General features: G+C 43.0%; 1 protein-coding gene and 5 non-coding genes across 6 annotated transcripts; 3 read left to right on the top strand and 3 right to left on the bottom strand.

Annotated features, from left to right (window-relative positions):
- Window positions 1-11214: 11214 nt before the first annotated feature.
- On the bottom strand, window positions 11215-11286 carry Trnaa-ugc. The gene has a single exon. It is a non-coding gene; the product is annotated as a tRNA-Ala (tRNA).
- A 20120-nt stretch (window positions 11287-31406) lies between these two features.
- Trnav-aac lies at window positions 31407-31479 on the top strand. The gene has a single exon. It is a non-coding gene; the product is annotated as a tRNA-Val (tRNA).
- Window positions 31480-31946: 467 nt separating this feature from the next.
- On the top strand, window positions 31947-32019 carry Trnav-aac. Its single transcript has one exon. It is a non-coding gene; the product is annotated as a tRNA-Val (tRNA).
- Window positions 32020-33045: 1026 nt separating this feature from the next.
- Trnav-aac lies at window positions 33046-33118 on the bottom strand. Its single transcript has one exon. It is a non-coding gene; the product is annotated as a tRNA-Val (tRNA).
- Window positions 33119-44785: 11667 nt separating this feature from the next.
- On the top strand, window positions 44786-44858 carry Trnav-aac. Its single transcript has one exon. It is a non-coding gene; the product is annotated as a tRNA-Val (tRNA).
- A 4976-nt stretch (window positions 44859-49834) lies between these two features.
- LOC119654987 (retinal homeobox protein Rax) lies at window positions 49835-69660 on the bottom strand. The gene is made up of 3 exons (XM_038060651.1): window positions 68803-69660; window positions 50885-51093; window positions 49835-50791 (listed from the first exon to the last, which is right to left on the bottom strand). The coding sequence occupies exons 1-3, from the start codon at window positions 69203-69205 to the stop codon at window positions 50330-50332; spliced, it is 1074 nt and encodes a 357-aa protein (XP_037916579.1). The 5' UTR covers window positions 69206-69660; the 3' UTR covers window positions 49835-50329.
- Window positions 69661-72089: the final 2429 nt, after the last annotated feature.

Raw genomic sequence — 72089 nt, 5'->3', positions numbered from 1 at the left:
TCATCGATCCTCTTCCACGATTCCGCAGTCAGCCAGATCTTATGACTCCAAGCGGACGATGTTGATCTTGAGGGTTGTAGCTCTCAGCCCCTGCGAGAAGTGGCGCACGCAACTTACAAGCGAGGGCAATTGACGATTAGGTGATGATCTCTTTCGAGAACAATGTCAGCGCCTCTCTTGTTACGCACACCCAGGAAACAACTCTTAAATCTACTATTGATCGCAAAGCGGTTAATCTGATTGCTCGTATGGTGTCCTTCAGTTGCAACCCAACTAGGTCTGTGCTCGAAAAATGTTCTGTGACGATGCGGTGGAAGTTGCAGAAATCCACATAGCTCCTACCGTTACCATGTTAGCATGAACGTGTCTTTCCATCACATGTCTTAGCAAAGTGCTGTCGGAGCCCTCCATGGCATTCAGATCACCAATCAAGATCACAAAGTCACCCTTAGGAAGCCTCTCCTGAATTGCGTGTAATTGCCGCTGAAACCATCCTTCCCCATTATATTGGAAATCTCTCCTTAACCTGAGCCGAAATCCTACAGTCAGAAGACAATGAGAAACTTACAATCAGTTGGATTTCCAGAGTACAACAGCACATTGCCATAAGCGTGGTAAGAGGGAGAGGAATATTCATCAGAATTTCTACTCGAGTTAAAAAGAGCATTCTGGGGACCCTCGACCGATGTGGAGCGTCCTAGACCCCAAATGGTAGTGTAGGTCCCTGGGCGAGACTTGGTTTCGTACATAATATAGAGCATAAAACCTAGGAAACGCCTGCTCATCAACAATTCTACTACCAAACCCTATCTCCACGTAGTTATCACTGGGAATTATTTCTTAATGGGGGACCACGAACGGAAAAGGATGAAGGCTGGTCCTCGTCCCTAAAAACGGGTCAAATGGCACTAACTGGCCCTCTAAGTTGGGGGTCTTGTAGGACCGACAATCCTACACGGAGAAACATTTTCGAGTCAAATTTCAAAATGTAAATCTCATTAATGTTCACGCCCCTACAGAGGAAACAGCAGAGTCGGAGAAGGTAGTAGAACGAAACCTCAGAGCCTGTCAGCATTATAATATCCAAATCATACTTAAAGATTTTAATAGGCAGGTGGGAGCGCAGTCTATTTTCAGGCGGCTCACACTTACACAACTACCAACGTCGACGGTGTCGCACGAAAGGTTGTTGGAAGTACCTGGATTGCGCGAAAGGCGGTCCATAAACAAACGTGAGCCTCTCTAAATGGAGCCATTTTAAACTAAACTGCCCACGTGCTAATCGAACTGCCATCTCTCAGCTTTAATGAATGTCAGAAGACACACAGAACTACGCCTGCAGTTAGTACAGATTTGTTACTTCCGCTCGCCCAGAAATCTTCCGAATCCAAGGTTTTTCTTGGAAAGTGGAAGGAAGAGATGTTCGTTTGGATTCCAAAGAAGGGCACCCGTTTTGAATTTGACAATTGTGGGGCATCTGCATGCTTCCTCTCGTTACAAAGGTAATAGCTAAAGTAATCCTGGAACGCATTAGTGAACATTTCAAACGCTTGATCGTCAGAGAGCAGTCTGGTTTTCGCTCTGGATCAATATCCTACGGATTATCTTAGAGCAGTGCGCTGAACTTAGATTTTCGCTTCAAATACTCTTCATAGATTTCGAGAAAGCTTCCGATTGCGTGAGGGCATTTCGGAGAAATTAATAGCCATTAGCAGATCGACATATGATAGCGCATAATGTCACTTACCTCACCGAGATAAAAATGATTTTGAGCTCCAAAGCGAAAATCGCCAGGGATGCATCTTATCACGGATATTATTCATTCTTGTTATCAGTGACGTTTTTCATGCTGCTTTGTTTGGAGGACATGGGGAAATTCAATTGACAATGACATCTTTCCTCAAATATCTCGACTACGCATCGACTAATGGCATCTGTTTGTTCTCTCATCGGGTCATAGACGTTGCCCAAATGATTCTAGATTTGGAAAGAAAAGGAAGTAGAGTTGGACTGAAGATAATAATAATCGTTGGCGCAACAATTCAATAGGATCAGGGTCTTGAAGTGTGTTAGAGCACTTCATTCAAGCTCGTAACGGTACATTACAAGATTATAGTACCCTATGTGGTTAGCATTGCGCTCGCCGGAGTGAAGATAAACACCAACAAAATCATCGTTTTCAGTATAATGGGTCATCGCACTCTCCCTGTATGCATTAGTGGCATCAAAGGCATTGGCCAATTTGTGCATCCAGGAAACGTAGTTTCTGCTGACGGTAGCATCGAACTGAATGTTACCCGACGCATTAGCAGCATTAAATCTCCTTTCATTGTCTTTTCTCAAATTTCGAAATCCAGTTATACGAATGTCAAGTTCAAGTTGAGATTGTTTCGTGTTAGTGTTCTCTCAGTATTGCTATATGGGAGTAGCACATGGGAATTCGTCCCCACTGTCACTCGAAAGCTCCAGGCCTTCGTCAACACCTGTCTGCGACGTATCATCGGAGTACGCTGGCCTGATACCATCTCAAATGAAGAACTTTGTCGGCGCACAGGCCTGGACCCCGTACGCGATGTGATCGGAAGGCGGAAGAAGAACCGGAGAAAGAATATTCAACGGAGTGGATGGGATATAAGAGCGGTCGTATGGGAAGGTGGATATTGAAATCGTTGTGTGACGTATCCTCAAAAAAGCGAATAACTCCAGAGTCTGTAAAAGGAAATATATTTCAAAGGAAAAAGGTCTGAATGTCTGTCGAAAAGTAACTGGCAAAAAAGTAAAATAAGGTACCGTATCAGATGATCAATATATCATTGTCCTCAGATGGGGGTGGGGGCTGGTCCCCTGTTTCTGATTTTCTACTTTTTTTTTGAAAATCTTCTGTCCTTTTGTCACCATCGCTAGTTCTCGTCCACCCGCTTCCCAACTCCCTGTGGTCACTTCAGGGATACTCTTATAGGCAAATACTTTTTTAAGGGGAATTATTATCTTCTTGACATTTAAACCTGCTAACATTTCGGATGTTCCTTGATGAACCTCGATAAGGTTAACGAGTTGGTTTTTAAACCTTTGTATTGCTGTCTAGCACTCGGTGATTACGACTTTGCTTCAAATTGTTTTTTTCTTTTTTTCTAGCATATTCCTTCGTTTCTAAGTCTTTGAACCTTCATAGATATACATTGTATGATACCAGCTAGTCTGCTAATGATCTATATAGTCAAACTGTTGGCTTACTTTCCTATAGTTTTCTTGTTACTCGCGAGCACACCGTTTGCTTCTTTATGATATTCCACATTCAAAAATTATTCAGTATTAACTATTCCGTGGTTCCCCTTTTCAATATAAAGACCAGAGTGAGTCACGTTTGGTTAATGAAGTTTCCAGTGGAGCAAACACCAGCCAAATACATATTGTCAGAACATCAATAGCACCAGCTGGAGCTGTTCTTTTTAGGATACATACCCCAATCTTGGAGACGCGTACGAGCGGTTTTCATACCGAAAGCGGGCATGCGGGACTAGGAGTACGCGAAGGACTTTCGACCAATCAGCCTCACCTCTTTCGTGTTGAAGACCCTACAGCGCGTCCACGTCATCCACTACTCAGCTCACTGCAGACCTCGTGCAATGGTGGCATCGGGAAACCTTTTTTGCAATTATACTTTTGTATTTATTGTAGGCAGCCTCATCGATAGGAACTGAAAATACAGCTGCATATCTTACCTAGTTTAACCATTGCCACCGATAAGTGATTTTTGTTGAAGTTAATGCTGGATTTTTTTTTACTCTGAATACTGTTCTTACTTAAAATCGCGCAACTTTCCATTTCGGAATATTGATCAAAATTCGAGAACTCCCAGTTAAACAAACCCCCGAGACGCCGTAATCGAAATTGTTAAGTGCTTAGCTACTCTTGCTGGGCCCAATTTTCTACAAATGAGGACTAACCGTTTCATCCAGGGTAGAGGCCACCCATCAGACGCAGCTACAACTCTGCCTTGAGAGCAACATTGAAAGTGGTTCTCAGGTGCTGTTCGCTCCTTTATATGAATTGGTTGCTTTACCAAAAACGAAGGTTCTGTGGTCCAAAAATGCAAGTGATGGTTTCTCTCCAATTGGCTCGGTTTGCCACCAAGTGGAGGGCTCAGAACTCCCTCATTCCTAAAACGAAATTACTCCTGTTACGGTCGGCTTAGGTGACTTTCGTCCTGAATACATATTTACGGCAATAAAACTTTTCTCTCACCGACAGGTACCAATCAGTGCCGATTCGCATGCTGCTCAAAAGGAATGCGGTTGAAGGTTTGATCTTGTAGTCTTCTCCATTTTTCCAGTTCGATTATCTGTGGCCGTGTTTCATTATGGGGGAGAACTCGTAGAACTCAGCAAGGATGAGCCATTATTATGAATGGCAAGGTGCTCTTTTCGTAGGCCAGTATTTTGACCCCAAAAACCCCACATAGGGGACAGAATTAGGCACCTCGTTGTCATCTAAACCTCTTTCTCTTTACCTTAACAATCAACATTTATACTTCATTTGTTACACAGAACCCTCAGAACACGGAACTTCTTTCGGAATAATCTTAAACTCAGTAAATTATGTAAATGAGTGCCGCTTAAGTGCGATCCTTCTTTTCCGGTGTATCTTCCTCAAGCGATATCAATGATTCAAGCAAACTCTTATTGATTGCAAAGTATTTGTTCAAACATCTCATTCAACTTTGTTCAATCACACATGCCCAATTCAAATGAATGGCTCCGATTGTGATCGCATACATTCCTTTTCTTAGTCCTTCATTGAATTCCTAACTCAAATTTTCCACCCATTCCAGCCATTTAATCCTTATTATCCTATTACATTCCTTGAGCAAACACAGTCTTCAATATTCGACAACGAGACATGAACAATTCTATACATGAACGACAATTTACGAAACGCAAAGTTACAATTAGATTATTCCGACAAGAGTTCCGACATGTTATCCTTGAAATACCAACACATCCTCAATCAGCAAGCAAAGCGAAACGAATACAATCTCAAACTATTGGAAAATGTTCAATTATTACAACACTATGGGGAATATGGCTCGTGACTGTATCAATTCGGAATATTGTTAGCGCTTAATTGGCTTAAGGATTGAAGGAAGAATGAATGGAAAGGAAGGACGAACAGAAGCGAACACGAAAGTTTAAATTACGATTTATCGGTGGCTGGAGTAAGAGTTTAATGGTAGATTTAGTGTGATGCAATTTGTAAGTGACGCTTATAGTTTAATTGTGTCTTGATAGCTATTTAATTCGATTGTCAATTTCTGGAATGTTTTTAATTAAATCGTTTATCGTTAAACTTTAAGAAGGGCAAAATGTATGGTACCATCACTGTCGCAAAGTATCAAATCAGTTTTTTGCAAATGATTTTGAGTTTACCGATTGGCAGTAGATCACAATCGTCTGCATTGATCCTCTAATAACATCTAGCTTGGTACGCGACTGAGGCTAGCTTTAACTAATTAACTATGACTTTGATTTTTATTTCTTATCATCAGAAGAAGGATCCTTAGATCTTAAATTTGTATCCATTACGTGCAACTCAACAGATACTAATTCAGCTGCATGCTCTACTGTTAACAGCGTAGACCACAACGTAGATCACAATACACTACAGTAAAGTTTATAGGTCAAAGTGGTTCAATGTAGCAGGGGCCTTGTATTTACTGCACGTGCCATAGGAATGCCTAAGTTTTTCGGCCAAATTTTCCCTTCGAAGAGGTGGCGTTTTTCTGAGAAGTCAGAAGGAAGATTTCTCGAAGGGTGTGCCCTTACGAGACCATCACCGGGGGTGCAACTCTGGCAGGTTGACTTGTTTAACACCACAGCCATCTCGAGTCCAACTCCACCATTGACCGCATACGAAGCATGCCTGGACCATTGCTCAACCCCGAGGTAAAGATTCTTCCTAAGCCAGTGCAATCTTCCATTCAATTCCTTTAGAGATCTGCTGAATTCGGAATGCACTCCAAGCTTCAATAGCTTATGCCGTCCCCGGTAAACCTGTCAAACTTGTCAAAATTCACCTTTCTCCATCGATTCCTCATAACTAAATGAACTCAATATGTAAAGCGCAATAGTGCATTAATCTAGCACTTTGCAATTTTACCAACAATCTTGTGCCGGGCTGCTGCTAGTCACTGTGCGAGGCCTCAAGACATCGCCTCCTGCATTACGGCCAGCAAACCATAGCAAATACAGCGTCTTCCGGTGCCACCCCGTAGAGGTTTCCCTTTGACCATTTTGGTGTTGACTCAGCTGCATTAGAGCACCGGTTCAATGTAGTAGTTCCATCAACTCACGTGGGCAATTCTAGCAAGTATCCTCGCACCGTCATTCGAGCCTAATCTTTTGCTTTCCAGAAAGGAGTCTGCCGAATGGTATGACCCGCAGATGGCGTTGTCTTCTAGAAAATGTTGATCGTTACACTGACTAACGACGAAGTGCAACTTCTGGAAAGGGGAGTTCGATCCGCTAGTGCTTTGCTGACTTGCAAAATACTTTCATACCTCAGTAAATATAACGATTATCAAGTATCCGTTTTCGACAAATAAACCAAGGAATTGAGTGAATCTAGACGGCGTGTGGCTCGTCAATCGAGGTCGAATCTTCTCAAATTCACCACTTTTCTCAGTCATAGGCTTGGTCCGAATGACGTCGAGACCGTCTAGCGTAAACTATCGCTTTTAAGTCAACCTTTTGCTCGTAAAGAGTTCTCGTCAGCGCGAATTTCATAACCATACTATCGAAGATGCCTCTCTCGCAATTTTCTCGCGACGAGTGCAGCCCCATATCAATGCGTATGTTCTGATTTCAGATGTGATTATAGTATGTCACTTCGCTGGTCCCATGCAACATTTTCGTCTCCGTTGTCGCGAGGCTGCTTTCATTGCTTTTTAGTCAGACAACACTCTGGACCGTAAAGAGCAACTGAGCGAACAACATTGCGGTAAATTTTAGACTTGGAATATTCGTGATTGATGCTTCTATTACAGAAAATATGAGTTATGGAACATCACTTCATCCATCTATCTAGGTTGTGCTGATACGTGAAGCAATTTAAGATGAGATTGTGCGTCTCGCTCAAGAATAAGTGTGTTTCCTTGAGGAAGCACCCAGTGTGTATTGGTTCCGCATTAGTGGTACCTAGCAACGTGATACCTTTACAATTACTGCGCTGCTTGATATCCCCCTTTTTATTAAATCGCTGCTTCAAATTTTGAGCATAAGTTGATGAAGCACTTGGTGTCGTTGGTCGTCTCCATATTTAACCAGTTCGGCTTTAATTCATCGGCTCCCGGTGACTTGTGACTTTTAAGCCGATTAATCACAAAGACTGTTTCTTTTATGCCTGGGGGTGACAGCCACCAAAGAAATTGCTTTAAACAACTCCGTGGAAAGAAGCTGCGAATCCTAGAATTACATATCTCTACCTCCTTCTGAGGATTATTAAGAGATATTTTTCCAGGAAGAAGAAGGAGTGCCCACACTACTCAGTGAGGAACTCCTGCCATTTCGCGGCAAGGTGGCTAAGGAAAAAGCAAAGGGATTTCATGCTATGAAGCTCTTATGGTGGCTATTGATAGGTCTATTTTGTGTATTAGAAATGCGAAAGTTAGTACTAGTGCCTCAAGTTGATAGTCCTGGTGAAGGGTCTGAGATGTTGATCAGATCAACAATTTGAGAATGTTGGTGCCAGCAAGTATTGGGCATTAGGGGGAATACATTTGACTTTGCATTTGAAGTCTACATAATAGGAAGTTACTGGCATCAATTATCTGGGTGAACTTATCGGCAACTATCTGATAGAGAAAAAAAAATCAATTACAAACCCCAGAAGAGGAGGAGGAGTACGTTGTCTCTACAAGTGTTCTTATGAAATACTATGCGCGCATGATGGATGTCCTCTGCATGCCTTTTGATGAGTGGGTCACCATATTGCAGCAGCGATTGTGATTGTGGGTCACTTTGAAGATATTGTATTTACGCGCCCCATAAAGTAGATGATCGTCGCTGATCCATAAAGTGAATAGGGTTTATAGAAGGGCTGTTTTAAAACAGTGTTATATTAGAATTGTCTGGAAAGGCAGATCTCACGGCATCGCTGGGTGAAATCAATTCACATTAAAAGGTGTTGAGTATCTAAAACTTATTACTTTGCGGTAGTTTCATGAAATGGATGGTATTTTTAGCAAGTAAAAGTGTCATAAAGTAGTCTGGTATACATACATTGGCTACAATCAGTAGTCTTTGAAAGTTTCAGAGAAAAATTGCCATAAAAGGGTCAGCTTAGAAGGACGCTGCAACTATATAATTGTGAGACCACTTCCGACTTACTGATCATGTACAGTAGTGACTCTTCACAGGAGTTTGTAGTTTAATTCTAGTTCCAGTCAATGCCTTTCGATTTTCCACTTTGGACCACAGCATTGAATACGATGAGAATGAAATTAAAGCAAATAGGGAAAAATAATAGCTATTCGTTTCTCTGGAATGCCCTTCCTGCGTAGAGTATTCCAGACACCCCCTGTTCCCGCTATTGAAAGCTTTCTCGAAATCGATGAAGAGCAGGTGCAGCGAAGATCTAAACTCTGCACACTGTTCCAAAATGATCCATATGGTGTTGACATGGTCAATCCATCTGACTAACCATTTTATCCTCAAAAGGAGGAACTTCATCGGATATGAAAGGGATAAGAACTGTGGTCAAGTGTTCTTTCCTACTCTTCAGTTGTCCATCATCGTGGATGAGAAATCAATCATTGATGCTTTTCGCAGGACCATCGAAAGATTTGCATCCATATGCAAACTCTTTCATGATGCGATATACATTCCTAAAATCATTGCGATCTGCGGTATCTTCTGTGTCACTAACTAACGCAATAGCAAATTATCTCTTTTCAAGGCGTACACTACATTGAATTTCTCGGGATTTCGTTCGGAATTTGAGGGTGTCACGCTCGCCATCGCTCTCAGCGGTCAGTAGAGCTCTCAATCGCTTCCGTTCATCGATCCGCTTCCATGATTCTCCAGTCAGTCAGATCCTATGACGACCCTCTGGAACGTGGCCAATGCTCATAGATATTCTCAGGCGGCTACTCAGTGTATCTGCCGGTACTCCCACTGTCGAGCGACAGCTGTGTCATACAAGCGGTCGACATTGAATTTACGGAGTCGCAGCTCAGCGGAAAGTAGCGGACGCAACTATTAGATGGCGATCCTTTTCGAGGCGGATTTTAGTGTCTTTCTTGTTACGCACATCCAACAGGCAACTCCTAAATCTACTGGTGATCGCGACGTGGTCGATCTGATTGCTCGTATGGCGTCGGTCAGTTGAAACCCAGCTGACCCTAAGGCGGACTCTGTGCTCAAGCAATGTGCTATCAATGACGAGACGATGAAAGTTGCAAAAGTCTAGGAATCTCCCACCATTATCATTGCGGTCGCCAAAACCGTGTTTCCCCATCACCTGTCCGAGCGAGGTGTTATCAGATCCCACCTTGGCATTCAGATTTCCCATCACGATCACAATGTCACCTTTAGGAAGCTGCCCCTGAACTGCCTTTAATTGTCCGTAGAAAGCATCGTTCTTCACTATATCGGAAGTCTCAGTTGATATGTAGCATTATACGATTGTGATGCTCCTTAACTTGGACCGGAAGTTTGCAGTTAGAAGTTTATCAGAAATCAGCTCCCAAGTCAAAAGGTTGCACTTTGCGGTAGAGGTCAGAAGCAAACCGACACTAGCCTACTTATATCGTGGTAATCCCCACTTAAGTTGGACAGAGCGAGCATTCTTAGGACCCTTACTACCGTTATCGAGGAGCGTGTGCACATTTCAGAAATCAGTCATAGTCCGTTTTCGATAGCCAAAGGCCGTTGTCGTGAGGTCAGTCCCTATTCGAGTCGTTGTTGACATTTCGGTAGCAGTAAAGTTTCAAAATTTGCTGTTCGCTAGTATACAAACTTCTATCCCCGGCAAGCAGGGAATACTTTGAGTGTATTCTTAAGCCCCAACTAAAAGGGCTCAGTACTACTCGGAAGGTAATGTCTGCTCTAAGCGGTTTCGGTGATTCGTTCTGCTTATCTTATCTACCCCAGTTTCTCCTTGCGTTATTCTCCACTTTGCTTTGCTGTTTCCTCTGTCTGCTATTCAGATTCAGACAAAATGTTACTGTTTTCTTCTGTGGAATAGGAATGAGTGTTAAAAGGAAGATGCTTACTATTATCCTCATTCTTGGTAAATATCCTATCTTCCTTTTTCAGACAGACATACGAGTATGATATTTGTCTATTCTTGACTACTGCTTTGCGCATTTCGATGTTTTTACATTCAATATCTTTGCTTCCCTTGTCGCATTATTATCTGTTGGTAGTGCGCCTTCGTAATTCAAGGGTTCCCGATTTGTTTTTCCTAGTTGAAGAGTTTTCGGACCTCTGCCCTCATACCGGCTGAGTTTTTATTCCGCCAGTTCTCTTGGTGGGGTAATCCTTTCAACCGGATATTTGGTCTTATGTGAGCATACGATGACTTTGTTCAAGTCTGTTATTGTTGTTTCCAATTCAAATTCGTTTTCCAGTCCGCCTCTAGATGACCCTTTATGTTGCTTTGCCTTGCTGTTACCTTTTATTTCAGAAATAATCCGTCCATCTCATCCGACACGCTGTTAGTATACCTCCACGGCGCAAATACAGGACCAGGGCCAAAATGCCAAGTGCATTCACTTCTTCATTAACATTTTAAGACTGCGTCCCCTTCCACCGTTGGTGTTCTCCGATGCACAGGTCTTTGGCATTCATTTTTGAAATACAGCGGCATCTTGGCCCAGGGGTCCACATGCTGTGTTTCGGATTCAGTTTATGTATCGTTACAGTGTCCCGTCCTTTATTTTTGACCCATCTGAATCAATTTAGTTTCTCATTCTCATTCCAATCCTCCCTAGTTATTGATGTTTTGACATTGGAGAGGAGGCAGAGTTTTGTTAACATGAGATCAATACACACAACTTTTACAGTTTTCTAATAATAAAAATACTGATTTTATCATTGTAATATTTTATATTGTAATATTGGCTTAATATCTTGGGTAGTAAGACTAGCAGTTCTTCTAAAATAAAAGTCACATTGTGGTGATGATACGACATACAGATCCTGGGGCAAAAAGTTCTGGAGATGCCGGGGATCGAACCCGGGGCCTTTCACATGCAAAGCGAACGCTCTACCACTGAGCTACATCCCCATGTCGTACATGTAGAACTATATATGCATGAGCTAAAGTATTAAACAATCTTTAAGTTCTTCCCTGGTTCCCTGGTTAACAATTATACTGGTTAGGACACAAGGAATAGGATATCAACTTCTCAATTATGCGCTCCTCAGAGAAAGAGGTCACACTCATTAGCCTGTGGGTTTTGATCCGAGATGTGTCTGGTTTGGTTTTGCTATGAGGCCACTCTAATTTGCTTCTATACGATCTATATATATATATATAGTGTATAGATCGGCTTTATGTATATATATTCAGTGATGATTATGCTATAATTAGGATTTTCTACTTTAAGGACGTAGATTCCGCTAGAACCAGCCTATATATAGGGTTCAAATAAGTTTACAGTGTATTTCACAGCATTCTTTTGTATTTCATAGCCTAAAAAGCGCAATTCCTTTTTGTACGTAATTCGCCCGGTTTCCGCATACCGCATCCCCTCCAAAGTTCTTTCAGTTCTTTCGTCCTCCACATCCGCCCTCTTACCCCTATTAAATTGTAGGGGCCAGTGTTGTTGAATTCGTATCGATTGTACACTGTACACATTTACATTGCGAAAAATTATTCTATTTATATAAATGGAGCGATTACCATCTGTCGCTACTTTCGGTCACGCTGCTCCCATAGCAGAGGTGAGGCAGCGTCTGATGAGTTACTTCTGCCCTGGACGACACCAACTTTTTTGAAAAAGTTGAGTATTTAACCCAGAAAAAAGCAGTCCATGGACCACAAGAGAGGAACTTGGTTGCTTACCAAGTTGTTCGGTTCGTCATTAAGTGGGACTGCCAACATCTTCACCAAAATTCCAAATAGTTCGTATTTATTTTTGCCAGGCCACAGAACTGAATACCAAAAATTTAAAGTTGGCTGCTTTTCTAGGTATTTTCGGAGATGAATGGTTTTATTCTAGCCAGGCGTCTATGAAACATCGCCAGCCACAATACCCTGTTCTAAAGTGAACCTGTTCACTCGTGGGCATCCTCCAATGTCGTTGCGTTTTTGAACGTTGTTTTTGAACTGCCAACTTCCGGGGGATGGTTCTAGTTACTTCGACTTAGTGATTTTATGATTTAGTGGGCTGCATTCATCGAAGCCACTGCTTTGTTTTTGTGCTATTGCGGAAATTTTGACCGATTTGCCTAATAAGCCTAATGTTACTACCAAAAACAGTAAGGGCAAGTTCCTCTCCATTTAGTCCGCTCCAGCATCAAGTATGAACTTAGGATCTCTCATATCCAAACAAAAATCTAGCTTTGGCTCAAACTATTGCCGGTTTAAATTAGGATATAATTCGCACGTTGAAAAGTACCTACAAGGGTCTGTCGCAAAGTAAACGAGATTTTTTCAAAATTTCTATTTATAGCGATTGTGATGGGAGAAGGAAAAGTACATCACTGGCGTTCTTCCAAAATTTCATGACCGACGGACAATTAGAAGCCGAGACATTGACAGTGACTCCAACTTCAAGTACAGTATTGTTACCGCTGGCGAAACGTGATATTTTCAATACGACCCCGAAATAAAGTGAAAAAGTGCCGAAACAAAGCAGCCATGTGAGCTAGGTCGAAAAAAACGCCGTGGCGAGCGGTTAAAAGACACATTTGAATTGATTCTATGATTCGAAGGAAATAAATCGCAAGGACTTCGTGCCACAATTAATGAAATTAGCGGTTGTTGCCTTTTGCACGATAATATGCTGTTCGATACTTATCACTAATTTTTAACCAAAAATCATATTTTAACCGTCAATCACTCACTGCATTCTCCTGATCTGGCACCTTGCGAGTTCTACCTCTTCGGACAACTAAATTTGCCACTGAAAGGAAAGAGCTATGCCGATATTGAGACTATACAAAAGGCGTCGACCGCGACCCTAAAGGGCATACCTACAAAACGGCTTAAAAATTAATTCGACCAATTGCGTAGTATCGATGCACAAAGAGGCTATTTTGAATCAAAAATGGTTTTTACAAAAAAAAAAGAAAGATTTGTGTTGCTTTTGTAAAAGTCTTGTTTACTTTGCGAGTGGCCTTGTATTCAACAAAAAACTACTGAAAGGGAATGAGGTATTCAGAAGGGGTGATACTAAGAAGACTCGACGAAGTGTTTTCCAACGTAAGTTGGGTGTTATCTTTCGGAAGTTAACCCCATTTCATCTCTGCTTCTCAGATGCTTCTTCTGGCTGACAATTTAATTTGCAATTTGAATACATTTGGCCGGTCACTCTATTAATATTTGGTGCTCTTTTCTAAGGCAAAAGTATCGTCCTTCTGAGTTGCAATGACGCTTATCCGTGATTTGCTCGCTTTTTCCTTCAGTAGTCTACTCGTTACTTGTTCTTGTCCTTTCTGCTTTCATAATTGTTGCAACTTCATCAAGGATTGCGGTATTTGCCGAAGGATTTTTCTTCGGTTTCTCTATGTCGACGTGCATCGGCATATTGCCGAATCTTCCACATCGCGTATGGAGACCCTCATTTTGGCGATTCACAAGGTTTATGAGCTCCTCTGTTTCCTCTCTTGCGACTTTGAGAAGCTTGACAATGGGTGGGCACTGCTGCTGAATGCAGTATTTGTTCATCCTAAATAAACAAGCATTGCCCATTACCGCATGCTAATGTGCGCATCTAAATTGGTCTAACGCATATTCACTAATTTTCATTTTACTCCGTGCAAAAAAGCCTACATATATTTACGTAAATTAAAAACCGCAGATACCAACGTACGCACATGCTTATCATAACAGTTGGGCTGAAATTCGTAGGCTAACCCAAAAAAAATTTTTTTTATGTATTATATTGTTGCCTTCGCGGGCGATACAATGATTCTAGCGGTCATACAATTTATCGGTATCATTTTTAAGGTTTTGTGTTTAAAATCGGTTTACTGTCTGTCTGTCTGTCTGTCTGTCCATCGCACGCATTTTTCTCGGAGGCGGTTATAACGATTGACACCAAATTTGGTAGAAAGGTGGGAACTGTGAACGCTCACGCATATAGTGAGTTACATCCTTTTACGTTGAATTTAAGGGGGGTGCCCATACATGCAAAAGGGGGGTGTAAATTTTTTTTCATCAAATATAGTCATGTGGGGTATCAAATTAAAGGTCTCGATTAGTACTTTTCGAAGCCGGTCTTAGTTTTGACATTCGTTAGAAAGGTGGGAAGTACGGGGGGTTGAAAGTGGTCATTTTTTTAACGAACCCAATCTCAGGAACTACACAATTGAAAAATCTGAAAAAAATCAGAGGGCTGCCACTATATTGTGCCTAGGCTCCGAAATACCCTCCATACCGATACCTGTTCAAATAAAGTTAATAATAGTATATTACTATAATTTTTAGTAATTGACAGGAAAACCCCCCTTAAGTTCACCCTAGAATCAAAAAATTTTGCAGCAATATAGGCTACAGCATAGAGCATAATATTGCCAAATTGGTGAAAATCGCACTATTACTAACAAAGTTATACTAGGTCAAAACTGTCGCTCCTCTACAAATTCAAGACTATGAATGTCAACATCACTTGAAAGTGGCTATTTTCACATAATATATGCATATTTTACGTGCTACATGCTAATGGGACAAATGTACACTCAAATCTTTTTATAAAAGAAATACACAAAACCTTTCATACCTGAAGCGTCTAGCTTCCGGTTTCCCGACTTGTTATAGTACTATTTGTCTTTATCCTCAAAGGGACTTCAGTTTCGGCGCTTACTTCTGCCTTAGTTCTAAATTTCTTTAAAGCGAGCATTCGCTTGAGGTCTGGGAACAGGGAAAAGTCGCTGGGTGGACCTGGAGAATACAGTAGATGCAGAAGCAATTCGAAGCCCAATTCATGTAATTTTGCCATCGTTTTCATTAAGTTGGGGCACGGTGCATTGTCTTGATGAAACACCACTTCTTTTTCTTCAAATGGGACAGTTTTTCCGTGATTTTATCTTTCAAGCACTCCACTAACGCTATGTATGGTTTTCCCCTATTCTAGATAGTCGATGAGTATTATACCATGCAGTTCCCAAACTACTGATGCCATAACCTTGCCGGCCGACTCGACTCAGATGACGATCGCTTTGATTCTGGTGTGAAATAATAGAGCCATGTTTCGTCCATTGTCACATATCGACGCATAAATTCGGATTTCTCTTTGAAGAGAGGAAGAGCTTCAAACATTGCTCAGAATCGTGAACTCGTTGCTGTTTATGGTCGATTAAGAGCTCACGCGGCACCCACTTTGAACAGAGCTTTCTCATAGCCAAATATTCATGCACGATGTTTTCAACATGTTCTTTTGATATCTTTAGAACCTCAGCCATCTCGATCAATTCCACTTTGCGGTCATCCAAAATGTTTTTATGGACTTTTTTGATGTTTTCGTTGGTAACAGCCTTTTTGGGGTCGTCCACTGCAGGCATTGACCTCGGTGTTCATTTCGCCTCGTTTAAAGCTAGCAAACCACTTCTCAACGGTTGATTTTCCTGGTGCAAAGTCTGAATAGTGTTTATCAAGTCAAGTCTTGGCTTCAACAGTACTTTTTTGCCAAAAAAGCAAGGCTTTATTACTACAGGAAATTCCTTTTTATGCATTTTGTTCAAGCTAACAAAAGTTCCTTCACTGCTATATCCCACAGACTAATAGTCCAATAGCTGTCAAATTTGTACATATAGATGCATTACTTTGATTTTTTTCAGCTATTTTGGTTGGATAGGCTCTGAGAAGGAGACCTTTTTCATATTTTTGGCACACATTTTGAGTCCTATATCCCTTATCTATCACCCAATATCAAAAGTACGATAATATTCAAAAAGTACCAATCGAGCCTTTTCATTTGATACCCCACATGACCATATTCGGTGAAAAAAATGGACATCCCCCTTTCGCATGTATCGCATCAAACTCAACACAGAAGGGCGCCATTGGCTATATCCAAAGGGATTCACAGACTACACGTTCTCACTAAATTTCATGACAATCGGTTCAGCCGTTTTTAAGTATATCGGTTGTGGCAGACAGACAGACATGGAATCAATTTTAATAGTTTTGTTTGACATAAAACCTTGTAAATCACCCTGGACGCTTTTCCCTCTTCAGTGTGAGAAGGAACAAATACTCAGAACTGATTCCCAATCGGAGAAAGTTCTAGATAACAAAAGAAACTTCTTTTTCTTTTACTTACTTCGCTTGGCGACCGACGAGCCGCGACGGATAGATGGCGGGAATATTTCGAGCAGATTTCAAGTGAACAATTTGTTCATCCTTCACTTCTACAAGCATTGTCTGCGTTTGGACCCATGTCAGCGCAACTGAAGTCGAGGATGCAATAAAACGAATGAAATTGGGGAAAGTATCAGGATCTGGCGACATCGTATCTGAGCTCTGGAAAGCAAAGAGCTGGGACCTAATGCTGTGGCTCAGTGAATTCTTCGATCGGATTATTGGGAAAGGTAGAACATCATCTGACTGGCAAGAGAGTACTACAGTTCCAATATGGAAAAAGAAAGGTAATCCAGCAGAATATTCAAATTACCGTCCAATCCGGTTGCTTGATTCTTGACATTGTTGAAATAATCGTGAATCAAGCCGGATTTGTCAAGAGCTACGAAACTATTGATGCAATACACGCTGCGCGGTTACTCATGAAGAAATACCGGGAGAAATAGCGCCCGTTTTACATTATATTTCTGAATTTGTGCGACATGAACTCCTGGTATGCTCTACGACAATTTAGTATCATTGGTCTACCACGATTTGAAAAGTAAAGTTCGAAGTGTGGTGGGTGTACCAAAAACGCTTCGCGTTTCTATCGGTGTTCATTAAGCAAACGCTCTCTCACCACTCCTCTTTGTCTTGTTATGGACACTGTCGCACGGGACATCCAACGTCCAGCATCCTATACACCGAAACAACGGTAGCTTGGACGGTGGATGGTGAAGCGCTGACGATTACATCCAGATCAGATCTCTGATAAAATAAAATTGCGATTACGACGACGAGCCGAACCCGCTTGCAAAGGGGGCAAAGGCTAAAGAAAAGGAAGAAAAAGTTTGGAATTCCCTTAGTTCTTCCACGGTAATTAAATATATCGAGATGAAGTCTCCTTGGTCTACAGCTTGAGGTTCATCTTTGCCGTAATGAGAGTTTCTGCTATCATGAACAGTGTTATATGCTGGTCTCTTGAAGTGATTTGTGTCTATGTACCTTATTTCTAATAACTTCGTAGGCAGTGCTTTGCATATTTCTATTTACTTTGAAAAGTAATTTCCTGTATCGTCCTCCTTTGCTCTTCCTATAATCTCTAAAGTTGCTTCGGAAATTCCGGTATCCTTGTCTTGTCGTTTGCAGGCACAACAATCCCAAAGTTCCAGCTTTTCGGTTCTATTGATAGTTCGGTTCCTTGCTGAACAAATGCGACTTCGATTAGGGTCATAACTTCTGATTCGTCATTCTTTCTGGGCCATCACCCTTCTCTAAAGCTACCAAGAATATTTCCTCCTTGGAAATTCCGGCGGACCGAACATAGCTGTGATGTTAAGAGAACGCCCGTGACTGATCTCTACATTTCCAGTCTGATCCTTGCTATAATATTAATCGAATATTCATTGCCTGGCGTTTTTTTTTTAGTAAGAAGGCACTGGCATACGTCAGATCGATAATAAAACATGATTTCCCCCGTGAGGTTCATCAATCAATTATCCCACTCTATAGCCTGCGCGTTGAAATCGCCAGGTATTATTTTAGTAGAACCTTCATCTCTGAGGTCCAACAGCGGGCTCTCCAACATCAACTACTATCGCGTTACTGTTGCACTAGGAAGCACCTAGTATCTTTACAGGAGGGTAGCATTAACTTCCACTTTTAAAAACCCGGCTCCTGAAGGCGCTATGGTTTTTTAAAAGGCCTGTTGCCTGTTGCATTTCCTCCTAAACATCAGTACCCTAATTCCGATACTATTCCCAAATTTGAGCTTACTTGAGTTGACATATGACCTTGCTTGCCTTCAACTTGCTTGCTTGAATTTGTTTAACACTAATTCGGCCGGTAAGTTGACAGTAGCTGTTGGTGTTTCTCCATAGCCCTTTATATGGCTCTATTCCAGGTCATAAAGAGCGAATTGTTCTTCAGTTGCAACGAGGATGTTATCCCCTGAAGATTTTACCTTCTGCTGTTATCTCCTCCTTTCGAGCTCTTACCGCAACTTCCTGCCCCAGTATTTTTTCTACTTTATCGTGAAAGCTGTTCGCTGTTCTTCCCCTGAACTCAAAATACATCATCACACAATCGCCCAAATTCTGTACCGGCGTTTATCTTACCGTATTGATAATAGTACTCTATTGTGAGGCGATAATCTAGCGGCTCCTAGTTAAAGAACGTAGTCCGAGACATAAGAACTTTAATAGAGAGGGGGGAAGGCAAGGTTCCCTTTCCTTTCACCTGAAGAGAATAGTAGTGGAGGACTCAGTTATTTAGAACCAACATGACGAAGTGGGAGAAACGACCCTGTACTGTACTGTGCTGTACGCCGGATTACCTAAGGTTAAAAATGAAGATACTTTGGAAAAGTATTCTTTAATGAGAAATCTGTACCCTCTCCTCTCTTAGGAGACGTCATCATATTCGCGAAAACCAGTGGACACAAAGGCAGGAAACTTTCTGAATACAACACTTATCGGGAGATTGGGTAATGGCGATAATATATTAGGTCTGAGGGCGGGGATCTACCATACTCCTAATTTCTGCAGCCTTAACTAAGGATAGGTTGTCCTATGTTGTTTTAGATAAATCTGTGTTTTCTTTACATAACTAAGTTACTCCTCTTGAACAGTTTTATATTTGAAGGAATAGTTTGCGCACTTTCAATTACGTATTATATGTATTCGTTGCTTTCTTTGTCCCAAACTATTCTGTTTTCGATCTAATCTTACAAAACTTTTCGCATCAAAACTTCTAAGAGTTAATATAGAAACTTGAAGCAACTTTTCATCATATTGCTTCCATAAAAAAAAAGTCCAAAGCGTTTCTTTAATGCAACATTATATCCCTGTCACTGTACACTTTTTGCTACCCCGCAAGGCTCACGGACGAGGACAATAATATCTTCGTCAAAATGATTAATAGTCGCTTCGGGATGCAGAGAAGCCTGTGAGGGATTGAATGTACTATATTAACACGAGACACAATCAATATATGTACGTTCTCGTTTACATAATTAGTACGTTCCGAGCACTTTAGAGACCAGGTGATTTATAGCACCTCGTTATACCGACTGCATACAGTTGAGTGCACAGCTATTTCACACTTCAGGAAGACCCTCACCAGCAGGATGAACTAGGCTTCCTGAAGACTTCCGAAAATCCCTGTATGGAAGGCATATCGATCATACCGGATGGAATGTAGTCAGTCTTGGGCAATTAAACTTGTACTCAACCATTATTAAGTTCCCGTTCGACAACCAGCTTGTTGTAAAATTTCAGTCCCTTCGCCTCTCACATTTCTAGAAGTAAATCAAGTTAAGGGAGGTTCATGTGCTCACCGTAGCTCTTGGACGGACATACATGAGTTGACTCATTCAGGTACGGTGGAGCTGAATCTGATATATTTCGAAATATGTCTGGAAATTGCTCATATGTTGACAGGTAAATTACCTATTGTCGGTTGACCAGGACAGTTTGCTTCATTGCCGATTTGTTATGTTGTAAGGAATCATGCGGAAAGGAATCTGTCATCTGCATTGGAAATTCATTGGCGTAATTGCAGTATGAATGAGGCAGTGATTGAACTATTTGAAGGGAGTTTGAGGTTGCTTTGCGTAATTCGCAAAGAGTACCAGAAACCAACAATAAAGGATACAAAAGGTATCTGTCATTTTAACTTATATTTCATAGACGGAAACCAGTAGTTAAAAGCCAGATAACATCGCTCTCCTAATTGGGCCACCAACTTCAGCAGCCCCTTCTCAAAATCTCGGTAACTCCACTATAAAGAAGCCCAAACAAAGCACTTACGAGCCTGTCTTTTCAGTGGTGATTATTTGTTCATGTGTCGACAGGTTCCCAGGACTAATTCTGTTGCTATTTACTATTCTTCAAATGCTTTATGTGAATAAATTGCATTAAGTGCAGTCGATGTTTAGGCGACATGTCCTGTTTGACAATTATTCAGTTGAGTGCCAACAAATGTTCAACCATTAATACACTTGTATGACCTATGGTCCTTTCGTTTTAGTCGGAAGGGATAAATAGCAGGGAATTGACACATTTAAGGTTACAATTCAGAAATGACTAGAAAGGACGATTTAGTGAATTGGAGAGGTTTTAATTGGAAAGCTCTAGGCTGGAGAATGCAACACGGCAAGTGTTTTGTAAATAGATTGTGGCTTGACTAATTAATAGCAGATGCATCTTGTTTATTTGAAGCACCTTGTTTTCAAACATACAGTAGGACTTTGGTGGCCATAGGGGGCGTATTAAAATGTCTCCACATGCTTCATGTGAGCTCTTAGCCCTTCAAAAGCGTTGCGTTAATTCTTCTGAATCTTTGCTTCTTCAATATCAACAATAGTCCCTTTTGCGTAATTCTTAAAACCTGTCGGTGCTTTTATTGAGATTTCAGATTTCAGGTTTTCCTCAAAATAAACAAAGTTTAGAATGTAGATGGGGGGGGATTCTAATTTGCGATCATGATTAGATGGATAAAATGCTCCTCATGCGTACGTCCTACCAACTTTTAGCTTTGGTTGCCAGTGACCCCCATATATGAAACGTAGTGAATAACAATGTGTTTCAGCTTTCCTAGGACTACTCCTTCCAAAGTCTATGGACAACACACTCGTTGGTCATTCTACGATCGAAAAATTCTAGTGCCAACCAGACAGTCGCTGTCACTGTCGCTTTTGCCTTCTGATCAACATAGCTATGATTGTCTCGCCCACGCGACCATAGTTTTTCATTTTTAATTGTGCTGACCAGTACTCTTCAATGATATAATATTGACGAAGGCTTGAGGCTTTCCAGAAACGAACACTTTTATTTTATGTGCTACTTGTCTATAGCAAGCCAGAGAGAACGTCGCAGAACAACATCAACTTGCGGTTAATGCGTCGAGCGACATTAACTTCTGCGCCAATGTCGGCACTAACAACGTTTCTCACAAATACAAATCGACTTCAATTTTTATCTATTCATGCATCTAAAAGGATCCTGACAATCGTTACTTTCTTCTTTCAATGCTGAGTTATTTGGCCAGAAAACCAGCAAATGTCATCAACGTATTCGAGATATTCTGGTCTATTCTTGCCTTCTTGTCTAGACAACATGAAGGACGTCGTCTATAGTAGGAAGTAATAATAAGATGGAATGTTACCTTTAAGTTTGTAGATTTTAACTCGACGCAGAAATCAAACAGGAGATTGAATGAAACGACGCTTCGGATCTAAACTCAGGATTATGCGAACCGTATCTACTTATAGTCTTAGTAGAGAGTGAGTGACTGTATTTGAACGGAGTCTCACTGACGCCGAGTCGTCTATATAGCCTAACCGTTGCGGTATATTGGCCTAATGGAAAAACAGTCTTGTTTACTCCCATGTCTGCAGAAAACAAAAAGGTACTGTAACAATACCCGAAACGTGGGGAGTTGAAGTGTTAGGCGGCCACGCTTAGCTTAATATTCCCTGCCTAGGAGACTGCAACCATCAAAATGAATTATCAGATGCTATAAAAAAGCAATGGTGCGTACAGGAGGCAAATAGTATCTGCGTTATGTGGAAAGTCTAAAACCCAAATTTGAAACCAAAAGGAGAGCCTTGGATATGCAATGAGGAAGGTGCTTGATGACCTGATGTTAGTTATGCTAGTGCGGTCCAGTCGATTGGATCATTAATTTCCGGAAGGAAAAAATCGGAAAACTTATGGTTAGGCATTCGCCTTTGACGAGGTCTGCTACTTAAAGACGGTTCAATGGAAAATACGTCAGAATTCTTTAGCACCATTATTCCAGTTTCTAGGCTGGGAAAAAGTGGAATTGCCAACATGTATTTGGCATGATGTACAAGATGCAGACATGATGACAATCTACTTTCCCAATGCCGCAATAATAGAAACAGAGGAGCTTCTATACCTTATGATTGCGAAATAAATGGGTGTGCAAAAACAGACCAGACAGCAATGACAAAAACAGACCAGACAGCAAAAGACAACTCCTGACAATTCAACTAGTCCTGTCCGTAATGAAGTGAATATGGGCTCAGGGCATCTCTCAGTCTCACAAGTGGACTTACTGTCCATTGAGACGAAGAGGCTGCACGATCTGGAGTTGGATCTCCTAAGGTTGAAAGTGGCTAGATAATCATAGCCAAGAGCCATACCAATTGATGGTGAGCACTAAGATAGGCCAGACAAGCCTCCGCCATGCAAAAGCTGATGAGTGTTAGTTGAAGAATCTTAGGTGTATCGGGGCAGAAGTAGTTAAAAGAGTCACCTCACCAAGTGTAACCCGGGGGAACAAGAAGCTAGCAAAAATGTTGGCAGAAAAAGTGTGTAGCCGAGGACTGATCAGGGTACCAACACGATCTAAAGCGGAAAGCAAAGTAACAACAGGAAATTCTGTAAGGGAATCGAAAAGACCATTCAAAGCGTTGGTAAAGGAAAAAGAAAATGGAACACTTAGTTAAAGTGAGGAGAACAGGGGGCATCCATTTCGTAGAGCTCATTTTTTGGGATCCTACCCTGCAGTGGAGGATTTCACCATTCTACCTGACACCTTAACAATCGGTAGGAGCAAGACTAAAGCAAACTGGGCAATAGCAAAAAGATGAGCAGTAGGAAGGTTTAAACCACTGTATGGAATCCTTCTAGTACCAATTCTACGATCATGAATACAAGTCAAACTGGCCCTCAGGAAGGGGTTTGATATTAATTTATAGTGGTAAATATAAGGTCACTCTATGCATTAAAATTCAACTGGGTCACTATGACTATAAACTGGGGTAGAAAAGCTAAGCCTCACAAGCCATCACAATACCATTCAGTAGGAAGTGTAAGTTAGGTTGTGGCGCGGCAGGATTCGCAGCATTCGAAATTTATTTCGAATGTTGCTAGTGCGAGCGAATAGATGGCGCGGATCTATCCACTTTGCGTAGCACGCCACGGGAGTGGAGGACCGGCGAGAAAAGTGTGCCATGAGTTAGGGGCAGAAAAGAAACGGATGAAGCGAGACTTCTCTTCTGCCTCTAACGTATTGGAAATGAGGTATCCAACTCTGAACTCGTGACTTAAAACTAAAAATATCGTTTGTAATTATTCTCTCTTAGAGATTTGAATGCAGTTTTAGTACGACTACCCCACTACAATGTCAATTAACAAAGTGTTTAATTAATAAAGTTAAATTCAAAAATAAAATTGGTTAAATACTTAATTGGTGACCCCGATATTAAAAAAGTGACAAATTGTCCGCCATCGCCGCCATTGGTGAAGTTCTATTAACGATAAAATTCGTCCGAGCAACACGGCAGAAATAGAACTTCCAAAGACTGAGAAATCCATCAAAAACATCAGTAGACCGTACGGCAAGCGATTTTCACGCGTTCGCATCTACAATTGAGTGTGGAGTGCCGTTGTAAACATCACGAAAACGTGTCGCATCTCCACATCCCGAGTCGGAGCAGAGGCAAGAAAAAACGCGAGAAAACTTTCTCTACACAGTGTACTGCGCGACACACGACGGACCCTCACCAGAAGTAGATTTTCACGCGACTTCCCGTACGCGCGCCCTCCTGCACAACACCTTTCACGCACCGGACCAGTCATCATTGCCACGACCTTCCGATAATCTTTGCAGGAAATACTATCCGCGCTTCAAAAGTGTTCCCAATGTGTGTGGTCGGATTAATGACGTAAAAATAATAAATCCGGAAAATCAGAATTGTGCAGAGTCCAGCCAGCGAGCAGGTTCAGAGCAATTTGGCGCTGCAGCGTTCGGAAAGGATAAGTTGAACAACCGCCCGGTCTCCTCGCAGTCAGTGGCCGCGTCATTGCCGTCGTCATTTTGGTGAGCGTTTCTGCTGCACATTTTCCTTGAGAATTTAGGAGTAGTCGCCACAACGATCAACAACAGCAGCAAACGGACGTCCCCAGCACCGCCAACGCCGCAGCTACAGCCGACAAATTCGACCAGCGCCGCCGTCGAGGAGGACCCCAGCTCGGCTTGAAAGTTATACTTAAGTGAAATTATTGTTATCTCAAATCAAATTCAATTGTTAGCATTAGTTGTGCGCTATTCGCACTAATTGTTCAATATATTAAAAGTGGTAATAAAAATTGAAACCGCTGCAAGAGACGGCGTGGAGGTGTTTAGCATCGCGAGTTCTCCATTTCATTGGTGGTGTTTTTGGTCTGCGCTGGAGAGCGTCCGCTTCGGTCGTCGTTTGTTCTCGTTTCGTGCGTGCATTTGTGGGTGCGGCCTGCCGTGTCGGTGTAAAGTTCACCGCGTTTCAGTATAAACTCACCGCGTTTGCATCTCAATCTCGTACTTCTCGGTAAGAAAAATGTCGTTTGACAATAAAGACGCGGCAGGCCCATCGGACCCGCAAGTGACCGCCCTCGCCGTACGCGTTCCTCCGTTTTGGCGGCGGAACCCCGAGCTGTGGTTCGTGCATTTGGAAGCACAGTTCCAAATGTCCGGCATCACATCGAACGCGACCCGTTTCAACTACGCGGTGGTCGGCCTGGACGAAGAGTCCATACTTCTGGTGTCCGACGTAGTGAAGTCGACATCGTACGTGCAGCTCAAGAGCGAGTTGATCAGGCGCCTGTCGGCAAGCGAGTCGGCAAAATTAGACCACTTGCTGGCGGGTTTAACGTTGGGTGATCGAACTCCCAGCCAATTGCTTCGTGAAATGAGGCAATTGGGTGGGAGCAAGATCGGCGACGACCTGATCAGGTCGCTCTGGCTGCGTCGGCTCCCGGAGGGCACCCAGGCGATCCTCGCTTGCGTCTCCGGTTCCTTGGAGGAACTGGCAGCGACGGCCGACCAGGTGCAGGAGGTGTACGTACGCCCAACCTTGGCGGCCGTTCAACCACCGTCGGATGAGGTGGGTGACTTGAGGCGCGAGATTGCCGCTTTAACAGCCAGTGTGGCCGAGATGCGGGCGACGTTGGACGCTCAGCGTTCGGGCGCCAGATCGCGAGCACGCTCGCGGTCTGCCACCCGAAAAGGGCGATCAGGTAGCAGGTCGTCAAGACAGTCCACGGACCAAGGGATTTGCTGGTACCACCGCAGATTCGGGGATAAAGCGACAAGATGTACGCTACCGTGTAGATTCTCTCCTACCGCAAAAAACTAGGTCCGCGGGGGGTCTTGGCGGCGGCCACCCAGAACGCAGCGCCACGTCGCCTAACTATTTTCGACCCCCTCAGCGGGCGCAGCTACCTCATCGATACTGGTGCGGAGGTTTCGGTTCTTCCCGTACCTCGGCAACATCAACTTTTCCCTCAACCGCTCAAACTTGCGGCAGCAAATTCCTCCCGCATAAACACGTACGGGTATAGGCAAGTGGACGTGAGTCTTGGCTTGCGTAGGACGTTTTCGTGGCGTTTCATCCTGGCGGATGTCAGCTTCCCCATACTAGGTGCAGACTTCCTGTGTCACTATGGATTGCTGGTGGACTTGCAAAACAAGTCTCTTATAGATTCCACGACCAACCTTAATTCGTCGGGACATATGGTATCTCACCCAGGCAATAATCTTTCCGTTCTTTTAGAAGACATTACCGACTCTCGTGTTCGGGCACTTCTCCAAAAGTTCAGCCAGATTACTACCAACTGTAGTCTCTCCAACCCAGTGAAGCACAATGTGCAGCACCACATTATCACTACTGGTTCCCCGATCTTCTCGAAGGTGCGTCCTCTACCATCTCAGAAACTGGCAATTGCACGGAAAGAGTTTGAACAACTCGTTCAACAGGGTATCTGCAGGCCCTCAAACAGCTGTTAGTCTTCCCCACTGCATATGGTCCCTAAGCCAAACGGCGAATGGCGCCCATGTGGGGATTACAGAAGGCTAAATGCACAGACTGTTCCTGACCGATATCCAATTCCACTCATCCACGACTTTGCGCATCACCTCGCGAATTGCCGCATCTTTTCGACCTTGGACTTAACCAAGGCTTATCACCAAATCCCAGTAGCTCCTGAAGACATTCCAAAGACGGCAATATGCACACCCTTTGGACTCTTCGAGTTCACCCGGATGACTTTCGGATTGTGCAATGCGGCGCAAACCTTTCAAAGGTTCATTCACTCAGTCCTGCGAAACCTCGAGTTCTGTTTCGTATATTTGGATGATGTTTTGGTCGCTTCTTCCACTGAGTCTGAGCACTTAGCCCATCTCGAGTGCATTTTTCAACGTCTCCTTGAGGCCGGTTTAGTCCTAAACGTTGAGAAATGCAAATTCCTTCAACAACAGGTGAGATTCCTCGGCCATTTCATTTCCCCTGAAGGAATACAGCCCGACCCAGACAAGGTGCAAGCGATAACAAGCTTCCCGCGTCCAAAGACAGTGAGGGAGTTGAGGAGGTTCTTGGGCATGCTGAACTTCTACCGTCGTTTCCTGCCCAGGGCCGCCCATCTCCAGTCCGTTTTGAACGCGTACTTGTCTGGCCCCAAAACTAAGGACACACGAGAGATCGTGTGGTCTGAAGAGGCTATCTGCGCGTTTGACAAATCCCGTCAACAACTGGCTGACGCTACACTCTTGGCATTCCCTCTGCAAGATGCACCCCTAGCCGTTTTTGTTGATGCCTCTGACATCGCAGTAGGTGCTGCCCTTCACCAAAAGGTGGACCAAGTTTGGCAGCCGTTGAGCTTCTTCTCGAAGCAGTTGAATCCCGCTCAACGGAACTACAGCACCTACGATCGCGAACTGCTCGCCGCATACCTGTCCATCAAATACTTCCGTTTCTCCCTAGAAGGCAGGCCGTTCACAGTGTTCACGGACCATAAGCCTCTCACGTTCGCTTTGAAACAGAAGCCCGACAAAGCGTCCCCTCGTCAGCTTCGACACCTGAGCTTCATAAGCCAGTTCACGTCAGACATCCAGCACGTGTCCGGGAAGGACAACATTGTTGCTGACGCTTTGTCTCGTGTCTCCGAAGTTAACATCCCCGCCTCACTCGATTTCTCGGCTATTGCCAAGGCGCAAGTGGATGACGCAGCACTTCAGAGCCTCAAGTCCAACCCCAAATACAAATTTCGGGAGTTGCCCATCTTCGGCTCAAACCTCTCGCTCTGCTGCGAAGACTCGGAAAAGGGACCTCGGCCATACATTCCGGCCACATTTCGCAAGGAAGTGTTCCACGCAGTTCACGACTTGGCGCACCCCGGCATCAGGACAACAAACCGGTTAGTCACCGGAAAATACTTCTGGCCCTCCATGAACAAGGATATCAATTCCTGGGCCAGAGAGTGCATCGCATGCCAAAAGTGTAAAGTCTCCAGGCATGTAAGGAAAGAAGTGGGCTCATTTCCCCGCACTACCAAGCGTTTCCACACCATACACCTCGACATAATAGGGCCTTTGCGAGACTCGCACGGTTATAAGTATTGCCTCACAATCATCGACAGGTTCACGCGGTGGCCTGAGGCAATACCTCTGAAAGACATTACGGCGCAATCATGTGCTGAAGCCCTCTGTCGAGAGTGGATACCTCGCTTTGGCGTCCCTGCAGTGGTCATCACTGACCAGGGAATGCAATTTGAGTCCACCCTTTTCTCCGAGTTAGGCAAACTCCTTGGTTTTAAACGCCAGCGGACTACTGCATACCACCCGCAGTCCAATGGGATGCTAGAACGTTGGCACCGGACGCTGAAAGCCGCCATTATGGCACGCGACGACTCGTCCTGGACTCAAGTCTTGCCTCTCGTCCTACTCGGCCTTCGTACAACCCGCCGAGAGGAATTTGCTGCCAGCCCCGCGGAGCTGGTTTATGGGGAGAACCCAAGACTCCCAAGCGATCCGGTCTTCGACAAGAGATCGGGTCTCACGGAGTCGGGGTTGGTGCGTCTGCTGAGGGACAATCTCCGACGCATCAAAGCGCCACCACCCACTCGACACTCGTCCATACCTGCTTGTTCGCCCAAGGAACTGGACACATGCACGCACGTGCTGATCAGGACGGATGCCGTCCGGAAGCCGCTGCAGCCTCCATATGAGGGCCCGTACCGCGTTCTCGAGCGGGGAGAACATTTCTTCCAGCTCGAGATCGGTGGACGCAGGAGGGCGGTCTCTCTGTCCAGGCTGAAACCCGTGTCCGCCCCGAAACAGCGTCGTGTCCGTTTTGTGGATTGACGGCGAACGAAGTTCCGGGATCAGTCGCCGAAACCCCTAGGTTTCATCTGGGGGCGGAGTGATGTGGCGCGGCAGGATTCGCAGCATTCGAAATTTATTTCGAATGTTGCGAGTGCGAGCGAATAGATGGCGCGGATCTATCCACTTTGCGTAGCACGCCACGGGAGTGGAGGACCGGCGAGAAAAGTGTGCCATGAGTTAGGGGCAGAAAAGAAACGGATGAAGCGAGACTTCTCTTCTGCCTCTAACGTATTGGAAATGAGGTATCCAACTCTGAACTCGTGACTTAAAACTAAAAATATCGTTTGTAATTATTCTCTCTTAGAGATTTGAATGCAGTTTTAGTACGACTACCCCACTACAATGTCAATTAACAAAGTGTTTAATTAATAAAGTTAAATTCAAAAATAAAATTGGTTAAATACTTAAAGGTCACTTAAGGACCATCATACTACCCGACATAGAATTTAAACAAGGCGGATAGGTCGAATATTTGAGACGAATCAAACCCAACATAATAGTTCTTAAGTGACCTCACTTAAGCCTAACCAACGCGTTTGTGAACTCAAAAATATACCGCACCAGGCGCGGAAGTTTTACCAACAAATCAGCAGGATGAAGCCCTACACATCTCGATGCTCATCCTGCCGAGACAAAGAAGGAAATCTGATTTCCGACAGAATGGGCATATCGGAGCGATGGGTTGAGTACTTTGATGGAATTCTGAAAAACCAGAACATCGGCGAGTTGGAGGTCCCACCAACTGAAGACGACGGACAAATAGTGCCACCAAGTATAGGGCAAACAGTCCGTGCAACTCATCGGCTAAAAAATCATAAGTTGCCAGGAGCCAATGGAATTACAGTCGAATTGGTTAAATATGGAGGCGATCATTTACACCAAGTTCTTCATCAACTTGTGCTTAAAGTGTAGGACAGCGAATCAATGCCTGACGATTGGCAAAGAGGCATTATCTGTCTCATCCATAAAAAGGGAAATATCACACAGTGCAGCAATTATATAGGTATCAAGTTGCTGAGTACGATCTATAAGATATTTTCCGCTATCTCGCTAGGCCGGATAGCCCCCCAGAACATCATTGGCCTATACCAAAGAGGCTTCACTCCAGGTAAATCAGCAACAGATCAGATTTTCTCTGTACGGCAAGCGATGGAAAAACTGTTGCAATATGGACATCAGTTGCACCATCTTTTCATCGATTTTAAAACTGCCTATGATAGCATAGCCAGGGTAAAACTGTACAGAGCCATGAGGAAATTTTGTGTGCCGAAGAAATTAATAAGACTGACTAGACTGACCCTCACCAATGTGCGAGGCCAGATAAAAGCAGCAGGATCATTCTCGAGATCATTCCACATCACCAAAGGTTTAAGAAAAGGGGATGCCCTATCATGCGTCCTCTTTAGCCTGGCCCTGCGAAAAGTCATCCGTGATGCTAAGGTAAATGCGAGGGATACGATCCTCTTTAAGTCCACCCAACTTCTGGCCTATGCTGACGATATCAACATCATGGGAAGAACGACCCAAGACGTGCAAACTGCCTTCATCCAAATGGAGCAAGCGGCGCGAAGTCTTGGGCTTCACATCAATAAAGGCAAGACAAAATATCTGGTGGTAACGTCAGCACCAAAAACCAACCAACCATCAACATGAAACCGCACTGGTCAAACGGGAAGAATAAAAATAGGAGACTACAACTTTGAGACCGTTGAAAATTTCTCATGTCTAGGGTCGAAAATCACAACCGATAACAGCTTACAAAAACTGTTTCGCTGTTTCGTCTCACCGTAGGGTCAAAGCTCTTACTGTACAAGACAATGATCTTGCCAGTCATCGTGTATTCCTCGGAGACTTGGGTTCTTAGCAAAAAAAATTGCGAACTCTTGGCAGCGTCCGAGAGAAGAATCCTCCGAAGAATTTTTGGCTCCCGTAGCCTACATAACGACGAAATCTAGGAGCGATACTATGACCGTCAGGTTGTGGATAAAATCCGGCTCAATAGGTTACAGTGAGCGGGTTACCTTATCCGTATGGATGAGGATGATCTAGCCCGCAAAGTCTATAAAGGCGATATTTCTGGTAGAAAAAGAAGACGAGGCAGACTCTGCCTGAGATGGAGCGATAGCGTAGGTCAGGACGCCAGACAGCTTTTAGGGATATCGAATTAGTGGACCTCGGCGCAAAACCGGGATGTCTGGAGTTCTTTATTAAGGCAGGCCTAGAGCTTCACCATAAGCACGTCCATAGATCCCAGTGTATAAATTATGCGGAAAATTTGTTCTGCCAATTCCAAACGGCAAACGGATTATGAAAGCCATGTCGCACACCAAACTTTTCCGCGCTTCTGTGATTATAAGCGCCCATTGCCCCCATGCAGAGACAAGCGATGTAGTTTTCTTTGCCGAGCGCAGCGTCTGTGCCTTGAAGCTCATCTATTATACAATCACGGTTCCAGTTGCCGATAAAAACCATCGTTCTCCTTTATATCGGACGTATCCCTTTGTGGGTAGTACCATACTATTAAAATTCTCATTACTCCATACCGGAATCAACATTCTGTTTGAAGTCGGTTTCTAGGTGAAACATTGCGTTTACCTCTTTCAATCTGTGGTCAAACTTTGCGGGCATTCACACATTAGAAAAAAACAACAGGTGAAAACGCAATACCAAATGCGTAGTATCAAACTGGTACGTTATGGTTTGCTGGAAAAAGATGTTGGTAGCACTATCGAGTTTTCGTGGTGTAGTGGTTATCACATCCGCCTAACACGCGGAAGGTCCCCGGTTCGATCCCGGGCGAAAACATTATTTTAGACCATTCTGATCGGTCAGTTGGTTATGGCATATCCACTCGTCAGGTGCTGCCTCACTACCTATTAATGTATGCAAGACAATCATAAAAATTTGTAATTTTTTGTCGCTGTATGTCAATTTTGCTTCTATTACAGTTTTTCAACTGGACCGTTGATTGTCATTAAAAACGTGAACTCTATAAGTGGGGTCCGCTCCGTATATATAAGCATCATTTAGGGCCCTTGTTAGGTATGAATAGTCAGGCCGACTTTTGAATACGTTAATTTGTTTGGCAATATTTTAAGGTTAGCGAATTAGGTCTTTACCTTGTTCTCATTTAGTCCTAGAGATGCCATAAAGACAGGGACCTTTGTACGGCCTCTTATAACATCCGAAATAAAAAGGATACTATTCGAAAGTGTAAATTATTGTGTGACATTTTAAGTCTCGGTGACATAAGGTACTGGCAATACCATTGAGTTTTCGTGGTGTAGTGGTTATCACATCCGCCTAACGCGCGGAAGGTCCCCGGTTCGATCCCGGGCGAAAACAGTATTTTTGCTCATCGACATCGGTTGAACCGATTAAGATAAAAAAAATTCAGTCAAAACAGACGGACATTCATCTTTCGAACATTTGAAGACTTGTTGGTCTCCAGCTCTGAGTCGCAGTTGTAGTAATTAGCTACGTCAGACCACTGTTCAGGTGCTACCTCGCTCCCTTTTAACGTGTGCCACACAATAATACAAATTAGCAGCGAATAAGCGGTTATAAGCTCAAAAGGGTAATCACGTTTCTCAAAAATATGTTTAAAAACCTTTCAAAAATTCTTTCGGGTGTAAAATTGCATACGAACCTTGTCAAAAAGAGAAAGATTTAGGCCATGAACACCCAAAGATTTATTTTGATAAACTTCCAGATTTCGGCGATATAAAATTATTTGTATGTGGCGGGGTTCGAAGCTTTAGACTCGTTGATTTTGATGTCGGTTCTTTGATGGAACCTATTCTCAAAGCCTACATAACGACGAAATCTATGAGCGATACCACGACTGTCTGGTAGTGGATAAAATCTGCCTCGACAGGTTACGGTGGGCGAGTCACTTAATCCGTATGGATGAGGATGGTCCAGCTCGGAAAGTCTATAAGGGTAATATCTATGGTAGAAAAAAAAGAGGCAGATCCTGCCTGAGAATGAGCGATGGCGTAGGTCAGGGCGCCAGACAGCTTTTAGGAATATCGAATTGGTGAACCTCTGTGCAACCGGGATGACTGGAGTTTCTTTTTAAGGCAAGCCTAGACCGAATACCGCTTGTTGCGTCGTTGATGATGATGATTCTAAGATCCTGTCTTATGTACATTTATTATTGACTAGGAAACTAAGTAACATTTATAACCTAGATAAAAACATCACGAATGGTAATATTTATACTAAAAAATAGTGTCTAGAAAATTATCACTCACCAATTACCACTGGAGGAAATTGAGTAATGTGTGATATTTGTTTTTTCTTTTCAGTGTGTCTTCCTTGATATTCGAAATAAGGAGTTACGTAAGTATCTATTATTATCTAAAATACTGTTTTCGCCCGGGATCGAACCGGGGACCTTCCGCGTGTTAGGCGGATGTGATAACCACTACACCACGAAAACTCGATGGGTATCTTATAACCCAAGTATCCGCGATTTGGAAATGAATCCATTTAATAAAGATTTATTCAAACTCAATCATTGCTTCATTACCATGTAACCACAGCAAACTGAAGAAGTCTCTCATGAGGTGAAAAACCGGATCAGTACTGGTCCGCGGCCACCGCAACATGTTTATTAGTTGTTTCATACAAGAGGATTGGTTCACTTTCAAATTTGAGATTTGTATTTATGTTCAGTAGCTAATGTATCTTTTCTACCTTTGAAAGCTAACATTGCCTTTCTTCATTAGTTCGTGATTTTTATTGAAGCACATATCTGTTTCAATAGCGTCCAATGGTGGCAAGTTTCTAATTTAACTCAAAATTATATCAGTTTCGAATGAGGGATCAACTAATTAATACTTTTTCGGTGTCCCTAGCTCTGTTAATGTAGATATGATTAGTGGCATGTATGTATATATGTAGTGTTGGACTTACAGAGTTAGAGCACAACAGATTTTAGAAAAGTGAAAGTTAAAGAAAAACCATCTTAAAATTTGCCCAGTGGAGTATTAACTGTTACAACTTCGGTTCAAAATTGCATACATTTTGATGAGATTGTCCGAAATTTTGAATTTACTTTGAATATTCCCAAGTTAAATCTATGGACTAAACCGTCATTTTAGGAAATATTGCAGATTTGCTACAGTGTTTTGCAATCAATCTGAACAGGTTGGAAACTGGAGGCGCAGCGCTTCTGGTATTAAAAGGTTTTGTGGATTTTTATTAAAAATCGGTTTATTGTCTGTTTGTCTGTCCGTCTGTCCTGTTTTTTTATAGAGGTGGAAAAATATCGAAAGCCACAGTGTGGAACCTTAATCAATTAAAACTACCTTTCCTCTCTGGCTATGTCCTACGGAACTATCTAGAGACATTACATCGTGGGCCGGATTAAAGCCCTACCGGCTTACTTCTACGGTGAAAATTGTTCCCTCCCTGCCGCTTTTTGCTAAGCGCTTTAACCTTGGAGGCTCCTCCTGAATACAGCTTATGGTGCCACTAACTGTATTCTACACTTCTTGGGATTTGAGCATTTGCAGAATGATCGTCTCCATTTGTAAGGGTCTTGTCAAGAGAGATTGAAGCTGTTCCCAGTCATTTGCGAATCTCGCACATACGAAAAGTATGTGCTCCCGGTCCTCGTATTCGTTTATACACTTGGGACAGAAGGAAGAATCGTCATATCCAAAACTATGTTAATATCTGCGATATCCACAACCGCCAGTGAGAAACTGGATCAAGTGATAGTGAACATCTCCATGGCTACGCATAATCCAAAGCTGGATATTTGGAATCAGCCTGGACGTGCAGCTCCCCCTGAGAGGATTGCGTGTGCCCGCCCTTTTTTCTCTCCGTCGATCCTCGGTATTATGGTCACTACGGGCTTTCCAATTGTATAGTGTTCGGATCTCCTCAGCCAAAATATCAATGGGCACCATTGCCGCGATTACGAAAACCGCTTCGTCTGACGTTATTTGGAATGCGCTAGCGACTTTTAACGGGCTCAATTTTTTCCTATACGCTTGAACATTAAGGGCTTTTGTCTAAACGGGTGCTGCATACAATAAAATGGATGAACACACTCTGGCTAGCAGCAGCCTCCTCGGTGGTTTGGATCTCCCAATATTGGGCATCATGCCAGTTAACGCAGCTACAACTTTCGTTGCTTTCTCCCCCGCGCAGCTCAAGTGTTCCTTGAAGGTCAATAGATGATCCAGCATAACGCCGGAGTATATGATGAAAGGTTTGAACTCTGTCGCACATGAAACCGTAAAATTTCTTTCAGTTTACGGCTGCTGACCAGTACAGCCTCAGCCAAATCTAATCCATGTGACCTATCCTTGATCGGCCTAAACGATATCTAGCATGCCCAGATAACATCCTCTAGATGTTTGTCTATTACAAAAATACAATCGCTCATATTCCACGCTTGTTGCACTTGGCGGAGCGTAGCAACTATAGACATGAATACCGTTCATTTTGGCCCTCACTAAACCATTACCAGGCGTTGCGGTTAATTCAAATAGGTATCGTTCTGTCGTCCAAATTGCGCACTTTCGACTTTTGTCGGTGGCTCATACCGTGTTATCTTTTCCTCTGTATGGTTTGCTAGTAATCGCCACATTCACATCGAGCTCTTGGACTGACTTTCTCAAAAGATCGTGTGCCTCACAATGGTTGAGATTTATCTGAATATATCTGTCTGCCTGTCTGTCACACGCATTTTTCTCGGAGGTGATTATAGTGATTGGCACCAAATCATACCGATATCTGTTCAAATAATAATACTATAATACTAACATAGAGCATGATCCTACCAGGTTTGGTGGAAATCACACTACTACAAAGTTATAATAGGTCAAAGCAGTCGCTTGTTTTCAAGATAATAATAATAATCGTTGGCGCTACAATCCATGTTGGATCAGGGCCTTGAAGTGTGTTAGAGCACTTCATTCAAGACCGTTACGGTACACTAGGAGGCAATGTGGTCAGCATTGCGCTCGCCCGAGATTATTACCCTGATTTGACTCAGGTACTCATTCACAGCTGAGTCGACTGGTATCCGACGTCAAGTCACGGTACAAATTCCACTGCCACCAGTGAGATTTGAACCGCGACCTTCCGTACGACAGCCTTGCGCTCTAACCACTCAGCTATCCGGCTGAATGTTATTTCACATAACACCTTAAAAATAATGTTCGCAATCGGCCAATTTGAACATAGGAGTTGGTACCTTTTTTTTATTTTGTTTTGTGGGAGTAAAGTAGGTGAATGCGTTTACACATAGAGTGTTGGACTCCCGCGACAGTATGTTGTCGTACTACCAACTAAACACCTCCCTGTCATCAGAGAACTAGCCTGGAACCGTTTGGCACATTACTTCGGGGGGAGCCTTCAAATCAGGGAATCCCTTTCACCAACGCGAGGGGAAGGGAGGAGTTGTTAGTTCAGGAAATTCCTTACCATCCGGTCCCTCCGCCGGTCGAGTTCTTCTTCGCAATAAGAAGAGCCCGACCATAATGCGCAACACAATTCCAGCTGCCAGCGCTTTTCAGCATCTCTCTGACAATGTTCTCTGGAAAGAGTTCTCCTGTGTCTGCATATAGCTGTTGACGAAAGCCGTCCCACCTCTCGCAAGGGAAAAAGTGTGTTCAGCGCCGTCCGCCACTCCATTGCAGAACACACAATCAGGAGATCGCGCTTTCCAAATCCTGTGCAGGTAAGATTGAAAGCCTCCATGCAACCACCTCTCTTAAGTTCTCGCCCTTACGGCGGTAGATAGTTGTGCACTCCTTGGCAAGGAGGGTAACGGGGATCACTCCCGCGATCGCCATCACAGCTGGTTCGGAGACGGTGCGATAAGCAGACGCCACTCGCAAAGCCCCGTCTCTGCACTTGAGCTATGCACTCACGATGCACCTCCTTGTCAACGACATCAGCCCATTCCTCCGCCCCAGAAAGCAGAACCGACTGCGTTGCTCCCATAAGGAGACGTCTTCTAGTAGATATAGGGTCCCCAACATTTGCCATTAGCCGACTCAAGGCGGAGACTCAGGCCCAGTCCGCTGTTGCTTTGATTTGCTGGAAGGAGCACATCGAGCCGAGCATTAAAACAAGGTATTTAACCGCTGGTTTTGACTCTATAGTCAACTCGCCGATCGATATGGGACGCAAGGTCGGGATTCTCCTTCTGGTCAAGATGACTACTTCGGTTTTTCCAGGGCAAGGCTGAAATCGTGAGCAGTCATCCATCCGCTTACCGTCGCATCAATATGCCAAGTCTGCTTTTCGGCTGTTTAACAGTGCGTCCGGCAACAAATGCCGGAACGTCTGCCTAACGGACTGGGCGCGACTCTTCGGACATATCGAGTCTCAGCAGACTATCGTAGGAAGTGTTCCAGGGGTCCGGCCCTAGGATGGCGCCTTGTGCTGCTCCTGATGTGATTTCCATCCTCTTCTGACTCTCTAGCGTCTCATAGAGCAGGAAGAGGTCTTTCAGATAATCCCTCAACATTCACAAGAGATAGCTTGGCACGTGAAAGGAGTTCTCTAGTGTGCCTAGCATATCTGTCCATCTTACGGAATTGAATGCATTTCTGACATCGAGCGTTATGAGGAGCACCATCCGCCGAGATCGGCGGCTGTGTGCCTCGGCTAGATGAACCGCATCTACGACGTTAATAATAGCATCCACTGTGGATTCTCCTGTTTTGAACCCGAACTGCCTTGGGGTAAGTGTCCGGCAGCACGGATCGCTTAAGCGAGTCTCTCCTGATGAGCTTCTCGAGCACTTTCCCGCCCGTGTCAAGCACACACGGCGGTTGGTATCCAAACGGGAGCTCTAGGTTTCCTTTACCCTTGCTGATCAGCGCTAGTCTGGTCAATTTCCAGCGACAAGGAAAAATGTCCTCCTTCAAGCAAGCGTTGAACGCCTCAAGCAGCAGGTCTGGCCGTTGTTGGAATACCAGTATGTCATACCTCAGCCGGGGTGCCAGTAGGACCTGGTGCCTCCTTGTTTGGGAACTGCTTCTTCTCATTGTGAAAAGAAGGCAATCTGCGACTCTTTCCGCGCTATTGACATCAACCCGTTCAAGATGGTTGGGGAGCAATGCCCGTACAATTCGGTTCATATGGTCGATACTTAGTATGCAGAGCTTGCACAGAGCCCCGATTTTCCAGGTGACAAGCTTATAGCCTGACGGGTCCTCATTCACCTCGTTGACCAAGTTCTGACAGCCACGAGTTTTACTTTTATGTATCGCGCTGCAAAGTCTTCTTTTTGCTCATCTATACTGTGCCGTTACGGTGCATGCCTCCTCGTTGGCGTGCAAACATTGTGCTAAACGGCAGAACTTATGACACTCCCTCCGTAGGTCGGCAATTTTTGCCGTCCATGGTGCCGATGGTGCTAGAGATTCCGACGCAAAACTGATGTCAGGTCATTCGTAGCCTGGGCACCGAAATGTTGGCGTGGATCCGGTGTTTAGAACTACGAATCCGGTTCTCGTCGGCATTTCCAGAATCCATTCCCTTCTGGAGTCTGACTGAGGCATGACCCATTCAAGGATCCTAGCATTAAAATCACCGCCTACTAGGGTTCGTCCCTCCGTGCTCGAAACGACGTCCTCCAGAGAAAGTCCGGCATCGTCTCGTTCCGCGTCAGGTAAACGCTAAAAAACATTATCCCTAAACATCGGATGCAGACAAACGCAACTTCCGCTTTCATTGCAGGTCTTCACTTGGTGACCTACTTGGCCGCATCTCCGGCATGCTGTCCTCAAGCCCGGTCCTTTGCAAGCTGCTGACTTGTATGCATAGTCCAGACACTTGTAGTACTTGTTGGGGACTTTCCGCATTCGTATCCTGCATACTACACATTCAATTTTGATTCTCCCGCTGCCAATTAGTTTCCTCGCATATTGCTCGGGGCTTCCAGCACGGTGAGTTTTTGGCCCGATCCGCGCATTGGTTACCTCTGGACATTCACGTTTTATCGCCTCGTCCACTTGAGTGTGAGGCAGTTAAGGTCCCGGATTTCTAGAGAGTACATGGGCTTTAGGCTGGAAGCAAGAGCCTTCTCCCTCAATAACCCTCTTGCTAGTCGTCTTCGGTTCCAGTTCGACGAGAATTCCGCCACACCTCGTTTTCCGTATGGAAGACAGCGCTGCTTCGTTGTCTTCGGGTTCCATCCTCTAGCGGATTTCACTAAGGACTTTCGTAAATGTCTTGCCTTCCGTCGGCTTAATGAGTAGAGCCGACGGTCTCACACGGTCGGACTGTGCTTCAGTTTCACTAGCATCACATTAAACGCTTTGAAAGCGATAAGCTCACAGCAGCGAGGCAACTGACATTCATGACGACTGCTGCGTATGGCCTTCTTTCCGGTGCTTGAATTTTTACGTTCAACACTACTGGGACTTCGCTAATATAATCATTTAGCTCCAAAGAATATCCCTTATAGGACTTGTTTGCGTTATTCCGATTGGGGTCGTGTCACCTATTGAGGAACATTTGTCTTTTGGGCAACGTAGGCTCGCCATATAGTTTACGTGACTTACTGAGTCATTTCCATTATTAAGGCATGCCTAGATCGGATTGTTGCATCGTTGATGAAGATGATGCATGGAGATTAATCGCAAATGCGTATATAAGTCACAAATATTGGGTTGGGGAAAAAGGAATGTCGTATTTGTGATCAAAATTTGACGTTTTATTTAACATACTTAGAATTATTCGATTTAAGTCAAATATGCGCCGTTTTGTTCGCAAACTTGTTCCCATTTAGAAGGCAACTTCACTATTCCCCCTCCTTATTTGCAAAAAACTCAGACAGCCAGTTTTCGCAAGGCTCTTTTGAGGCCAACTTAGTAGCACCAAGAGCGTTTTACATGGACCGGAGGAGATGGTAATCACTTGGTGCCAGGTCCGAACTATGCGGTGGGTACGATAGGATACCCCATCCAAGCTTCCGTAGCTTCTGGCGAATCATCAAAGATGTGTGAGGCCGAGCGTTGTCCTAGCGGAACACAACACTATTCCTATTGACCAGTTCTGGCCACTTCTGGTCAATCGCCTGCTTCAAACGGTCGAGGTGCTCACAGCAGAGGGTCAAATTGAGGGTTTGGCCGTAGTTGAGCAGTTCATAGAGGATGATTCCAATCCCACCAAAACCTTCCTGGCCGTTAATCCGGGCTTGGCGATGGTTTGGGCCGGCTCGTCGCGCTTCGACCACGATCTTTTTCGCTTGAGATGTTCGTACGTGATCCACTTTTCATCACCAGTCACCATCCGCTTCAAAAATGGGTCGAATTCGTTCCGGTTCAGCAGTGCATCGCAAGCGTTGATTCGGTCCAAGAGATTTTTTTCCGTCAACTCGTGTGGCACCCAAACATCTACCTTTTTTTGGGAACCAATCTTGTGTAAATGGTTCCAAACGGTTTTATGGTCCTTACCCAGTTCCTGGCCAAGCGAGCGAATGCTCACATGCCGGTCTACTTGCATGATTTCGACGATTTTATTGGTTTCTACGACGATTGGCCTACCAGTACGTGGTGTATCTTTGACATCCACTACACCAGAACAAAATCGATCAAACCAAGGCTGTGCTGTGCGAATCGTTACAGTATCGGACCCAGAAACTTCACAAATGTTTGTGGCGGCCTTCGTTGCATTTTTACCTCTCAGGTAGTAAAAACGTAAAATATAACGAATTTCGTGCTTGATGGACTCCATCTTTGACGCGCTATAACTTGACACTGAAATGTACGATCACAACACTGTCAAAGAGACACAGCTTGTCGTCTTCAAATCGCCGTATAGTATGATCCGAAGCGATAAGTACAACTCAAGATATGTTTAAATTCCGCCATTTACTGACAAAATACCACATTTCCTTTTACCCAACCCTATATATCAAATTCAACGCATAACCGCGAGGGCAGCGGGCAGCAGACAAGTCTGCCTACCAAATACCTTAAATTTACACCGCATGCTGCAACAACTACTTCTATTGTGTAAATAATATTTTACTGTACCTTACTTTTAACATAATTTATTTTATTCGGACCCTCATTTTAAACTCTTGCGCTGGTTTAATTTGCTTTACTCCACAATCCGAAAGCTAAAGTTCGGAATGGTGCAAGCAATGGCACGCGCAGAGACTTATCACGAACTCCGTCGAGCGGAGAAGCGGCTTCACAGATGGAAAGGGAAGCCTGGGAGAATCAACAAGTCTGTGAACTAGAACAGTACAGGGAGCAACCGCACCAGGCGCGGAAGTTTTACCAACAAGTCAGCAGGATGAAGCCTTATACACCTCGATGCTCATCCTGCCGAGACAAAGAGGGAAATCTGATTTCCGACAGAATGGGCATATTAGAGCGATGGGTTGAGTACTTTGATGAGCTACTGAACAACCAGAACATCGGCGAGTTGGAGGTCCCGCCAACTGAAGACGACGGACAAATACTGCCACCACCAAGTTTAGGAGAAACAGTCCGTGCAATTCATCGGCTAAAAAATCATAAGTCGCCAGGAGCCGATGGAACTACAGCCGAATTGGTAAAATATGGAGGCGACCAGTTACACCAAGTGGTTCATCAACTTGTGCTCAAGGTATGGGACAGCGAATCAATGCCTGACGATTGGCAACGAGACATTATCTGTCTCATACATAAAAAGGGAGATATCACACAGTCCAACAATTATAGAGGTATCACGTTGCTGAGTACCATCTATAAGATATTCTCCACTATCTTGCTAGGTCGGATAGCCCCATACGCCCAGAACATCATTGGCCCATACACAAAGAGGCTTCACTCCAGGCAAATCAGCAACAGATCAGATTTTCTCTGTGCGGCAAGCGATGGAAAAAGTTTTGGAATATAGACACCAGTTGGACCATCTATTCATCGACTTTAAAGCCGCCTATGATAGCATAGCCAGGGTAAAACTGTACACGGCCGTGAGAGAATCCGATATCCCAACGTAATTGATAAGACGGACTAAGCTGACCCTGACCAATGTGCGAGGCCAGTTAAAAGCAGCAGGATCACTCTTAAGACCATTCGACATCAACAACGGTCTACGACAAGGGGATGCCCTATCATGTGTCCTCTTTAACCTGGCCCTCGAGAAAGTGATCCGTGATGCTGAGGTAAATGCAAGAGGTACGATCCTCTTTAAGTCCACCCAACTACTGGCCTATGCTGACGATATCGACATCATGGGAAGAACCACCCAAGACGTACAAACTGCCTTCATCCAGATCCCTACATGCGGATGAACGATTCCGTTGCCTACACAATGACGAAATCTATGAGCGATACCATGATCGTCCGGTTGTGGATAAAATCCGGCTCAATAGGTTACGGTGGGCGGGTCACTTAATCCGTATGGATTAGGATGATCCCACCCGGAAAGTCTAGAAGGGCAATATCTATGGTAGAAAAAGAAGACGAGGCAGACCCTGCCTAAGATGGAGCGATGGCGTAGGTCAGGACGTCAGACAGCTTTTAGGGATATCGAATTGGTGGACCTCGGAGCAAAACCGGGATGTCTCGAGTTCCTTATTAAGGCAGGCCTAGACCGGTTGTTGCGCCGTTGACGAAGATGATGATGATGACGATCTTTATGAGACATGCATTGTCGGTCAGTCCTATCGACCAACCCGTCAAATCCAATGAGTAGTCCAAAAAGAGGAGTCCGTGGACCATAAAGAGTGGGAGCAGGTTGCTCTTCATTTGGTCCGGTCCAACATCAAGTGGATGCGGACTTACATTTCCTCAATCCCTAAGCAAAATCAGTTAAGATTGTTTCACTAAAAATATTTGCTACTAGATTCTGCCTTAAAACGCGTCAACCATTTCATTTTAGAACTATTTTCGATCGATATTCTTTCTAGGCGGTATCCTGAATTACTGATAGCAAGAGATAACATGACAACGAGGTTTCACTTGTATAAGAAGTTTGAAACACGTTGGAGAAACAAGGCAAACTGGGAGAGCGTGGCTGCGACATACGGCTTAAACCAGCAACTGATTATTTGGTACACTGACGAATCTCTCACAGCAGAGGGAGCGGGTGCCGGTGTCATTGGTCGAAGGAAAATGTGCTTTGAGCCAATGGGTAGGTACACTAGCATATTCCAGGCGGAAATATACACCATAGACAAATGTGCCTCCTTTAATCTGCAAATGAACTATAGGGGGCAGAACGTAGCTATTCTCACCGACAGCCAAGTAGCGATCAAGGCACTTAGGTCCAATCAGGTGAACTCTAAACTGGTATGGGAATACCTTGAGAGACTGAATATACTCGGCTCGGCCAACAAGGTCTGGATACTTTGGGTTCCAGGCCATGCTGGTTTGGAAGGCTACCAGGCAGCGGAGGAACTAGCCAAGAAGGGAGCAGGGACGCCTTTACATGGGCCAGAACCCTTCTGTGGAATCGGAAACGGTTTCATGGCCATGAATCTAAGAAATGAAAAGGAACGGTTGAGGGAACCATACTGGGATGGAGCAGTCCAGGGTGCTTATTCGGGGATACGAACCCATATGCACAAAGGATTGCTTAAACCGCACCAAAAAGAACCTCCGAATCATAGTGGGAATTCTCACTGGTCATTGTTGGCTGAACTATCACCTAGGGAAGCTAGGGATATCTACGAACACTGCCTGCAGGTTTTCTGAGGAGGAAGACGAAACCTCTATACACGTCCTGGGACAGTGTCCGGCACTTGTGCAAAGTAGGTCGAGGCATCTGGGAGAACACTTACTACCAGATGCAAAGCTGAAAGATCTGGAAGTAGGGAACATACTAAAGTTCCTGACGGTTATAGGCCTGCTTGAGATACTATGATCAATAATTCTTCAAGGACGCGGTGCGACTTTCCATTCACAGAATAATAATAATCCTTATAACTTTTAAGAGTTATTGAAATTTTACTAATGTTATTACGTGAATGCCAAGAGTTCCGCGCTCGGAATGGTTCCCCCCAAAGAACTCAAACTTCCCAATCTCGGGTTATGAAAAACCCTGATATTTCCATTTCCGTAATCGTATTCACAACCTTCATTCATTTTTAACCAATTAACTTTATTGTGGCTATCATTCAACGCATATTACTTTTTTTGTCTGAATTAGACCGAGTCTAAGGGTTGAGATTGAATATTCCAGAAAGATACGCGAATACTTTGCTCGAAACTACTATAATTCCGGAACCACTTACAAATGCTGAGTAATCTTTGATCTTTGATATTAATTAAATATTTGAGCTATTTTTGCAATCCATTTATCCTTGCTAATTTTGAGTGTTTGGTATTTTTACGTATGATAACCTTTTAGAGTTGCAGTGCTCAGTTGCCACACTGAAGACACCCCGAAGTAGGCGTTGCATCGATTTAATTTTGTCAAAAAAAACAGGAAAACGGGAAAAGCGATTACTTAAAAAAAAATGAATTGCCCACTATGGGCTACAAAGCGAATTTGATTCAATTCCGATTTTAATATCCTGGATCCACTGAATTGTTAACTTTAATGAAATTCCTTACATGTCCTCCATTTGAACATTGCACGCCCACGATAAAATCCTTGAACGACAATAAAACGCCCTCCAAGCAGATAGATGTAATTACACTCATGTCGTGGTGCAATTAACACTTCGCGATGAGATTTTCCATATAAAATAATAACCGCAGGCTAGCAGATAATCGAATTAAAAGTGGTTGTTAACACGTACCCCGACATAGCTGGGAGACAAACGTGTATCCATACATTCTTACGTATATACGGGAGTATTTTGTTTTTGTGGAAAGCTGCATTTTATCTTTACTGTCAACATCGAGATATTGTATTTCATTTCATATTCGTTTTCCCACGATATCGCCTGACAAAGTTAAGTATCTCGAAAGCCAATAATCGGATTTCACGTTGATAAGCAGCTATTTTTGGGGTTCGTAGATTCGGACAAGTGTTGGCCGCGAGGTATAAATAAATATCAATCAAGCTTGATTACGGTGGGCTGAATTTAATTAAACGCGAGTTGATATTGAGATTAAGTGGGTGAACAAGCGTGACTTATGTAAATATCAAAATTTTATAAAATGTAGCTAAGATCGTTCATCATCGAGTTTTCGTGGTGTAGTGGTTATCACATCCGCCTAACACGCGGAAGGTCCTCAGTTCAATCCTGGGCGAAAACAGCTTTTTGGGGGTGGGACGATTGAAGTAACATAATTAGGCATAGAGAAGATACAGATAAATCAACTATTACTTTCTCGTCAGATATTATAAATAGTAAACACATCTTCAAACTAACGAAGTATCTCTTAATACTGTAATCACTTTCCTCTAGTTAGTTTGTTGGGTTTGTATAATATAGTGACGCATCTGTAATTTCGAGTCTTTCGTTTTTTGGGGAATTTTTGAGACCAGACGCCGCGAGCACTCTCGACTCCTTCAACGCACCTGCCGGAAGTCGGAATATACGCATCGCTCCATTATAGTGTCCTTGGTCCATTGTAACGGCCTTCAGCATCCTGTGTTACCCTTCAAGTATCCCATTGGTATGTGTGGAGCACTCAGGCCATGTTGGCTCATTGTACTCGTCACCCCCGTCTAACGGAGTATTCCAGATTCGTTAACGTATCGCAGGATTTCCGTTAGTGGATGTGCAACCCGTCGCAACTGGAGAACATCGGTACCAAAGATCTGATACCTGATGCGTCCATAGGCGAGGCATTCATATAGGAAATGCTCCGTGGATTTCGCTTAGGCTTACAGGAGGGACACGTATCATCTTGATTAATTCCTATTCTGAACGTATGCTCAGCTTGTGAATTATGGCCTGTCAGAATGCCCACAATACACCTGCAAGTCCGCCTGTTTTTCGACAGGATAAACTTTGCGGTGCGCATGCTCGGTTCTGGCAGGAAAAGTTTGTTTGTTTGGTGTGTCGAGCAGCATTTAGGCTCTGCTACCTGTCATTGTGGGAAGCTTGCTCCCAGTTTTTGAAGACAGACTTAGCCAATGCTACTGATACGCCAATTGCTGGTTTTAGTCCCTGCGTAGGGGAGATAGACCCCTCTTTCGCTAAAGCATCCGATATGTCATTTCCCTCTACGCCACAGTGACCAGGTACCCAGAGTAGTTCCACTGTATTGAATCTAGAGATAGAGTTCAAACGGTTTCTGCATTCCTGAACGTGATCCAAGGAATACTCAACGCCTTCAATGCAGCTTGGCTATCACTGCAGATTGCGATTCGCCTGCCCTTCAACCGCTCGGCAATCACCTAGTTTGCCACCCTTAGGATCGCATAAACTTCGGCTTGAAAACCCGTTGCATATTGTCCCAAAGGAAAAGCCCACTTCTCGTTTTTATTCGAGAGGTAGACTCCGGCTCCACAACCCTCTTCGGTTTTTGAGCGGTCGGTGTAGAAGACTTCCGTATATCCCGCTACGCATTCCTCTAGGATTTCCCAGTTCTCTCAAGTTCAGGGTTCTCAGTTCTCTTCAGGGTAACTTCATATCTTCTACTAAACAGATGTATGGGGACACGGGAATCAGATTCACTCCTCCCAGTAACTCTTTCAATGCTTTGTGCCCCCCACATCCGTTGTTTCCTCATAGATCTAATCGAATTAGTGTATGAGCTGCTCTCATTGCAATACTTTGAATAAATACATCCAGGGGCTGCATTGAGTAGTGTACCAATGATACCCAGACACACAGTTCTTTGCAGTGCAGTTAGTTTACGGTGAAAACTCTCTCACCTTCTCACCTTAACCCACCACACTACAGATGCATAAACAAACAGACATTACCAGGCCTGAGTCCCCATGTCGAAGCAAAAGTCCGTCTGCACAGCCCATCAGCTGTGAGAACTCGTTTCATCTTCACTTCTACATGTTTGTTCCAAAGAAGTTTTTTATCTAGAGTGACTCCCAGATATTTCACTTCTTCGGAGAGTTGAAGGGTAGTACCCCTCATCTCAGGGAGGAAAAGTCCATCCAGTTTTCTCCTTATTGTGAATAATACCATTGTGGTTTTATTTGGATTAACTGAAAGGTCATGTCTGAACTGTCTATCAGATCAACGGCACTTTGTATATTCCTACACACCGTTCCGAGATCCCCATGAGCAGCAAGTACAGCCACGTTATCAGCATAAGCTTGAGCGTGTATTGGAAAATTTTGTAGTTTGCATAGTAGTGAGCCGATTAGCATACTCCACAGAAGTGGCGAAAGCACACCTCCTTGCAGCAACAGTTTTAGATTCCTTAGACGTAGTTTATGCTATCTTCGAATCAGGCTTTAACTCCGTCAAAAGAACTTAGTTTTATTATGGATGCGCACATATGATAAACTTATTGTGGCGAAAGTCCCTCGGTCTTACCAATCTATTGCCACGGAGCAATCAGCAGGATTTCTTATATTGTTTCTGATAATGGTGTTTCCACTTTAACTTGAGGTCCATACACATTCCTACATATTTGACTGTTCGTACTAGTTAAATTTCTATTCCAAATAAACTGGGGAGTGCTCAATGAGTCCAGTCCAGTAATTCTAGCGTTTACAGTGGACTGTTTCGGAGGCGTTAACTGTTGATCACTCGTAAAAAGTTCCATACTCTATCGGCAAACTGGCCAATTTTTAGCATGACTAGATTGTCTGCATGTCCATCGTTGGGAGTCATTCCACTTTCATTCCCCTTCTATATACAGCCGTTAAAATAGTTTGCCTGGAAGAATCCCTTCCGATTACAATGTTCGATCTGGATGAAGGCAGTTTGTACGTCTCGGGTCGCTCTTCCCATGATGTCGATATCGTCAGCATAGGCCAGTAGTTGGGTGGACTTAAAGAAGATCGTACCTCTTGTATTTACCTCAGCATCACGGGTCACTTTCTCGAGGGCCAGGTTAAATAGGATACAAGATAGGGCATCCCTTTATCGTAGACCGTTGTTGATGTCGAATGGTCTTGAGAGTGATCCTGCTGCTTTTATCTGGCCTCGTACATTGGTCATGGTCAGCCTAGTTAGTCTTATCAATTTCGTCGGGATATCGAATTCTCTCATGGCCATGTACAGTTTTACCCTGGGTATGCTATCATAGGCGGCTTTAAAGTCGATGAATAGATGGTGCAAATGATGTCCATATTCCAACAGTTTTTCCATCGCTTGTCGCAGAGAGAAAATCTGATTTGCTGCTGATTTGCCTGAAGTGAAGCCTCTTTGGTATGGCCCAATGATGTTCTGGGCGTATGGGGCTATCCGGCCCAGCAAGATAGCGGAGAATATCTTATAGATGGTACTCAGCAACGTGACACTTCTATAATTGCTACACTGCGTGATATTTCCCTTTTTATGTATGAGGCAGATAATGCCTCTTTGCTAGTCGTCAGGCATTGATTCGCTGTCCCACACCTTGAGCACAAGTTGATGAACCACTTGGTGTAATTGGTTGGTTGATTTCATCTATACTGGATGATGGCAGTATCTGTCCGTCGTCTTCAGTTAGCGGGACCTCCAACTCGTAGTTCATCAAAGTACTCATCCCATTGCTCCAATATGCCCATTCTGTCGGAAATCAGATTTCTCTCTTTGTCTCGACAGGATGAACATCGAGGTGTGTAAGGATTCATTCTGCTGACTTGTTGATAAAACTTCCACGCCTGATGCGGTTGCGCCCTATAATTTTCGAGTTCATAGACCTGTTGGTTCTCCCAGGCTTACTTTTTCCGTCTGTGAAGTCGCTTCTCCACTCGACGGAGTTCGTGATAAGTCTCTGCGCCGCCGTTCTGACTTTTTTTCGCGGCTGGGGCCAGGAATGTTTGTGGCCGTATCAATCATAACGTTCTTCAGGTGGTTGTGAAGATCATTTGTTGATGCTTCATTTTCAGGATATCTGTTGACGCGTTCTTTGAGAATGCAACATTACTCGGTATGTGGCATTCTTCCGTTCCGTTGCTAGCTTACATTCATCGTCAAACCAGCCGTTCCGACTCCTTTTGCGGTTGCGGCCAAGTATGTTTATGGCCGTATCCATGATAACATTCTTCAGGTGATTGTGAAGATCATTTGTTGATGCTTCATCTCCAGGTCCTCTGTTGACTGCAGTTATTGTGCCATCCATTTCCCTCTTATAGGTGTCGCGGAGGGCTATGTTGCGGATGCCTTCGGTATTCACTCTCACCTGATTGTCAGAGGGGATTCTAGGTGGTGTTGTAATTCGAGCTCGGAGCATTATCCCAACGAGTTAGTGGTCCGGGTCTATATTGGCCCCCCAATATGTTCTGATATTTATCAAGGCTGAGAGGTAGCGGCGTTCAATCAGCACGTGGTCAATTTGGTTGAAAGTGGTCTCGTCTGGAGAGGCCACCATATGTTTGTGAACCGCTTTCCGCGCAAACCAGGTACTTCCAACAACCATTTCGTGCGATACTACTAATTGTTTAAGATATGGGAGCCAGCGTATCGCCTGAATACGGGCTCCGTCCCTGCTTGAAATCTCCAAATATGATTTTGATATCATACTCGGGACAGGCTTCGAGGGTAAGCTCAATTGCCTCGTAGAAGGTATCCTTCTCCGACTCTGCAATCTCCTCTGTAAGGGCGTGAACGTTTATGAGGCTTATATTTCTAAACTTGCCTCGCAAACGCAGAGTGCATAGCCTTGCGTTTAAATTTTCAAAGCCGATTGCAGCAGGTTTAATTTTTTGGCTGACTAAGAAACCTGTTCCGAGCAGATGGTTTACTGGATGGCCACTATAATATATGGTATAGCGGCTTTTCTCCAGGAAAACGGTCCCTGTCCATCGCATCTCTTGCAAATCTGTTACATCAGCCTTACATTGGGACAGGGTATCGGCTAGCTGCTCAGCAGCATTCGGTTTGTACAGGAAGCGCACGTTCCATAAGAGAATGCGCAAATTTTTTATTCGTTGTCGTTGCCGGGTTCGTCGTTTTGAAATCCAACCTGTCCGAGGCTTCTTCCGTGGTGTAACATCGGTTTTCCGTGTAGGGTTGTCAGCCCTAACCAACCCCCAACCAGGAGGACTAGACGACTGTTCATTCATGCGTCTTCTGTATTTTAATTAACTATTTAGATGCTTACGACAAGTGGCATTAATTTCCAACTACCAATAGCTTGTCTAAGTTAAGTGTTGTTGAAAGTTTTTATTGCTTAGATGGGTGACCAACTTAGAGAGTGAGTGAGATACTTAGGTACTTCGCTGTCATAGTTTACTGGAAAGCAGGAAGTGACATAATTTACCGTAAAAGGGAGCTTCCCTTAATTATTTGGAAGGCTGTGACTAGACAGAAGGTAGTACTTCCAAGTTTGGAATGAAATTTTCTAAAGGTTTCCGTTCTAAGAATTGACCGACTAATGCCTCGCTTTACGTCAGACTCCGAAATTATTGTGTTCTACAACTATAAGCCATTTTTATTGTTAACTACCAATCCGTGCCAACTGACCCTCTTATCATACTAAACAATGAGGTCATCTTTGTTTTTTACCAGCTCTATTAGAATATCTTATTTTCACAGACTTCTACAACCACTATAACTCACAAGTGTCTATTTACAACAACGAAACTATCTATCTTTAATTTAAATTCAATAAATTAGTTTATTATTCAATTACACCAAACACTCCCGGATCTGGAACCCCGGCTAGAACCCTTGTCCCTTATATCGTAACGCTGATGTATTGAAATTATGCTGGAAACTTGTTGAACAATAGCCGGAACCATTAAAATATGATGATGTGTTCATATCATTTCCAAAACTATTATAGGAATTTGCATAACAACTGTAATTTGTCGATTTCGTCGGGAACACGCTCAGCGGGAATCCTAGCGGCGGGGGGTAAGCATGATGCGGGGGATGATGGTGATGATGCGACGAAATGTGATGATGATGTGAGTGTGGTGAAAGTTCCAATTGTTGATGAAACGATGATGATGCAGACGCAGGAGAAGCTGCTAAATGCTTATCTGAAAATGATGCGCCATAGGTTTTATGTGCCACGTTCGGGGTAAGGGCCGGGATCGGCTGGGGTGGGATGTGTAATTTTGTGCTGTGAGATGTTCGCTCGTTTCGACGGAACTTTGCTCGACGGTTTTGAAACCAAACCTGGGAAGAGGGAATCAATGTATCTTTAATTGTATCAAATCTACAGGGAATCGGGGATCTTGAACATTTCGTATTGTAGTCATTGCAGTTTACCTGAACTCGAGCTTCACTTAATCCCACTTTGCTGGCCAACTCTTCTCTGACAAAGGCATCGGGATAATGGGTTCGTTCAAAAATTTTCTCAAGAGCAGTCAGTTGCCCACTTGTAAATGTTGTGCGATTTCTTCTTGGCTTTTTCGAAGAAGAATGAGTTCTTTCCGGTGGGATTGTTGTTTGTAAGCAGCTTTCTCCAGTTTTTGCATCTGAAAAATGAATATTGTTGTTTATCTTATCTGGAATCAATTTTGGCTGGAATAAATATTGTGTTTTTGTTTTTCTTTGCTCAACTTCTCTAATTTCCAATTGAAAAATTAAAATAACATCTATCACTCTGTTAAGAAACAGCCCCTCAATCCTTACGCCCTTAAATCACGAAAATGTCACAGAAAAAGTGAGAACTCTTTCCGGTATTGTCATCAAACTGTTTTGCTTTTGTCGACAATACATAACTGGCTTCTGGGCCACACGAGCGCATCCTGACTCGCCCGAATGCATCCAGTCATCCAGAAACTGCACATGCGCTGCTTATTTACAAACGTATTCTTTCCGAAGTGTCCAAAAATTATCATCAATAAAAAACAAGTTCCTTTACTTTCAAGTAAAATGAGGGAAAAGCCAATATTGCAACCCATTCCAATGGTCCCAAAGGAACCGCGGATCTCGTCACACACTGCAGCGCTTTTCCCGGCATGTGAGGCCCGGCTCGTCTTGTTGTCATCTTCAATTAAGATCACTTTACGTTTTAACCGTAACGTAACGACCCAAGATCTTTGAAATAACGACAAAAAAATATAAATAAATGCAAGCAGCGAAAAGGAGATCCCAAAAAGAAATGTGAATACCCTCGCAAATGTAGGTCTTCTTCAATGAGACAGTCAATCAAGTCCACTCCTTTGAGGTTTCTCGGTGAAATGTGGAGGAAAAAGCCGGCGAGGGGGAGCGTACCAAGATGAATTTTAGGAAAAAAGAAAAAATAAATAAAAGAAAATTGGCGGTATTTCTGAAGAAGTCGGCACATTTTCCGTTTACGATAATGTCTTAAGCGCACAAGCACTTTTTGATGATCTGAGGCAGAACACGAATAAGAAAAATTTAATGGGTTAAATTAAGACAAATTACTCTTTAAACGCCGCAAGCTATTCGGAAAATTTTAAGATTTTTAATTGATTTTGAAAGGATTTTAGCAAGTTTGTTCTGATGGTAGTTTGAATTAGACCATACAACACATAGCAAGAAATCAGCAGGAGCTCAATAGATTCAGTCATTCAGTCCTAGGTTCAAGACGGTTTTTTTTGTGCATATTTTTTTTTGAGTTGGGTGAGTGCATGGGTTTATGCACAGAGTCTTGGACTCCCGGCACATTGCGCCATTTAACTACCAACTAAACACCTCTTCGTCATCAAAGAACTAGTCTGGAACCGTTTGTCATTTACTTCGGGCCAGTCCCTTCCACTCCCTCGGTTTCAAGTCAGGGAATCCTTTTCACCAACGAAAAGGGACAGGCGAAAGGGAATTGCTAATTCTGGGAACCCCTCGCCAACCGGTCGTTCCGCAGGAACTCAATCTTCTTCGCAACAAGCAGAACCCGAACGTAATGCGCAATTCAACTCCATATGCTAGCGCTTCTAAGCATCTCTCTGACAACGCTGTCTGGAGAAAGCTTCCCTGTGGATGTATAAAGTTTCTGGCGAATTCAACCCCACCTTCGACAAGAGAAGAAGGTGTATTCGGCGTCGTCAGCCACTTCATTTTAGAGCACACAATCCGGAGATCACACCTTCCCAATCTTGTACAGGTAAGACTGAAAACCCTCATGCCTACTTAGAAGTTGGGTAAGGAAATAGTCAATCTCACCATGCTTTGGGTTCAGCCATGGATGTAAATTGCCGATGAGTCGTGCAGTCCATCTGTTTCTTGGCTCATTTTGCCAAAAGGGTCGTTCATATTTGTATAACTCTAACAAAAGTGGACCTAGTTCGAAAGTGAAGAGCAAAGGGTCGTTCCAATCTGATTGCCGATAAAAAGTGAAGGGTTACCTCAATCTAAATGGCCTAAATTTATTTTTTGGATGGTGGTAGAAATCTTCGAAAGGTACAGGTGCGTCAAATTGGGACGTCCACCTAACAAACAAACTCAGTCACGAATACTACGGAATGTTACGCGAACATTTCGCTTTCAGAGCACAAGCTAGTTTATGTAGCTTCTTTTCTGTCAGTGCGATTATCACGGTTACCACGATAGCATAGGTCTCAGCACCCTCTAAATTGGTTATGCAATCCTTTACCTATTCATCTCGAACAATGAAATATTAAATGATCCGTATCCTCGGAATGGTTCATCTCGTGTTTGTCACCTGGTCTGTTACTGCCGAGTGCTTCCATTCAACCCCTTCCTTTCTATTAAATTTTGGGAAATCTACTGATAGATAGTGTGCCTTGTTTTATAGGAAGTCCTTAAGCTTCATTTCCGAAATCACTAAGTTATTTTCGAACTTGTTCCGAATGGTTTGCACACTTCGTTCCGAATGGTTTGCACATTTTCTTCCTTCCTTGCTTCATGGTATTGATCAATAACCTACGTTAAGGGTACAACAGGATGGACTATACCGACCAGGCTGTGAGCAGTCTATGGCCGAACTTTAGTCTGCAGGTGTTAGTAGTTATTCTCACTAGAGATAAGCTACCCAGAATTCATGTCCCCCTGAACCTGAGCTCGGCATTTTCCATTCCCGTTTGGTAATAAATTCCACTTCCATCGTTTCCTTCACTAAGTTTAATTTAACCCTTCGGAATCGTCATTCTATGATATGAATCAGATTTTCTAATTAACTACAAAATCAAGCACCGGTGTTTCCTCCGGCTCGCGAAGGCAAACACTCCATGACACAAAAAGCCATCTCCGTATCAAATCTTGACAAATTTCAGCTCTGGTCATATCTTCCTTCAGCCTTTCATTAATATTGTACCATTGGAGTATTTTCGCGAAGTAATCTCTAAGCAGCGAAGCTACCTTCCTACGATAGATGATTTATGTCCAGCGCATAAGCAACTCATCAGATGCTGCTTCATCTCTGCCCTGAGAGGGGCATGCATGGATGAAAGTGTACAAATGAGCGTGAAATATTTTTAGGACAGTAACTTCTGGGGGCAAGGTTGGCCGAAGGAGATTTTGTTTAAAGATTGGAGGAAGTCTGACTACATATTCATTTGACGACGATGGAGTGAGGGAGCTTGAGATATTTTATTCTGCCAAAGGAGCGCTTGGAAAAGGTGCGACGGGAAAATTCTGACCTAGCCTGAAAAATTTTCCAACAATTGAATATTGTGCCGCAAATACTACTAAAAATGTAATCTTAATGAGGAATCGGTATTTGCCTACAGGCAGCGAATCTTTCAATCCATTGACTTTAAATCTGCAGACGCTTAGACGCTGTGTAACTCGGTCTGAAGAGAGAGAACTACGGGTACATCACGTGAAATAAGGTGAGTGCGATGAGGAGACATTACCAACAATAACGGAAAAGTCGCTCATGGTCGATGAACTTTCCAGGACTAATTTTACGAAAAAGTGCAGACGTGGTATCAGCCAAGCTTCTAAAAACAAATCAGCAAGAGAACCAGGTAACACATTCTCCTCCCCCTCTTAGGCGAGTGCCAGTTAATTCTGAAAATATGCACTCCTTATAAGGACATTTCGAATTGCTCAGCCTCTGGGTAGTCGCTCGATGTTTCCATGTGCTCCGACAGGATGATTCAGTTTTTATTCAGGCTCCCGTTAAACCGAAAGGGCACTGAGAATATACAAATGGTGATAGAAGCTTGAACATATTGATGAAGATATGCTTATGCATATCTCAGAAGCTCGGTAAAAATGCTTTTCAAAGTATAGCTTGTGTTTCCAGAGAGTGTGAGACTATGAAGGCTGTAAGTCTCAGGTCGAATGAAAGCAAAACTCCACAGCGTGGGACAGGAATGAAGTAAAAGGACATTTGCTTCAGGGGAAAAAAAGCAAGTACCTAGCTGGTAAAATTATTGAAAACGCTGTAGCAGTCTCTATCCAGTAAAACAAAAACGCTATATTCATATGTGTCACGAACATGAAACCTCCGATATATCGTGTTGGAATGCTAGTTTTGACAACTCATAGGCTACGCCTCACCGACAACTTAGGCAAAATTGATGTCGGACATGTGTTTAGAAGAAAGCCGTCAAAACTAGCAAAATCAATGAAATTTCTCGAGTACTAGTTTACTATCACTTGCTTGACTCGAGGAAGTTCACTTTTACAAAGCTTTCGTAGTTTCGGAGTCACCAGAGCAGACAGACCTGCAAATGCATACTTACCCTAAAATTCATATTGCCGAAGCTGCGGGGAGGGGAAGGAAATTCTCAGGCACTTCTTTTGATATTGCCCAGCTGTAGCTTGAGACAGGTTGTAAAAACTAGGCGAAACGGTTTTCGAGACCCTTAAAGAGACTTCCAGTTGCAGAGTTTCTCGTGAATGTCGCGCGCTGGTTCTGAATATCTGAATCAGCTGCACTCTATCGATCCATTTGCTCTTACTACGGGCCGACTGCAAATAGCTTAGCCGGATGGGCTCTCCGGCTTCTCTTGCTCTTGCCACAGCAGACGTGGTCTTAAGAATTTGTGGCATAAAAACGGCATATCATATTACGAAGTAAAAACGTACGTACTACGGCTAAACCTGCGTGCATTCCAGGATCTAACGCCTTTCAACAGTTGATTAAAGCGCTTGGTTCAGCCCGAACTACTGAGGAGCGAAATATTGCAGGAATCAAAATCATTGTCGCAATATTAACTCGTTGTGGCTGGTATCACACGCCCAATGTACCACCACCATCTCTCGCAATTTCTCCGCGATCAGTACAACCCCATATCGATCGCGGATATCCTCATTTCGGATGTCATCAAGCCCCGTGACGCCACTGGTCCAATGCAACATTTTTGTTTCCATTGCCGCGAGACGCTGTTCATTGTTGTTTATTTTATAGTTGGCCAACACTCAGAACCATAGAGGATGACATAGCGAACGACACTGCCTTAGATTTAAAATTTGAGACGTTCATTGATACGTCGATCACCAAGAACGCCAATTTTGAAATGCCAGTTCGTCCAAATTGTGAAGCAATTTCATAACGCAGTTCACAATTAAATGACAGCATTGATCCGATATAATTAAATCGCTTAGTTCTGGGCAAGTTACTACCACTGGCTGTCTGATAGTGTCTGTTTCACTGGAATTGGTCGTCGGAAATTCTATTTTATTCAGATCAAGTGTGAGCCCGTGTTGAATGAGACGATCTTTCCACATTTGGACAACTTGCCTGAGATCAGCTTTATTATGAGCGCCTTCTCTGGATCCAGAAATGCAATGTGGAAAGGGCTTCTGACAGTGTTTCTCCGTGAGTAACCATCCGCGTATATTGCGTCAGTAATTATACAATTCTTGACAAACCCGCCATAGCCCAGGGGGTTATTCGACAGATGTCGCGAATACGGTTGTCAACAATGCGCTCGTTCGACTTACTTAGTGGCATCATGGAAATCCTCTGGGAGGGCAATGCTGACACCATATTACGTGCATGGGCTATACAATTAGAGCAGTTTATAGCCATTTTTACCGCGTTCGTAAATGTCACCAAGTGAGATTAGTTAGGATTTAGTGTAGTGGAGTAACTCCAATTATACTTTATTTATCCCTTTCCCTGATCTCATTATTTTATTTCTGCTTTACTGAGGATAGTATAGAAAACGTTTCCTCAAACCCTCCTCCTTTCTTTGGGTGAGGGACCAGCATGCTATGCAAATAACATAACTGAGTTCCTCCGCCCAAACTAATTGGTTCAAATTGAATTGCAACATTGATTATCAATGCTGAACTCGAAAAACTGCTTCTTTTAGCCATAATTACAAACGAAGGAATTGGCATGCCTCTCATTTTGGATAATGACTCTATCAACACTGATGCACGCGGACATAGGTAATCAAAATCTGTAAAACCCAGCACAATAAACTGCCACACGAAATCACCATGCATTTCAAACACATTCGGCGAAACTTCCATAAATATGGGCATATGGGCATAGCTGAATACAAAGCATTGATATCCGGGATTAACTGCCTCTAATCCAAGAAACGGTTACCAAATTTCGTAACGAATAACTTGTCTACAAAGCTGATGATGCCCAACCAAATATGTATGTTCTAGCACGTAAATGGGCTGATTCTTACTAAGAAGAGGCAATCTATTTGCATTGACCCAGGAAAGACGCAAGTTCTAACGGAATCTTTCAGGTCCCAGTTTAACAATCTTTTTCCCGCTTCAATCTGACAATCATACTAATTCTTCCTACATTTGATAATTAAAGCGTTCGTTTCTGTAAATGTGACTCGATAAAATTTCCGAGTTTATTTCACTCCTCTGAACCTACCAAAAACCTTAACTGTAAAAAATTGAGCCAGGCTAGACAATCACTACTTTCTCGGCGTGGAGAAAATAGCAAAAATAGTTGTCATAAAGAGAAAAGGCAGCTTCCACTAAGCACAAAATTTGAAGTCCATCTTCGTATAAGCTAATTTAGTCAAGCTTGCTAAGTAAGCACGAACTATATGGTCAGCTCAATATAACGGTCTTAACAGTATTATTCCTGGAACTCTAGAGAGTACTCTTCTCTCTCTCTCTCTCTCTCTCTCTCTCTCTCTCTTGCGGCAATGTACTTTTGTACTCTGGAAAGTCAAGGGGTAGCAGATGCGAACCCGGGGCCGGGTTGCTTCTGCCTTCTACCGGAAGGCGCGCTCTCTTGATCTGGGAGCTGGTTTCTGACAGGCTTCTAACTGCGAGATTCCGGTCCATGTTAAGGAGCATCACAATTGTACAATACTACACACCAACAGAGACTTTCGATATAGTAGAGAAGGGTGGTTTCCACGAGCAATTAAACGCAGTTCAGGGGAGGTTTCCTAAAGGTGAAATTGTGATCGTGATTGGTGCCCTGAATGTCAAGGTGGGATTTGACAACACCCTGCTCGGACATGTGATGGGATAACACGATCTTGGCGACCGTAACGATAATGGCGGGAGGTTCGTGGCTTTCTGCAACTTCCACCGGTCGTTGGTGGCACATTGTTCGTGCACAAAGACTATCTTAAGGTCGGTTGGGTTTCAACTGACCGACTCTGTATGAGTAATAAAATCGACCACTTCACGATCAGCAGTAGATTTAGGATTTGTCTGTTGAATGTGCGTAACAAGACAGGCGCTGAAATCGGCCGCGAAAAGGGTTACCATCTGATGGTCGCTTACGTTCGCTTCTGGATGTTTCCACTACTTCCCGCAGGGTTGAAAAGCTGCGACCGCCTAAGTTCAACGTCAACCAACTTGTATGATTACCAAGCTGGATCATACAAGTATCCAGCTGTCGCTCGACAATAGGAGAGATATCTTGCTGATCGAACGGCAGATATACTGAGTAACCCGCCTGAGAATATCGGTGAGCATTGGGCCGCCACCAAAACTGTTCTTTGCTCGGGTATTACACAGGCCGTCGGTCACGTCCCGAAAGGGCGTAATAAGGTCTGGCTGATTGCTGAATCGTGAAAGCGGGTCGATGAAAGAAAGGAGTTGAATGTTCTATTGACCGCTGCGAGTGAAAGCGGGCATGACGCGCTCGAATATCGAGCGAACTCTTGAGAAGTTGAGCATAGTGTATGCCGTGACAAAAGAGAAATTGCTATTGCCTTGATCAGGGAAGCGAACATGCCGCAGATTGCAATGATTTCAAAAGTGTATCCCGCATTTGAAGAAGATTCTATGTGGTCGCAAATCTTTCAATGGTCCTATGAAGGACGTCATCGATCGACTTCTCATCCACGATGATGAACAACTGAAAAGATGGAAAGAACACTTCACCACTGCTGTTAACCGTATCATATCCTTTGAAATTCCTCCTAATGTGGATGAAATGGCCTGTCGCTGTAACATGTGGATCCGAACTGTTCCTCCAAACAGAAGAGAAATCATTCCAGCCAACAATGCATTCAAACAGAGTAAAGCCGCTGGGGTTGGCGGTCTCCCCACAGTTATTTATCGCTGGAACTGCTGATATGCTCTTTACACTCGTACGGAAATCTTGGGAATCCGAGATGTGGAAGAACGGGATGATTGTTAAGATGCCAATAAAGGGCACCTGTTTTAAGTCTGCCAATTGGAGGGGTATCTGCGTGTTCCCAGCCGTTGAAAAAATAATTGCGGAACGCGTCAAAGAAGGTCTCGCAAGCTTGATCGACAGATAGCGGGCTGGGTTCCGCTCGGGATCCTCCTATAGCGACCACTTTAATACCCCGGTGCAACAACCGGTATCCAATCTAGGCGTGTCTTAGTAAGGAGCTTCAGACATCCCTTCTAGACTTTCCGGGCTTGATCATCCTCATCCATACGGATTAAGTGACCCGCCCACCGCAACTTGTTGAGGTATCTCTAATAGATTTCGACATTATGTGGGCTACCAGAACAACATATGATTGCGCAAAATGTCACATCCTGTATCGAAGCAAAATGTCGGAGGACTTTAAGGTTCAAAGTGGAGTCCGCCAGAATTGCATCCTGTCACCGATATTATTTTTTCTTGTTATCGGTGATGTTCATCATGCTGTCTTGTGCAGGGGGCGTGGAACAGTTCAGACGATTGGGCAAATGGTTCTGGATTTGGAAAGAGGGGCAAGAAGAGTTGGACTGAAGATAAACACCAACAAAACTAAGGTTCTCAGTCTGACGCATTGTGCACTCTCCCTATCTGTGGCAGAGAATCGAAAGCGTCGATCAATTTGTACATCTAGGTTTGGTTTTCTGTTTGTTTTTTTGGTTTCTGCGGATGGTGCCACCAAACTAGATGTTGCCCGATGCATTAACCGCGCTAGATCCGCTTTTTAAAATCTGGAAATGCAGTTATCTCAACACCAACATCAAGTTGAAGCTATTCTGTGCTAGTGTTCTTTCTGTGTTACTATATGGGAGTAGCACATGGAAAGTGAACTCTATTGTTACCCAAAAGCTTCTATCTTAAAGGAAGAACTTGGTCGGTATACAGGACGGTATAAACACGGAATACAACACGCACTGAGCTATCTTCAGTAAACTTTAGTGGAGTTGTCGTTACGGTATTATATGCACCAGATTTAGGAAATAGGCAATTCGATCCACGCATTTGTCCGGCACCTGAACGAAATCGTCAGTTATCCATGTTAAAAAATTGAGTCCTTGGACCAAAAAAGCAGATAAAAATCTCTTTTTGATTACTTCGGCCTCTCATCGAGTAGATGGGGACGCAGGGCTCCCTCAACTCGAAAATAAAACCATTTTTGCCTCAACCGGCCTATAATTACTTACAATTTTGTTATCATTTTTTACAAACTGTGAGCACTAATTATGAAAGTTGTTAACATTAAAACAGGTGCCAGGACATCAGCCTTTTCACATTTTTCCCATTAATCCAATTTTTCCAATCACTAGCTAACTATCCCCATGGGAGCAATCAATACCCGAAGATTCGACACAATCCTAAGTATATTTTTGGGATGCAAGAGTTGAATTTTCCAATATTTTTTTATATTTTCCAGAAAAAAATGAGTTGTTGACACACGACACAAGTGCAAGATTTATGATATTCCGGTCATTAAGTGGTTTTAGTAGTTTCTTGATGCACTTTTCAAGAAAACGGCAGACAGACATTGTCTCCTGGGATTGATTCAATGAAACTAAAACCACTTTACGTGGCTTCCGAAAAAAATGTCGTAAAACAAAAAAATCCCAAAAGGTGTTAATCTGTCGAAGGGAATCAAGTGATTTCCCCTGTTCCAACTCGATTTGAAAAAGTGTTGAAGCGTTTCAAATTAGTGATGATTCCCAGCGGAGATGAAGACAGAGGGAACCAAAGAAATTATCGAATCAATTGATCCTGTAAGCTGAAACCGATTTCCATTCAACTTTCACTCTCTTTTCATTACTCCAGCTAAATACTAAACCATCTATGAGAAGATGATTTATACTCGTATTTTACACCTAGGACAAGTCAGAACCTTTCAAAACAAGGGTGGTCTGCAGTGAAACTATTAGAGGACCTAATTACTACTTAGCTCCGAAAACAAGGTCGTAAAAGTGAAAGTGTTTCATTGGAAATGACATAAAAATTAGTCCAAACTTTAGTGTTAATCTACTTAACACCTACTCCCGAGGGAATACATGTAATGTGGAAAGTAGCCAAAGATGCAATAAAATAATTTTAATGGCCAATAAAATGGTGCAAGTATCTATTATTTGTGATTGGAAATTCTTAGAAGAGAGATAGAAAGATATTTTCGTTTCAGAAGATATTGAAGATCTTCTCAATAGTTCATTCACGCCAGGGAAGTGAGTTAGTGAATTGAATTTGGTTTGGATGTACATAGTTCCTGTGTGTAACATCTTTAAGCTTTCGTTGAAAAACTGAAAAATCTAATCTTTGTACTATGGCTAGAGGAAGTTCTTGCTGTCCAATGAGACAATATTCTTAATAAAAATCAAAAGTCGGTCCGATTTTCATAACAAATTGTGGAACATTCTACCCTCTAATGATCCTTCGACAGGTCCCCATCTAATTGCCTCATAGGCACCACCTCTAACTAGTGACTTTCTCAAATTATCACCTCATTTTTCAAAACACTACATATTTACATACCGCACTTCATCTTCCATTCAATCAAAGAATCAAACCCAACCGAAACATCATAAACATGAAGATGAGACGAAGCCGCAAAATGAAATAAGACCCAAAAGGATTCTCATGTGTTGGAAACATTTTCAAGTCTCCTTGACTCCTCATACATTTCTCCAGAAGAGCAAAAAGAAAAGTGAGGACGTCAAAACATATCCATCATAAATTTTCTGTACGGTGACGTGCATGTGATGCTTCACTTATGTTGCAAATGTACCGATACTGATCTTACCGCTCAGCCAGTGGTTTAAGATGATTAGACTTATGGAAGATGTCTTTGTTGGTGCATGGAAGGAGGAATAAGATCAAGGAAAATATGATGGAAAGGAAAGGGTTTTCAAGTTTGTGTGCTGTGGTATATGAATATGGCAAATTAAGGCGACTACCGGATTTGGCATTTTCAGATGGAGATAATGTAATTGGTTTCCAGAATCATATTTCATTTTAGAAGATAATAAACGGTAGAAGTTCATTTTTATCGAGGAAGAAAATAGTTTGGTGAACGGATATAAGTCTGTATTGTAAGCATTACAATAGTAACATATGTAATGAGTTGAGTTTTGTTAACCAACCCAGGTTATTCCAAATTCCTTTATACTGAGCAATGGGGACTAAAGATCCTGAGCGTTTACGTGAGTACCTGCGGGGCAGACATAATTCCACAGTTCTTTTCGGACACCGGTTGATTTGGCGACACAATCCGAGCATCCCCCTGACTAGCTCCGCGGTACTGGTTTATACTGAAGCAGGATCAGCATTCATACCAGTGGATGCAACCTCCGCTGCAACTAAGATATACGACGCCCAAGATGCAAAGTGCAGTTTTACGCTTGAGCCCACAAGCAGTACCGACCGTGATGTGGGCACAAACACAATCGCCATGATACTCCCACAAGAAGACCAACCCCAAAAAAACGAGCACGAAAGCACATCCCTCTCCATGAAACATATACTCTCAGAGGGTCAGTCGGTTCTCATGGTATCATATAGTCTTCGAAAGTGAGATTTTGGTTCGAGAGCCGCTTCGGATGAGTCTGTTGTAGACTCAAGCTTGATGGTCCTACTCCAAGCAGCGGAACAGAGGAGCAGAGGAACTTTACTTCCCCATTAAACTTTACAGAGTAGGAGCAGTAACAGTTGTAGATTATTGCATTTTCCTCTGCAGGCTGTAATTAACGTAAATGTGGGGGAAGGCCAAAATAAATATATGGTGGGACTATGGTCAATCACGAAGTTATAGCTATTTCCAGAGTCGAAACGCCTGTGTATACCTTTGTACGGGCCATACTTCGTAATTGATCGTAGTCATTTTGCGCCCAACGTTTAGCCAGCTCAGATTTCACAACAGTGAACTTAAAGAAGATAGCCAATTCCGGCTACAAACCTCAATTTTGGTTTGGATGAATCTGAAGCAGTCTGTTCTAGGTTAGACTGCACATGCTCTTGACTTCATTTTCTAGGTCCTTGTCTCCTTGTTCTTGTCATCAGTTCTATATGGCCTCGCAGCCATTCTGAGTCTTGTGTTTGTGTGTGAAGTGTGGACTTCCAATTGTTGATGAAGACGCATTCAGAAGTTAGGGTCTTGCTCTGACTTTCGTTAATACTTTGAGGCTTTAAGGGGGTCATCCTGTGTAGTGTAGTAGATGTGGTGTAGGGCAAAGTGATTTTTTGATATTCGGAGTCGTTCGGAAATTGCAGTGTTAAATAGGTAAAATATCACATGCTAGATTTATGTAGACCGCCGTTATAAAGCGCGTATTTATAGGTTCGAATGACGTTCAAATGACTTCGCTAAAATCATAAGAATCGAAGGTAAAGATTTACATGGGCTAGGTATAGTAGATTAGTGGTCAGTTAAGATTTTATGGTTAAAAATCACATTCTTCTAATCTGCTGCTACCGTAGCCCAAAATCTATCCAACGAAATTCTTTAAATTTTTCAGGACTTATTCAGAAGATGTTTCTACGGTCCGCAAGCTAGCATAATTGCGATTCACTCAGCAGTTTTCTTATTCATTAAAGTAGCCTTGAAAAAAAAAAGTTTAACACGTCACCAAAAATTTAGCTTTTAATATTTTTAATAATCCTAGTGTGCGGACTGTGGTTACCTCCGTACATTAAAATGCAGTTTACATTTTTTTCTTTAAGATGATCACACCTACCACGCCTAGCGTGTCAGCAGAAAAACAATTTCTTTTGGAGTTGGGTGTATAAGTTGCTCTTTATTTCAATAATGAACTATGCGATCGGGCTGGAGAAATTACTACACATGCTCAAAATATTAATAAATATATGGTGAAAAATTCGTATTTGTACCTTTATCCAGTTCTTCACTAGAAAAACAAGTCGAGAAACCGCAAGCTTGACGCTTCAGGTATAAAGTGTTTTGTGAGGTTTGTGTTTGGTGAGAAGCATAACGCAGGTCTCCATTGGCTGATAGCATTGACTTGATATATTTAAATCGCTCAGTTTTGTTAGTGGCAGTGACCTGCCCAGAACTGAGTGATTTAAATATCTCGGGTCAATGCAATTAGCCAATGGAGAACTGCGTAATGAAATTGCTTCAGGCATTAACGCAACCTGTATTAAGTGGCGTTCCACAACTGGTGTTCTTTGTGATGGACGTATCAACGAACGTCTCAAATCTAAAATTTATCGCAATGTCGTCCGTCCTGTCGCTCTCTACCATACGGTTCTGAGTGTTGGCCGACTATAAAAGACAATGAACTCCATCTTGTGGTAATGGAGACGAAGATGTGGACTTGTGGCGTGACACGTTTTGATCGCATCCGAAATGTGAATATCTGCGATCGATATAGGGTTGCACCGATCATGGAAAATCTACGAGAGAGAGGAGTTCGGTGGTATGGTCACGTAATTCGCGCTAATGAGAATTAACTTGCCAAGATTGGTCTGAACATCGAGGTCCATGGTAAGTGACGAAAAGGCCGGCCGAAGCAATAGTGGCTTGATGCGCTGAATGAGGAATTAAAAGCCTCGTGATTACATCCAGATCAGGCATTTGATAGAGCCAAATGACGAAATCAATCACGACGAACCGACCCCGCTTGTGAACGAGACAAACGCTGAACAAAAAGTAGAAGATGTGAGGAGCGATGAGTGCATGACAGTTCCTTGTCAGACAGTTAAAAATTCCATTGCGCTCTATTTTTTAGAAAGCGATTTAAATAAATCAATTCATGGAAAGCACTGTATTGATAATAGTCACCCTTATACGCTTCACACTCGGAGTTTTGTATTATTTGCAAATGTGAAGAAATTAATCTACAACAAATACAAACAAGTCGGGAAACCGGAAGCTGGGCGCTTCAGATATGCAAGGTTTTGTTTGTTTCTTCTGTGAGTATGTTTGGGTGTAGAACTATCCCATTTGTACATAGCCCGTTATGTATATGCATTTAGCATGTCAGATTTAGTACTTGCGGTTGCAAATTTACACGGTAAAGACAATTTTAAGCTACTGTAACTTTGTTACTAATAGTATGATTTTGATCAAACTTGGGGATAATATGCTTCATATCATAGTTTATGCTACAACCGACTTTTATAACTCTGGGATAAACTTAAGGGGGTTTTTCTCAATTTTCTCAAAAATATGGTAAGATACTATTATTAACTTAATTTGAACACATATCGAAATGGAGAGTATTTTGAGGCCTGGGCAACATATAGAGGCAGCTTCATGAGTTTTTTCAGATTTTTAGGTTGGACAGTTTCTGAGAATGGGTCCGATAAAGAAATCATCACTTTCCACCCCTCTCACTCCCCGCCTTTCCAACAAATTTCAAAATTAAGACCGGCTTCAAAAAGTACTAATCAAGACCTTCCATTTGAAACAAAATAAAATTATAATAAATAAAAAAAATTTAGGATATACTTATATATAAGATACCAGCGTATCTAACGGACAGTGACCTGGTCCTCTAGGGCGAGATTGGTCAATAAGCATCATCATATTGTCAGTTCTTTAAAAAAAATCTCTTTCCCCATTTGTTGCGCTGCAGCTAGGCGACTATCTTGCGATAGTGCATGTCACTAAATGGCATTGCGAATAATGAAATTGTCGAACTTTCTCCATATGTGACCTATCCACTGACAGTTCCGCGTTCCTGCCAACACGTTCACAGAGGCTTCCAAATAGACTCCCTTTTAACATTGTCAAAAGCTGCCTCTAAGTCGATGGAGAGGTGAAATGGGGATTTAAATCCTGCGCATTCTTCCAGAACGATCCGGAGTGTATATACAGGTTGCGTACGGTGTTTAAGGACAACTTGAGAGTAAAATTAATTAGCTTTTACTTTGAACAAAATTTAATGAAACTTCACGATTTTTTTACACAATATTAACTTGTTATATAGCTATAAAATCGTACAATGAAATTTCCATTAACCTGCAATAACCTGCTCGATCCGGGTTCAGAAACAATTGCATGCCCGAATCAATTGCTCCTTATAATATTGACCATAACGGTGTTAATTGTCGCCTTTAGAAAAGAAATCTTGTAACGCCATCGCTTTGTGCTAAGGTGCCGAGTTTGGTAGTTTGCTGAAAGATGTATGGGCTGTCAAAACGTACACTATCAATCCAAGGTTTCACTATTGTCTCTAGAACCTCGATATATGCCGCAGAATTCACTCGATGTCCTTGAGTAAAGAAGTGTGCTAGCGTGACATGTCCTTTGTTGCTCACAACACCCAAAACCATAACAATGGCTGGAAATTTCGTGTGCACGACAACAGGAACTTCTGTAGGACTGTAACATAGCCATCCGTCATTTCTGCGGTTGGTCTTTTAGTCTTGGTCAACATTTTTTTTGCCCGAAAAGAACCATAATATCTCAGGCGCTTCAGGATGTTTAATTTTGTTAAGAAGGTGTTTTGATCGGATAACTCGCTGTTCTCATGTTTAATAATAATAATAATAATCGTTGGCGCAACAATCCATATTGGATCAGGGCCTTGAAGTGTGTTAGAGCACTTCATTCAAGACCGTAACGGTACACTACAGTAGACTGTAGGAGGCAATGTGGTCAGCATTGCGCTCGCCCGAGATTATTACCCTGATTTGACTCAGGTACTCATTCACAGCTGAGTCGACTGGTATCCGACGTCAAATCACGATGCAAATTCCACTGCCACCAGTGAGATTTGAACCGCGACCTTCTCATGTTTGCTCCGACATAAACTGTCTTCTGCCCATAACGTTATACCGGGAATCTTAGTGGAGAACTCGATGAATAAGATTGTCAGAAACATTAAGCTCCCTCGTAAGGGTCTCATTGATTTTGAAGGGTCCTCGTCAATGATCACTTGCACTTGTTGAATAAATTCTGCAGATCGGACAGTGTCAGAAAGTTCCCCGTGTTTTTTGCGTTTTGCAAAAAAATCTGCATCGCCACCTGACGCTTCCAAGTCACGGCAAACTTTATAAATGAGTGAACGGCGCACTTAAGAAAAGTGGAGATTTCAAAATCGGCGATATTTGCACATATAACGACGATAACTGTATGTCTCTTCATTTCTTGAGTTAAGTTGTAGTCCTCAATGTCTTATTTGAAAAAAAAGCCAAAAGAAAAATCATGGTTTCGGGAAGTTATAGCCACATATATATATGTCCTCAAATACCATATGTACTCTGTATTTTTATTGTTCAAACAGACTTGAACAGTCTTTCGTGTAGGAATGACTACCCCATGCTGTAATCTGGTTTTCTATTACCTTTTTTTCGGTAGGGTAATGTGTTGGCTTCCCGAAGCTTTTCCCCGTCGGACTTCCAAGTAAACACCTCTTTGCCTTCAGAGAATTAGCCTGAAACGCATTACTTCGGGGTACTCTTCCTGCTTTTCCAGCTCATGGAGCCTTCTAATCAGAGAATTCCTTTCACCAGCGGGAAGGAAGACGAGGAACAAACCTGTTAGTCAAAGAAGCTTTTGACATATGGTACCCCCATCGGTCGAACTCAATCTTCTTCGCAAAAAAAGAGCCTGAAAGCAATGCGTAGGGTCGGGATTCCTTTTCTGGTCAAGTTGATTACTTTTTTCCAGCACAAGGCTGAAACCATGAGTAATCATCCATCCGCTTACCCGTCGCATCAATGTGCCAAGTCTGCTGTGCGCCGTTTAACAGTGCTTATTATATCGTTCCATTTTACTGAATTGAAGGCATTTTGACATCAGGCGTTACGACAAGCACCTCCGTCAAAAACGGTCTTCGACCTCTTCCACACTATTGCCATCAATCAGTATGGAATGTTTGAGGAATAATATCCATACAATCCACAATGGTTTTCTATTATAGCTCCCGAAATATCAATACAGGTGATCCAATACACTAGGATTGCCTCTAATTATAAAACAATCTGCTCGTTTCATTCAGACACCCAAGACAACTAAAAAGTTTGACATAAAAAACCAGAAAGTAGATCAGTTGGAAAACTGAGGAAAATTTGAGAAACCTCGGTCGCTTCTGACAATGACGCTTAAGGGTGTGGTCGCGGACACTGAATCGAGATGGTTAAAGATAGATGCTGTGGAAAGCCGATTTGAGAAACAGATTGAACTGCTAGGAAAACAAGGAAAGGAGGGTCTTCGTTCACATATTATTGTCCAACCCCAAAAAACTAACTGATTTGAGCATCACCTTAAAGTCATATCATAGAACTGGCCCAATGTTAAACACCAAAGGACCTCTAACCCATCAGATCCGATCCAAATTCTTTTATCACTACAAAAATTTAAAAAGCACGTTAAAGCACAATAATAAATAGCAATGGCTAGACCTGTGGATTTCACTTTAATTACACAATGCGTGGTACTAAACTTTACTCCTAGAGTTATCCGATCTTACATACTTATATATGTACCTATAATCCTTAAGTATACGTGGAAGTACACGCGGTAGCTGTTTATGATCACTTGGCAGTAGAGCTTACACCTGGTGTGGCCCAAGCGTCAAGGCCGTGGAATGTCCACAGGAATCAAGGAGGTGAAGGAAAAGTAAGGTTCAGATCTTTAAACGTGAAATCGACCGTCACTGACTAAACAACTTACTTCGAGAAAGGATCATGCACAAATATCAAATATGCATTTATTTTGGATAAAATATTTCAAAAGAGTCGTACTTACTAGTTCGTTGCTCTGATCCTCTGCCAATTTCTTCACTCATTGCATAACCAGCTGCCAGTTGTAGTAAATTATTAACCGAAAATCTTTTCACATTATCTGATCCTTTAAGCACTGTACAACCATCGGTTACACTGTCCTTCGCACTAACCGCTCCAGAGATCAAATTCGACCCTAATTCACTGAAGAATCCGTTGGCGAATGATCGATTATAGTTAGAATTCAAACTCAACTCGTGACCATTATTATTGGCTTCCATCAGCGTTTGATTATTAGTTAACGAGGTCCTTTCATTTGTTTTCTCGGTAGCTGCAGTTGATGCCTGCATACACTGAGTCATTTGCCCAATGTTCTGCAGAAAGGGAGATATCAACGAGTTGTTCTCCAAATTCTGATAATTCAGCATTGCCACAAGATTTTCCAAGAACGTCTTTTAATAATAAAATTGGTTTTATAATTTACAAGTTGAAAAGCCACTCAACAAATTGACACCTATTTTCACTTGCGTTAATTGAATTAGCTGCTAAGTCGCGAACTCGATTTCACAGTCACTTAATCAAATCAACCCCCAAGCTTAGAACCAACGATCAGAATTAAGTAATAGCTATCTATCTATTTTCTCAGTTTTCTTCAGTCCTTCCTTCCCCCTACTCTTTGGCGAAACCGTAATTTTCCACAGCACAAAATATCTTTCAACAACTACAAGAAGATCCTTCGTCGTTACTTTATTTTATCCGTAATTAAATTCTGCTTGTTTAAACTGCTATAATTAAATTAGCAAATGAAACACCAAATTCAATCGTAATTTAATTAAGTAAGCGGAAAGTCTGTAATTGCTAGACGGCTAACAAGTCGGGGGCGCAATTCACCAGCTAAATGACTACTGAAATTAAGCAAAGTGATTCTGATAAGATCGTTCTTTTTTCCAAGAGGACTGGTCGTCCTACTGAGGAGGATCTTCGTTTTCAAGCGAAATTCACAGATCCGCCTTGGGCATGTGTGATACAATTCTATTTCCATTAACTCCACCCCCTCGATTTCAGAGCGAAATGAAAATATCCAACTTGGTGTCTCATTAATCGGGAGATAATCCGGAAAATCTTTCAGATTTTCACTCAATTTTCTTGGCAGAAGAACGCTATTTTTAGACGGAAAATTTAAATGTTTCATTGGTTACGGGATGGCTTGAGGGCGTGAGCAGTTTCTTGGTATATATGTACATAGAGGAATTTTGAATGATCAGTTGATGCATCTAGATGTGAGCTGACTGCGTTTTAGATAAGCAAGCTACTTGGGGATGCGGTTGATATTTATTCATTCGATTCAAATAGTCAGTCAGTAGCAGTGCAGCAGAGCAACAGGAATTGTCCTTATTTTGGTTTTTTTATGAATCTGGTCGATCTAAATCTTAGTTTTGTTTAGCTGAAGTGTTTCAGCAAATTTATTTCCAAGTTGATTTCGGATAGTATCTCTTATCCAGCCCGAAGCTGTCCGGTTTAAAATAACTGTTTTTAGTTTTGTCTAATGCTTGCTTTGTTTTCTTTAATTTAAATTAAAATGCAACCCATAATAATTGGTATGCTAAACCTTGTGAGAGCCTGTAGGAAGCTTGCAAATCAACCATCAGGCATGTTTTTGTACAGGCCGAGTAGATGGGTGCGAAACAACTATTCATGGATACAAATAGGTCAGATGGGGATATGGGGAGATAAAACCAGTCAACCAACAGCAAAACTCCAAAAGACAAAAAAAAGGAGAGGACTTCACAAGGAGGATGTAGAGTCCTGAGGAGAGGAGAAGATGTGATCAAAAATCAACTTTTACATTTCACGCTTTGCAAGGGAAGAAATAGTATGAATTATTCGCAGATTACAGGCAGTATCGGCTGCACAGCTGACTGCTTAACGGAAAGAAACAAAGCATTTTAAGCAGTTCTATGGGCCAGACCTTTGAAATAGTTAGGAAAGGAGGGGTATTCATAAAGATTAAGGTAAAAGGAGTCGACATCTACTGCTATTCGAAACAGTGGTGATGATAACGCTGCTGTGACCTATACATGCCTTCTCAAAGAAACTGTTGTCATTCTGTTTTCTCATTCCAAAAAGGGTGAAAAGCTAGCGGCGATTCAATCGAACGAGTGCGTGATACTTATACATGCTTGGAAGCCTTGCATAAGGCAGAATATTTCTTGTCCTATAGAAAAAGCAAAAATGCAGGTTGGAGGCCCGCCATCCTATCTTCGAATCTGCTTGTTGGACGCAATGGGGAATATGATGGAAAAGACCTCCTAAGATAGACTGCTTTCCATGGTCGGTAATGGCATGGATTTTTGCGTCGGACTTCACTGTGGATGTGGATGTATGGTGGCGGACCAGGCAAAAGATGTATTGAATTCAGGTAGGTGGTCTGCCGGTTTGCCATTGAATGTCAGAAATGTCCAACTTTGTCAACTGAAATCGAACTACACCGCGAAGCACATGCTTTGGTATGGGGCGGATGCGAGCTCGAGCGAGTATATCAGCACATTGAGGTGCTATAATGTTCGGTACTGGGCCCTACGCTGTGGAATGCAATGAATAATATAGTGCTCATGCTTCTCATCCCAGAAGAAGCTAGGTTTGATGGCTTCGCTGATAACTTCACCGTATTTACTACAACGCAGCGCCCAGAGCACAAATTAAGCTGGAGGATCAAGGATGGTCTAGCGTAGCCTAGGAACACATCATTCTCAAAACGAATACATCAGGTAATACTAGTGGTGGTTAGCATGATCCCAATCGATATATTTATGCGAAAAGTGGGTTTGATGTGTTACACAAAATGTACAGGATGTGGATGCACGCAAGAATTTGACAACAAGCATGATCGATGGCAACGCAAATGGCATTCCTAGCACTAGGAAATGGCTTGATCGTTGGCTAGGGAGATCAACTATCATATTATTTTGTCCCTTATCAGACAAGGTGATCATTATAGGCAGTACTTGCACATCAGCAAACCTCTACTAGACCTTATTCAGTTACCCATAGAAACAGTTCTTTTTTGTTGAAGTTGATGAGCAGCATTATATAATTGCAATTCTACTAATTCTAGACCTGAACCTGGCAGGCAGGTCATAGATCCGACATCGGTTTCAGGTTTGCTCCCGACAATCTTTCCACAGCAAAATAGCAAATGCTTCAGAGCTTCACCAAATTGTTCCCCTTAATCGGAGAATCCCCGGTTTGAAGGCTGAAATTCTTGTTCATGCTAAAGAAAGAGATACTTGTGCTTATTCGAGACATGGGTCA

The sequence above is a fragment of the Hermetia illucens genome, chromosome 4 (assembly GCF_905115235.1).
Source record: "Hermetia illucens chromosome 4, iHerIll2.2.curated.20191125, whole genome shotgun sequence".
NCBI classification, from domain to species: domain Eukaryota; kingdom Metazoa; phylum Arthropoda; class Insecta; order Diptera; family Stratiomyidae; genus Hermetia; species Hermetia illucens.
This window is presented reverse-complemented; position numbering and strand designations above follow the sequence as displayed.

What these genes read in the sequence shown, in the direction of transcription:
- LOC119654987 (XM_038060651.1), bottom strand. Translation starts at nt 69,205, where the DNA reads ATGCTGAATTATCAGAATTTGGAGAACAACTCGTTGATATCTCCCTTT. An exon ending in AGGATCAGAGCAACGAACTA is followed by an intron (nt 51,094 to 68,802) that starts GTAAGTACGACT and finishes TTCATTTTTCAG; the next exon opens with ATGCAAAAACTGGAGAAAGC. An exon ending in TAAGTGAAGCTCGAGTTCAG is followed by an intron (nt 50,792 to 50,884) that starts GTAAACTGCAAT and finishes CCCTCTTCCCAG; the next exon opens with GTTTGGTTTCAAAACCGTCG.